The 60,948-nt window shown below is 37.7% G+C and overlaps 7 protein-coding genes across 7 annotated transcripts; 1 reads left to right on the plus strand and 6 right to left on the minus strand.

Moving 5' to 3' along the window:
• Positions 1 to 5,203: 5,203 nt before the first annotated feature.
• LOC135082197 (fatty acid-binding protein 1-like) lies at positions 5,204 to 7,560 on the minus strand. The gene is made up of 4 exons (XM_063976964.1): positions 7,422 to 7,560; positions 6,543 to 6,709; positions 5,908 to 6,015; positions 5,204 to 5,342 (listed from the first exon to the last, which is right to left on the minus strand). The coding sequence occupies exons 1-4, from the start codon at positions 7,489 to 7,491 to the stop codon at positions 5,289 to 5,291; spliced, it is 399 nt and encodes a 132-aa protein (XP_063833034.1). The 5' UTR covers positions 7,492 to 7,560; the 3' UTR covers positions 5,204 to 5,288.
• A 2,394-nt stretch (positions 7,561 to 9,954) lies between these two features.
• LOC135082198 (fatty acid-binding protein 1-like) lies at positions 9,955 to 12,064 on the minus strand. The gene is made up of 4 exons (XM_063976965.1): positions 11,759 to 12,064; positions 11,079 to 11,245; positions 10,370 to 10,477; positions 9,955 to 10,100 (listed from the first exon to the last, which is right to left on the minus strand). Exons 1-4 carry the CDS (start codon positions 11,826 to 11,828, stop codon positions 10,047 to 10,049), a joined length of 399 nt encoding a protein of 132 aa, XP_063833035.1. The 5' UTR covers positions 11,829 to 12,064; the 3' UTR covers positions 9,955 to 10,046.
• Positions 12,065 to 14,131: 2,067 nt separating this feature from the next.
• LOC135082199 (fatty acid-binding protein 1-like) lies at positions 14,132 to 16,208 on the minus strand. The gene is made up of 4 exons (XM_063976967.1): positions 16,100 to 16,208; positions 15,252 to 15,418; positions 14,673 to 14,783; positions 14,132 to 14,373 (listed from the first exon to the last, which is right to left on the minus strand). The coding sequence occupies exons 1-4, from the start codon at positions 16,167 to 16,169 to the stop codon at positions 14,320 to 14,322; spliced, it is 402 nt and encodes a 133-aa protein (XP_063833037.1). The 5' UTR covers positions 16,170 to 16,208; the 3' UTR covers positions 14,132 to 14,319.
• A 3,902-nt stretch (positions 16,209 to 20,110) lies between these two features.
• On the minus strand, positions 20,111 to 24,287 carry LOC135081992 (fatty acid-binding protein 1-like). The gene is made up of 4 exons (XM_063976742.1): positions 24,177 to 24,287; positions 23,769 to 23,935; positions 20,755 to 20,865; positions 20,111 to 20,292 (listed from the first exon to the last, which is right to left on the minus strand). Exons 1-4 carry the CDS (start codon positions 24,241 to 24,243, stop codon positions 20,236 to 20,238), a joined length of 402 nt encoding a protein of 133 aa, XP_063832812.1. The 5' UTR covers positions 24,244 to 24,287; the 3' UTR covers positions 20,111 to 20,235.
• A 1,015-nt stretch (positions 24,288 to 25,302) lies between these two features.
• LOC135082243 (fatty acid-binding protein 1-like) lies at positions 25,303 to 28,722 on the minus strand. The gene is made up of 4 exons (XM_063977013.1): positions 28,529 to 28,722; positions 28,033 to 28,199; positions 27,544 to 27,654; positions 25,303 to 25,597 (listed from the first exon to the last, which is right to left on the minus strand). Exons 1-4 carry the CDS (start codon positions 28,596 to 28,598, stop codon positions 25,541 to 25,543), a joined length of 405 nt encoding a protein of 134 aa, XP_063833083.1. The 5' UTR covers positions 28,599 to 28,722; the 3' UTR covers positions 25,303 to 25,540.
• Positions 28,723 to 32,034: 3,312 nt separating this feature from the next.
• LOC135082231 (luciferin 4-monooxygenase-like) lies at positions 32,035 to 44,911 on the minus strand. The gene is made up of 12 exons (XM_063977000.1): positions 44,840 to 44,911; positions 43,357 to 43,516; positions 42,545 to 42,752; positions 39,287 to 39,485; positions 38,549 to 38,671; positions 37,349 to 37,523; positions 35,633 to 35,773; positions 35,222 to 35,350; positions 34,731 to 34,814; positions 34,496 to 34,642; positions 33,421 to 33,586; positions 32,035 to 32,788 (listed from the first exon to the last, which is right to left on the minus strand). Exons 2-12 carry the CDS (start codon positions 43,513 to 43,515, stop codon positions 32,661 to 32,663), a joined length of 1,659 nt encoding a protein of 552 aa, XP_063833070.1. The 5' UTR covers position 43,516; positions 44,840 to 44,911; the 3' UTR covers positions 32,035 to 32,660.
• A 4,682-nt stretch (positions 44,912 to 49,593) lies between these two features.
• Positions 49,594 to 60,670, plus strand: LOC135082451 (luciferin 4-monooxygenase-like). Its single transcript, XM_063977247.1, has 12 exons — positions 49,594 to 49,678; positions 52,906 to 53,062; positions 53,410 to 53,617; positions 53,835 to 54,024; positions 54,310 to 54,432; positions 54,697 to 54,868; positions 55,307 to 55,444; positions 57,918 to 58,067; positions 58,357 to 58,440; positions 59,167 to 59,313; positions 59,825 to 59,990; positions 60,419 to 60,670. Exons 1-12 carry the CDS (start codon positions 49,665 to 49,667, stop codon positions 60,544 to 60,546), a joined length of 1,677 nt encoding a protein of 558 aa, XP_063833317.1. The 5' UTR covers positions 49,594 to 49,664; the 3' UTR covers positions 60,547 to 60,670.
• Positions 60,671 to 60,948: the final 278 nt, after the last annotated feature.

Genomic DNA, 60,948 nt, shown 5'->3' on the forward strand with positions numbered 1-60,948 from the left:
AATCGTTAAAACTATAGCTATCTCTTTCATTTGCGTGCTATTTCGTATCTTTTGTTTCACTTATCAGTTACATTTGTCAATGTGTGCAATTTGGAATAGCTCGGCACGGATTCAAATCGTAATTTCTATGAACGTAACATATCTATAGTTCTATAATATCATTGAGATACACATTAAAAAGGCAAGACCAGACCGCCTTTTACACAAGAAGACCAAGAAGTCGGGAATAAAGGTGTAAATCAGCGCGCGATGACCCGATTATCGTGCTTGCGATATAAAGAAATCGGGTTCTCACTACGTTTGAGATACGCCAGCGTTTACAAACAGCAAGCCCAGTGAATGTCAGTGTGCACACAATAAGAAGAAGGATGGAGGATTATAACCTGCATACTCGAAGACCAGCTCGAGGACCAGAACTTCTCCGATACCTTCGCGAAGTGCAACTTACGTTTTCTAGAGAACATGCAAATTGGACGTTAGACTAATGGAGTACCTACACTCTTTATGAAAACTATTTGTTTGCGTAGTAACTCTTCTTCGCACCTTCTCTAGACACTTCCACGGCCGTCTGGAGCTCTTAAGGTGACTCTGCAATCATCGGTCCATAGAACTTTACTCCATTAGCCTTGCGTCCAATTTGCATGTTCTCTAGAAAACGTAAGTCGCACTTCGCGAAGGTATCGGAGAAGTTCTGGTCCTCGAGCTGGTCTTCGAGTATGCAGGTTATGATCCTCCATCCTTCTTCTTATTGTGTGCTTGGTCTTCTTGTGTAAAAGGCTGTCTGGTCTTGCCTTTTTAACGTGTATCTTTAGTTTGTACGCCATAAATTGAAAGTTTCAGCCATCTCCCGCTGCATACGCCCTTGACTTCTAAGCAACACTATTTGAGCAACTTGAGCTGGAGTAATGGGCATTATTCTCAAATCATGGAAACGAGAATAACCCTAAGTTTAATTTAAAAACAAAAAACAAAACGCCAAACCCTTATAACATTTAATATCGAATTTAAACATACCCGTACTCTTTACGCTCCAACAACGAAAAGCGTTTCTAGAGTCAAAAAAGTTAAACAGACGCATTTTTTTTAAATCTAGCCTCTTAAATTAACAAAAACAAATGTTCTGTTTTAACATGTCACACGGAACTTAGGTATACAGAGGCGGGGCAAGACCTAAATTTGATGTGGGCAAGACAGATTTCGCGAGGCCTTGTTCTGTGGCGACCTGAAGACGGATTTTATGAAATAATAAAAAAAAGGGTCAAAGGTCTATACATTGACAGTTTCTGATTTCTTGATTCAGTGACTATTTTTAAAGGAATATTGCGCCAAAGAATAATGTTCGTCACTTAAAACCGTGTTGTTGCTTAATTTTGTGTCTGATTATGGCTGAATTTGTTTGGAAAAAAATATATTTTTATTTTTAACTACATTGTTTAGCTATCAAGAATTTATATTTAATAGTCAATGTTCGTATTGTGATATTGTCATCTCCACCTTGTATAAATTTTTTCAAAATTTTTGATGCGCGAGGCCCCTTGTACCGCGAGGCCGTAGGCGGTGGCCCACGTCGCCTACGCCTTACGCCGCCTCTGTAGGTATACATATAACACCAATTTGGCCTCATATCTGGTTGTTAAGGCTTGGGCCAAATTCCGTGCCGCTGAGTGTAAGTATGTAGGTGTTTCTAAAGCCGAATATTTAGGATCTTGCAAGTTTTGTTTTTTTCATATTTTTCGATAGTTCTCCAAGCTTGCGATAGATGGCGTTTAGTCGCGATAAGACTTTTTGGCGGGAAAGTAAAACGTCAAGTAAGTTTATCAGTATTTTATTTTTTGCCAGTTTTTACCCGGTGTAATATTAACTTCATTCAACTACTTAATATTTTAGTGTTTGTAAACGTGCTGTGAACAAATTGAGCAACATCATTGAGGTCTTAGTAAGTCCCAGCCAGATTTTTAGTAAAAAACTCAACTCAATCTTAATATCATTCGTGATGATTCGTGTCATAATGTTTGAATTTAATATAAAACGTTACCAAATTAGGCCAAAAGTAGATTACAATAAGGTATTATGACATTTTGTTGATTGCTGGAATTGCAAAATAATTAATGTTTTTTAGGTTATCGGTTAACTACAATACAGGACAGATAATATCTTATTGTATTGATTTTGTTGTCTAAGTAAGTAATAATAAGTATACTAGGGTCATTCCACAAAAATATGTCAACTCTTAGTCCGCGCCACATTTCACATGAAATATTTGTTAATATTTTATTCCAAAATTGTTAAATAACAGCTCGCAATGTGCTTTATTCATCGCCCATTTATATTTTTTGAAACTGTTTTTAAAACATCTTAAATTCCTTTTGAATGACCCAAAACGTCATTCCCTAGGCATGTCCGTACTCCAAAAGTTTGTGTTTTGGGACCCACATTTATAAAAACATCAACTTTATCCTTTGTTTTAATAAACGAATAATCTATTTAAATGTATATTACACCAAATTCTATTAATATTTTGCGGTTTCAATAAACAATAATTTGATTTTCTTTAGTTGATAAAGAGTCTACAGCTTTTAGCGTCATTCCCTCGCCACGGACTGATTTTATAATTTTGCGCTTTAATATGTATTTAGAGTGAATGACATTTAGTTGAGTTTAAAGTACGATACGAAGTTATCCTTAGACCATACTGGCTTTGCGGTAGCCGTTTTTTGAATTAGTGCAAACGTGCCAGTTGTTGCGGAAAAATGTGTTAATCCAGTCACTTCGTCAGTCCCTAGTTGAGTAGCTTTATTGATTACAATAAGAAATTGTATATAATTTAATTAGTATTTACGTGTGGTTTTTTGGCTATTTACGGCACATCGTATTAAGCATCTTATAATATAAAGTTAATCTGCATTTGTGTTAAGTTTTACTCCAAATCGTCAGTCCCTAGAGCGTCAGGCCCTAGCTTTAAACGGCACTTGGGACTAAATTACTAGTTAGGGAATGATGTTTTTTATACAGGGTGTCCCGTAATGTAACGTCAAGCCGGAACTGGGTGTTGAGGCAAGTTGTGGTGGTTATCAGAAAAATATAAAAAAAAATCTATGTGGCATATTTAAAAAATAATAGGCATTTAAAAAAAATCAAAAAATTCTACTCCAGGTGACGGTCCTTTTACTCGTGTTGCCACAAATCTTCACTTTTTCCAAATTATTTTTTTGTTATGTAACCCTGAATAATGCTTCTCTAAATTGTTATCAAAATTACAAAACCAGCTGCTCCAACTTGGATGAAAAAAATACATTATTCCCAAAAAAAATTTCAAAATAAAAATTTTGCCTAGTTTAAACTGACTGTACTGAAAAAAAAATGTACTACGCGAGTGTGGCAAGTGACGTCATAATTTGGCGCATTTAGTAAGGATTCCAAAATGGTATAACACTTTGTAAAATCTTGCTGTAATTGTCGACAATTTTTGTTTATTGGAAATAATCCCGTTTTTAACTTTATCTACCTTGGTTAAAAATATTATTCTAATGTGCCCAAAATTCAAGTTTCTGGCTTAAGTGAGGTGGAGAAGCCATTTTAAAAGGTATGAGTGGGACGGAGAGGGCCATCTTACCAAGCAGGGATGTCATGGATATCCGTAACCGTAACCGAAACTATCGGATATCCGAAATAAAAAAATGTCCATAACCGTAACCGAAACTGATTCAAAAGTTACGGATAGTTTCGGATAAAGGCCAAACTGCAAAACTCTATGAAATCTGCAGTATACACGCCGCAGCTGCAATGCCGCGCTGCCGATTTCATAGTTTTGCAGTTTGCGGTTGCAGTTTGCGGTCTGCGGCCCGTCTTGGAATTGTACCTTAAATCTTAATATTTGTTACCACCAACTTGTCTGGCATTCGCTGGCACCATCTAATATGCCAGCCTGTTTTACCTTTACATAGGTGTCGTCTTAGTTGGTACATATGTAGCTATGTGGGTCACGCTCACGCAGCATCTTGCTATTTGTATTATACCTACCTACATTTTTGAAAGTCTAATAATTCCGTAACCGAAATTATCCGAGACTTTCGGATAATCTGAAATGATTTCAAATCCGTGACCGTAACCGAAACCGGTATAATATTATTCTAATATCCGTAACCGTATCCATAACCGAAACTTCATATCCTTATTATCCCTGTTACCAAGTACTGTGCAAGCAGAGCAGGTAGTAAAGGCGCGCGCGCACGGGTGACTTTTGTCACAGTATGTTAACTACTAATTACTGTCATGGTGACAAAAGTTTCTGTGACTGACTGTACGGTAGTCAGTCACAGAAACTTGAATTTTGGGCACATTAGAATAATTTTTAACCAAGGTAGATAAAGTTAAAAACGGGACTATTTCCAAAAAACCAAAAATTGTCGACAATTACAGCAAAAATTTACCAAGTGTTTTACTATTTTGGAATCCTTACTAAATGCGCCAAATTATGACGTCACTTGCCACACTCGCGTAGTACATTTTTTTTTCAGTACAGTCAGTTTAAACTAGGCAAAATTTTTATTTTGAAATTTCTTTTGAGAATAATGTATTTTTTTCATCCAAGCTGGAGCAGCTGGTTTTGTAATTTTGATAACAATTTAGAGAAGCATTATTCAGGGTTACATAACAAAAAAAAAATTTGGAAAAAGTGAAGATTTGTGGCAACACGAGCAAAAGGACCGTCACCTGGAGTAGAATTTTTTGTTTTTTTTTAAATGCCTATTATTTTTAAAATATGCCACATAGATTTTTTTTTATATTTTTCTGATAACCAGCACAATTTGCCTCAACACCCAGTTCCGGCTTGACGTTACATTACGGGACACCCTGTATAGTGATAATAACAAAACAACTACATTATGTATATTAACTTATCTATAAATGTTAAGGTTATAAGTTTTATACTTTATTAGAAGTCAAGGAGTAATGTAGTATGAAAAAATTGAAAATTATAATTTCTCCTAAAATAAAGCATAAAGTGACTGGCCCTTTTAGACATAACATAATTAATTAATAAACTATTATTTACACTAATAAAGTATTCAAAAGCATCTTAAAAAAGTTACGGACAAAATGACGTCGAAAATATACAGATTTTTATGGAATGACCCACTAAACGAATAACTACCTACTTACATAAAATGCTTAAACTTTAATAATAAAAAAAAAAAAACAATTTTTGCAACAATAAATATAATTTTAATTTTTTAAATATAATGAAGACTTAATTTAACAAAAACCTACTTAGTAACTAAATAAGTTTAAGCTTTGTAGTGTCTAACTGCTGTACCATCCCAGAAGTTGGCTGTGATTGTCTGTAACAAATAACAAATTCAGTCATCATCATCATCATCATCATCATCTCAGCTATAGGACGTCCACTGCTGAACATAGGCCTCCCACAATGCTTTCCATGTTGCCCGGTTAGTAGCGGTCAAAGAAACATTACTATCTTTTTAAGTAATTGATATTACTTAAGTATTTATTTGATTTGTGTTTAAAATGAGATGTAGATTTACTTACAAGACTTATATTATAAAGTCTTAATACGGGCCCTCTGTTTGCCAATAAAGTTATTAAAAGTCTTTAGCGTTAAAAGTCAAATCTCAAAGGGAATTTTAGAAAACTTAAAAAATCGAATTACGGTGGGAATCGAAAAATTTTGTTGTGGTTTTTTTAATAGATAGAGTGACTCAAGAAGAAGGTTTAGACAAGCGAAAACGCACGCTTTTCGCTTGTCTAAACCTTCTTCTTGAGTCACAACATTAATTTGTTGCGTAGCTACTTAGTTTTAAAGATCTAAGCATGATTAGAGACAGACAACGGAAAGCGACTTTGTTTTATACTAAGTAGTGATAATGATAACCAGAGTCAAATTACCGTGGTGAGTTCATCTGCTGTGTATTCCCTCTTGAATTTAGCGGTTTTGGTGCCTTGTGTGATTTCCTGGATGACAGTGTCACCGTCCACGGTGCATTTGCAGTTGACCTACAAAATAGAGTCATTCAGCTGGTGTCAATAATCTTACGTAACCTAGAACTAGTAGGTAGGTAGGTACTGATGAAATTTTTAGTCAAATCAAAAAAACCTTAAATGAGGTTCAGGTTCCTTGTTCGTTGTTCGATTTAATTTTGTATCTTAGGCTGAGTTGCACCACCTAAGTTTGACCGTAACCTTAACGATAACCGGTGTTTTTTGTATGGAGTTTGCAACCTAGCCTTCATCTCACTTTAACTTTAACAAACGTCAACATTCTGTCAAATTCCATACAAAAAACACCGGATATCATTATACATAGTTTCGGTTAAAGTTAGTTGGTGCAACTCAGCCTTAGAATTATTCTGGTTTTTAACATTGTCAAAATTTACTCAATTACCTAACTAGATGAATAATTAAACATTTTTTTAAAATTTAACTTCCACTCACAATTTCAGAAATTTTGTTTATGATGAGCTGCAATTCTCTTAAGTCACTTAGAAATTCAAATAGTTAATTTGAAAATATATTTCCAGTACCTTAACTCCAGGTCTGACCTCATCTTCGAACTCCACTCCAGACTTGAAGGTAGTCACTTTTGTGCCCTCCGGGGTGGTGTTGGTGAATTTGTAGGAGTCTCCATCCTTTTCAATCTTCGTGGTGGGCTTGTAAGAGGAGAATTTAGCGGTCAGTTCCTCGGGGAGCTCTGTAAATAAGAATTGTAGTCTTCAGCACATTAGTACACTAGGTGGACTGACGATCTAGTGAATGTCGCGGGAAGTGCCTGAATGCGGGCGGCGCAGGACATCTTTGGGGGAGGCCTTTGTCCAGAAGGGGACGTCATTTGGCTGAAACGAACGAACGAAGCTTCTTGCAAAATAAGTAGCACCTAAGTAATATGTAAGTTAGGATAAGATAGAATTAGATGCCACAGTGCTTAAAACTACCGTGAAGCTTCCAATATGACTGTACGTACTATAGTCATACTGGTCTTTTAATCCTCTGAAATACTGACGGAACGTGGCTCACCGCGAACAGTTTAATATTAAGTTCATTTTACTTAACTGATGGCCTTGTATTTTGTTTCCAGAGTAGGACCACTCCCAGTCTTTCGTTGGATATCATAAAAGAAGACAAAGAGAGCCAAACATTATGTGTTTCGGCCTAACTAACCAGTCTAGTTAGTGGGGGAGAAGAGTGTAAGTCAAATCCCTCACTTTCCTATGGTTAACAAGAAAGGATTTTGCTCCTGCAGTGGAGACTAATGTCAAATATGCAGCTCGAAAGATTTGAATATCCAGACATGGTAAGTGTTGACTTTATTACATTTGTCTCTTAAATAATTTCTCACAAATCAAAGTACTTTTATCTAAATTAGGTACCGAAAATAAAAAAATAAAAATCTATCGGTAACTTACCCAAAGCCTTAACAAAGTCAACGAAATTCTCCTCACTCACAACTTTGAATTCCTTTCCAAAGTAAGCCATTTTAATTGGTAATGAGCAGTGGTAATACTTCTTGCAAGTATCGCGGACCTGGATTAACGAATGCCAATTTCCACATGACCCGAATTTATAAGAGAGATGGCGATTTGATAACAAATTACTTTGTCACACTGATAACCGTTTTAAAAACTTATCACGTTCTAATGATCTTTGATTTTCGAGTTTAGATTGTTGAAAGAGCCTATTTACCCTAATCTTACATTAAATAATATTGCATACTATAGTTACTAATAAAATATATTTTGTTAATGTTAGGTCTAGGTAAGTAATAGCACAGAATAATTAATCGTAATAGCTAGTGGTTGGTAATAACATAGCTGGGCACCGTTAATCAAATAGTTAACTTCGTTAATCGTTAAACCGTTACTAAAAAAATTCACTTCGTTAAACGTTAAAACGTTACATTTCGGAAGATTTAACGCAAGTTAACGTTAATCGTTAATCCGTTAACACGTGATAATAAAACGAAAAAAATAATTGTATGCAAGGTTCAAATAATTTTGAAAGCTTGTATCGCGCATGGAATTTATTCCTATTTTATGTTTGCCTTACAAGCTTCCGAAATTATTTGAACGTTGCATAAGTACAATTATTTTTTCGTTATAGGACAACTGCATTTCAGAATAAAAGCTTGTTTTTTTAATTATTTTTTTTTATTATAATTTTATTTTACACTTTTTAGTTGTATCTCAATCTCAGAGCCTTGGTACAATTACAATACAATTTAGCACCAAAGTGCTCGAAAAGACAAATCCAACAAACCCAAAAACCCCTCGATAAGTTTCCACCGTTTCGTTTAGGAATTCCTATAGCCACCTCTTGACTCCATCATCACCAGCTCAATGGTACCATAACATTGCATTGTCATCGTATATACGTATACCAAATATCATAAGTATACCAAATATTAAATAAACAACTTGAAAAAATCGAAGTGCCTAAGGCGGGACTCGAACCGACGATCTACCGCTTGCCGAGCGACTGCTCTTCCAACTGTGCTACTTAGTCACTGGATGAACTTGTCGATATTTTCAAGTGTCGTGGGTTCGAGTCCCGCCTTAGGCGGTTCCGTCTTAAATTCCGTTCCGTTCCGTCTTAAATTCAGATGCAAGATTTGTCCCACACGTACCTACTAACAAGTGAAGTCAATATAAAGCTTGTAAATAAATAAAAAAGGAATCATTTTGTATATTGTTGCGTTAAACTGTTGTTTTGGGTTCTGGAAGTTCTGGAAACCCGAACGTACTTGTCAGAACGCGTTTTTCAGCGTGCCTGCAATGCGTGCCTGCTGTATCTTTTTGGTAAATAAATAATAGTAGGTACTGGATTAACGATTAACGGACTAAGGATAATTTAACGGAAGTTAACGAGTCCGTTAACATTTTTTAAAGTTAACTTAAAAGTTAATCCGGTAATAGAAATGTTAACTTCGTTAATTAACGAGTAACGGATTAACGAGTTAATGCCCAGCTATGGTAATATACACTGGTCATCACAAAAATCGACCCTCCCGCGACAAGCACTTTCAAACGTATGCATCCCCACTTCCCACCAATATTGGCACCATTTAAAATCCTAGTTCTAAACTTCATTTCATTAAAGGAAAGGTTTTTATCCCAAAAATGTGTATGTAGAAGAATCCAGAGTCACTTCTTCAAAAAATAGGTAGTTACCTCAGTAGTTACGCTTGAGCCAACTTTTATGGCTATAAAACTGTTAAGCTGGGATCTCAGATCATAGAAAGGGATTCCCTTCTATGATCTGAGGTTGGGATTAATCGCTATCCATCTGTTAAAGAGGACACGTGAGATCATTATTAATTGGTTTTATAACCATAAAAATTGGTCTAATTGATCCCAGAGAGGTGAGCCCAAAGTGAGGTCTTTTTTCAAGTCACATTTATTGTATATTATTATGTTAATCGTTTATTAAGAAATTAAATGTGTTTTTCTTTAAGGATATTTATTGGGCTTTCAAATAACACCAATATTGTTGGGGCACCATGATTGTGTCAGTAGAAACGAGTTTTCCTGTAAATAGGGTTGCCAGGCTTTTTAGGGACTTGTCCGGCCAAATATTGCCTTGTCCGGCCTGTCCGGCTTTTGTTAGGCTTTTTATTTGGTTGCCGCGCCAGGCGAAAGTCGAGCCACAGAATCATATGAAGCGCACGCATCAGGATGTTGGTTAGCAACCGATGATGATAGTACTCAGTCATGACCTGACACTAATTAACCAACCGTCACATGTCCGGCTTTTAGGGTAAAAATTAAATGTCCGGCCAAATGAAGCACAAAGACCGGCTTTTGTGATTTTGGACCTGGCAACCCTACCTGTAAAACGTAGGTGGGTCGATTTTTGTGTATGTAGTTTAGCCTAGGTAGGCTTACCTACTTACAATTAATATACTACATAAAAGTAACCAGAAATAAAACATTTAGATACCTACAATAAATTATATTATTTAATTTCTTATATCTAATGAAGACTTTTTTTAACAATAATTTAACAACAATACCTATGACTTAGAAACTATAAATTCAAGCTTTGTAGTGTCTGACGGCTGTACCATCCCAGAAGTTGGCTGTGATTGTCTGTAACAAAATAAATAAATAGTTACATCATTTTTTCAGTAGTTTTCTAGGTATTTTTTAGAACATTGAATTTTCGGATAGATCCAGTATATTTTGTAACCGATTATTAATAACCAGTAACCAGTTTTTCGATATCTTGTAATAAGTAGTTTAAAAATAATCGAGAGATAATCACTTATCGTTTCCAACCTGTATACGTACTAAATGATAAAGAAAATGCTGATCAATGCTTAAAATAAAATTATAACATTAACCAAAGTCCAAATTACCGTGGTAAGGTCATTGGCGGAGTATTCCCTCTTGAATGTAACTGTTTTGCCGCCTTGTGAGATTTCCTGGGTAACGGTGTCGCCATCCACGGTGTACTTGCAGTTGACCTAGAAAATAAAGAAGTAGGTACTATAAAGAGTCATTGTTAACAATCTAGGGCTATTTATATTTGAAACTCCTAGAAGTACCTACTGCTGGACAAAGGCCTCGCCCAAGGATTTCCACAAAGACTGAACCTTCGCTAGTAGCGACCCGCGAGCTTTAGTAACTTATGTAGTAGTAGTAGTAGGTGTGGTTTTGTTCCCCAGTCGATGAAGCACCTGATGTCATGCCCTGAGTGTCCAAGCAACTGCACTCAGGAGGATTTGATGAGTGCTACTGACAACGCCACTCTTGTGGCGGAGTTTTGGGCTGACACTGTGTAGGTTTGTAGTCGACACGAAAAGAAGAAGAAGTAGGTAGTAGCACTAGTAGTTAGTAAGTAACCCATTAGAACTATTCTTAAAACTAGTGAGACTCGGGTCCTTTTGATGAGATCAAAAAGATGTAAGTAAGATGAGATCGAAAAGTTCAGGTTCTCTAACGAATTTGTTTATAATCGAAAATTTTCAATCACAAATGTTGGTGTAGACAGGTAGTCGTTTTAAAAGTAACTCGACTGCTGGCCGGTCTTTTTCACAAACTCCAAAAATGTAACTAAGTTGGTACCTTAACGCCAGGTCTGATCTCATCTTCGAACTCGACTCCAGACTTGAAGGTGGTCACCTTCGAGCCCTCCGGGGTGGTGTTGGTGAATTTGTAGGAGTCTCCATCCTTCTCAATCTTCGAGACGGGCTTGTAGGCGGAGAACTTTGCGGTCATTTCCTCGGGGAGCTCTGTAAATAATAATTGTAGTCTTCAGCACATAAGAACACAATTTATTTGTATAATAGCACCTATCTAGGTAAGGTAGCACATCCACATTATACGGGACTATTCCCACCTCTTGTTACCACCGCTGCAACTCCTGTGCAGCCAGGAACTACAGCTTGACCGCCAATTATAACCCAACCAGTGAAGGTCAAGTTTGTCCCAGGGGAAAGTTAAACTGTCATTGGACACCTAACGAAATGAAATATAAGAAGAGTTAAAAGTTAAGGTTCGACTTTCCCCCAGTGAGTCCAGTTTCAGGAGACAAAACAAAGGTAACGCTTTAAAATAGGTAACTATTATCTTCAATATTCATCATGACTGGCTCATAGACTGTCTTCACATCGATATTTCCGCAGCAATAAATCGAATGTAAGTAGTTAGTGTTCAGAATAATGTGACCTGATAGAAGTAAGGTAGAATGAAAATTGGCATGTTGTAGATCTATGTAGAAACAAAATATTCTAAAGATAACTTACCCAAAGCCTTAATAAAATCAGTGTATTTCTCCTCACTCACAACTTTGAACTCTTTTCCGAAGTAGGCCATTTTGAATGGTAATTTGTGGAAATTATTAAAAATTGAAGAGGTAATACTTCTAACAAGTTAACTGGATTAACGAATGACAATTTCCCCACACATGACCCTAATTTATAATAGAGATTAGTTTGTCACACTGATAACGGTCTTAGAAACTTATCACGATGAACTTTGATTTGTGACTCTATCTAATAATATTTTTATCAAAAATAATAGATGAGTTTCGGCTTTGCGTCATCAGAATTTACACTAATTTAACGTAGTTAGTATAAATATCATACACTAATGTAGGTTTTTCTTTACGTCTTACGTTACGTCAGAAAACCCACTGGCCGATTGGGACAGCCAGTGAATTATGGACTTTCCCCTCGCCTATCTACAGGGTGGAAACGATAAGCGATCTCACTCGATTAATTCTAAACTAGTTATACAAGATATCGAAAAACTGGTTACTGATCCTGAAAGTGCTTCACGAGCTCTATCCAACGGTACCAATAATAGGTTACAGAATTAACTGGATCTATCCGAAAATTCAATGTTTCCAGCTTCCATACAATTGGTAAAGTTAGTTAAAAACTACCATGATATCGTAAAACTGATTACTGATTCTAAAAGTGCTTCACAAGCTCTATCCAATGGTATCAATAATTTGTTACAGAATAAACTATCTATCAAAAAATTCAATGTTTCCTTTTTCCATACATTTAGTAGGTACTACCACAGTCATGACACTCATCTCTTGACAATATTATAGCAAGTAAAGCCTAAAACAAATGTTTTCCATGAATATTATTTTAAATAAAAATACAATTAACGAGTTTAAATAAAAAAAATACACCTAATATTGTATGTCCTGGCATACATTTAGTATGGAAGCTGGAAACATTGAATTTTTAGATAGATCCAGTTTATTCTGTAACCTATTATTGGTACCGTTTGAAAGAGCTCATGACGCACTTTCAGGATCAGTAACCAGTTTTTCAATATCTTGTATAGTTTAGAAATAATCGAGTGAGATCACTTAACGTTTCCATCCTATATAGGTACTAAAACACCCGAGCCCAATGAAACGGGAGTTATTATCCTAACTTGGATATTCGTCCGCATCTCCGTTTCAAGCTACTCCGTCTTCGAGGGGACCCCCAACCCCTTCCTTCAGTTGTTTTTAACCAGTTTTCTCCTTGTGGTCCTGGTATAACAGGACCCCCCGCCCACCGTAGCGGGTTACTGTCTACTCTCAGATCATCTATGACCTGAGGACTTACTTACTCTATGCCACTTAACTGAATTCAGAAACTTCTTCGCAAAGTGTGTTGTTGCATTCGTCGTTCAATAGTTCAGCTGAAAAGTTGGTGGGCGAACGAGATGTAGCTCAGGCTGTCTGGAGAACTCTTCAAAGTTACTCACATTTTTTAGGTCAATAGGGCTCAGTCAGCTCTGCTGATCAGAGGAATACTGAGGGTGGTCTTCTAATTAATGGGCCCAGGTAAACGCTCCGCCAGCCCCACCTATGGGGTTTAAAGATGTCCCCTACGTGGCCCGCGCAAATTAATTACGAGAGTCACTTTCTTACGCGAGATTATGAATCGATTACGGTACATTACAGTACAATAATTTATCATTTCTTATCGATCAAGGTCTGACGTGGCTCAATCTGACCAGGCAGGGCGAAATGTGCCCTCATAAGTGTAAATTTAACGTTAACGAACTAAAGTCGCTGACGTAGCCCGACGGATTAGCGAGCTGAAGTGGCAATGGGCAGGGCACATAGTACGCAGAACTGACGGCCGATAGGGCAGCAAGGTTCTGGAGTGGAGGCCGCGTACAACACAGCGTGGGACGTCCACCCACAAGGTGGACCGACGACATCATAAAGGTAGCAGGAAGGCGCTGGACGCAGGCCGCTAACAACCGGGCAACATGGAAAGCATTGGTGGAGGCCTATGTTCAGCAGTGGACGTCCTACGGCTGAGATGATGATGATGAAGTGTAAATTTAATAGAATTTGAAGCTAATACCACAAAATAATAATAAATGCTAATACTTCTCACGTGGCACGTTGAGCCACCAATTTAATCAGATCAAGCCATAATACTATTGTGGCATCAGTGGCTCATAAAGCAAGCCTCATAAATTCAGAATAATTGTGCTGTCACATCACTACCATGATGTCAATTATTAAAAATACTTTTAGGTGCAAACGAAACTGGCGAGTGTTCGTTCTGATAAGTTATCAAAAGTGTACTTACTTAGTCACTGATCGGTTGATTTACTGATATGTACCTAATTATAAATAATACAAATACCTAATATATTCGGTGAAAAAGTATTTTATTACAATAACAGATCAAAACTTGTGAATTGGTGTCTCGTTATTTACAATAGTTAGTTTATAACTGCAATTTTAAAATTATTTCTTCGTTGGCTTACATTTATAGCAAATCAGAGTTATTAAATTAATTTAAAGTCTACCTAAATCTTAAGTAAAACTGTAGGAAGATTACGCCTTGTAGTATCTGTAGGCAACGCCGTCCCATTTACTGCTGGTGACAGTCTGAAATAAATAATAAAACTTTTAATAAAAGCTCTCAAATGTCTAAAAATGATAATAGCATAAATAGTATACCTAATTATGTTGTTATTTAACTTATTATTACTAGATACAATGATAATTTAGCTGTAATTACTACAACCGAGAAGTCGAGAAAAAAGTGTGTTAAAAGTTTGAAAGAATAAAATGCAGTATGTCAAATAATTATCTAACATTATGATTATAAAAAAAGTCTAATGATAAAGTAAAAGTTTTTCTCTTAGGTTGTTTTCTATGTTTTTTTTGCAATACCAGTCACTTACCACTTTAAGTTGGTCGGCGCTGTACTCTCTCTTGAAGGTGATGGAGCCAAGGGGGCCGTAGTCCTGGACCTGAGTGAAGGTGTCTCCATCGACGGTGGTGGTAGACTCGGCCTGAAAAGTGAAAAAACATTTGTAAGTACAAAAACTCTTATTATCAGGTAAGTACTTAGAGTAATTTTTAAACATTATATGTATAAAGAAACAAAATTTTATTTTTATGATCTTAAGACGCGTGATACTAATTAAAATACATTCTATAATAGACAGTCGCAAGCAATACCGCTTGTTCTCAGCCAGTCGCGGTTAGGAATGAAAACTAGTGAGAAAAATTATGAAAATCATGGGGAAAGTTCTCGTGTGGCGACCACGAGCCGGAAGTAAAAACATCTTAGGCCGGAAGACGTAATGTGGGCAGGCCTCCCACTAGGTGGACCGACGATCTGGTGAAGGTCGCGGGAGGTGCCTGGATGCGGGTGGCGCAGGACTGGTCTTTGTGGAAATCTTTGGGGGAGGCCTTTGTCCATCAATGGACGTCATTCGGCTGAAACGAACGAACGAACGAGAAATATGAGTTCTTACCGTCAAACCTTCACGGATGACGTCGCTGTAAGGCACTCCCGACTTGAACACCACCTCGTGGTTCAGGGCGGGGGTCTTGAAGATCAGCTTGTAGGAGTCCCCGTTCTTCTCGAGGATCTGGTTCGGCTTGTACTGCATGAAGCCCTTGGCGTTGGCGTCAAAGGCACCTGGAAACAAGAAAGAAAAATTGTTAATTATGCAGATGCTTTTGCCATCTTAGGTCAATATACCGCACCAATAAACCAATTGTTCTTTTCAAACTTACTGGAGCTTGCGCTAGTACAATAACGTTTTTAAAAGAACTTGTTGTACTAGGTGAAAGTGTACCTACTTTTTGAGCCCGGATATAAAATGATCATGCTTATCATAAATCTATTGTAATTTGCCCTCCCTGAGATTTGAAGTGGCAACCCCAACCGGAGTCGAGTTTCCTAAAGGCAATTGATCAAGCCATCGAATAAAAACTTTAAATTACAGACTACAAACTAGACATCACCGTTGACTTCAACCGTTGACATCAAGTTTAATAACTTTTAAGGAGTATAATATTGCACTTTGCACCTCTCCAAAGCTCTCCAATAGAAAATTAAACTTTACCTACTCCCTTTTGCGCAACGATTCATAAACACTTATCTATAAGTAAATAACAGGTTTTTGAAATGTTTACAGAATGAACTTCATTATCGTATATTTTACAAATGTATTAAAAAGTTGGAAATTACCTTGTTGTCGGTTAAAAGCAAAGTTTAAACGGCTAAAGCTCAAAGTGTACGCAAGTTCAAATCCTTAGGTAGGTAGGTACCTTATGTAGATACTTATATTTTGTACAATAATAAATTATTACTAACCAATAAAATCGGCGAATGCATCGAAATTTTCTTCCCTTTCGAAGGAGAATTCCTTTCCAAAGTAGGCCATTTTGGTTGGAGTCTTTCGCAAACTAAATGTTTCATGCTACAGTTTACTGACTTTTATACTTGCACTTAATCCTGCGATAAAGATAAGTTCCTAAAATACAACCGATGATTTGGCAGACCTAAGTACCTACTCGTACATACCTATTCTTTTAGTTTTTCTTACTTTGAAAGCTTATTGGTAGAGGCACACTCATATTTACTCAGTTAGAATTCTCAGGCCCCGTTTTTTGATTCATAGTTAAAATAACTAATTGTTAAATTTTGTTACTAATGGTTAAATAAATATTAACAAAATGTAAACTAATAGTTAACCCTTCATTCGACGGAATTTTTTTTTAGTTAAATTTATAAAACAGTTACTGATTTCGTTTCTTAGCTTGTCTAGGACCCCAGAAAAAATACCCAAAAAAATCTAACTATTTCAGTTTCCTGAAAATCCTATGTCCAGTATACTGGACGTTGCCAAGTTCATAAGAAAGTGACGCTCTCCAACCATGTCCAGTATACTTCCCGTTGTCGAAGAGACAGAAAAAAGAAACAAGTGGTTCCGTAATAAAATATTAATTATTATCATCATAATTTCAGCTTTATGACGTCCACTAATGAACATTGTCCTCCCCCAATGATTATCAGGTTGGCAAGTGGGCTAACAACCGGCCAATCTGATAGTCACTTTGTATCCTGCGCCTTCCTGCTACCTTTATGGGTTCATCTGTCCACCTTGTGAGTGGACCTCCCACGCAGCGGTTATCGGCACGTTGCCCCCATACTAGAACCTTGCTGTAGCCATCAGTCATCAGTTCTGCGTGATGTGCGCCCTGCCCATTGCCACTTCAGCATGCTAATCCATAAGGCTATATCAATGATTTTAGTTCTTTTACGGATCTTCTCATTAGATGTCGCACAGAAACACCAAGCACAGCCCTCTCCATGTCATGCTGTGATATAGAGAGGGCTTATTGTGAGAAGTAACCTTTCAGTAGGTACCATTATGTGATTACTGGGAACACACTTGGACCTGTTGCTGATTTCTTCTCCTGCACTTGGACCGCCATCAAGGTGGCATTTTGTGCAAGCACTTCAGCACCAAGGGTCAATACGGAAGCTCTCTGGAAAGACTACAGCACTGCTCAAGCTTCAATCAAATCGAAAGCCTCCTCATAGTCCACGTACGCCAAGCGTTATGGCAAGTAATACTCTTTGGTCTTCTGTATAACCCTGCCGCAGTGTATGGATGTGGTTTATGGTTACAAAGACTTCTCGGACACCGGCATGTAATAACCCTCGCATAAAAACTTGTAGATATGGCTCGGAAGCGTGATGGGACTATAATTCTTCAGTAAGGTGTTATCCCCATTTTTGAACAAGGGTACCACAACGCTTCTGGTCCATGCCTCTGGCATTATTCCCTCGAGTAAGACAAAGTTAAAGATTTAGCTGTCTATATTCATGTGCTCTATGCAAGAACTGATGGAAAAGCAGGGTGAGAAGAACAATTTTCTCATAAAAACCAGTATCTATATGAAAAGGAGTAGTGTTAGGTGGCACCAATGCTACTAAGGCTTGTTTTTTAGAGTTGATACACTGAAAAACGGTACATAGTGAGGCAGAAAACATTTTATGTGTGGATCCCTAAAATATTATTATCAAAACCCACAAAAGTTAATTTTCTAACAATTTGGCAACGGGAAGAATACTGGACATAGTATTTAGCAGTTACTTTACTAGTAATTCGACGACGGGAAGTATACTGGACATGCAAGTTATAGGTGTCGTGAAACGAAAACAAAACTCTGTATGACAGTAAATACATTGTAAGTAGCTTCGCAGGTATCCTATCTATAGTTTTTAATAATATTACAAGAGTATTAAGCCGTAAAATAATGAATAAAATGCAATTTACCGAGAGCCCACACAGCGGGCCCTTCCTCCCCGTCATATCATTGGAGATTGCTCGCGTCTCATCGATATTGGTGCCTTGCTGATTTTTGACAGCATAGTTAGATAGTTCAGGGAACAAATAAACACCTTGAGTTCAAGATATACGGTCAATTTTTTTACGGAGATTTATTTTCGTTCAATGGGAAGTATATCGCACGTTGTCGAATTAAGGGTTAAAAAATGTACTAAAAGTCAAGCTAACCATTATTCGAAAAACATTTTTCTCTGATATTTAACCACATGTCATTTGACGTCTGTCAAATTTGACTATCGGTTATTAATTTTAACTACGAATCAAAAAACCGGGCCTTAGTCATTTTTTATGATCAAATAATATTACCTATAATATAGGTCCTATATTGTTTTAAATTTTCATGGTCACTAACATAATAATTGATATAGAATAATTAAATTAATAAACTCAAAATTAAGGTATATGGTAGCAATCCCGTTAATAATAATTATTATGACCATAGAAGGTATCTAGCTTTATCTTCGGCTTTTTAAAATTATTTTTCCTTAACTGTAGAGATCATTAACAACATTTCTTTTCATTAAAACAAAGATTAATTTATATGAGACTGGGTAATAACGTGACCTGTCACCACTCCAGGTAAACATAGTTCATATTTCTGATTCGATCTCGCAAAGAAACACATAGCATAGCCCTCTCCATAGCACGCTGTGCAATTTTGAGCTTATTTATGAGGCCACGTTTCCGAGCCGTACTTAGGTATATCATCACTGCACTGGTAACACACACTGTTTGAAGAATTTCGTCTTTAGGCATTGTTGTCCCAATACCCCATCAAAATTAGTGGTATTTTAAGCACTTAATACTAACTTTTGTAAAGATAATAATATTTGGGCCATGGCCAAACCAGCACTCAAAAGTGCACTTTTCCTGAAACTGAAATCTTATCAGAATAATCTGATAACAATGCATCGTAATGTACGATGGTTTATGTGATAGGCTGATATAGGCAACTTGCTATTGCTCGCGACTTTGCATGCATCCAACCCATAATGATCATAATTTCAGCCACAGGACGTCCACTGCTAAACATAGGCCTCCCCCAATGATTTCCACATCGCACGGTTAGTAGCGGCCTGCATCAAGCGCCTTCCTACCTTTATCAGGTCGTCGGTCCATCTTGTGGGTGGACGTCCCACGCTACGTTTTCCGGTACGTGGCCTCCACTCCAGAACCTTGCTGCCTCATCGGCCGTAAGTTCTGCATACTATATGCTCTGCCTATTTCCACTTCAGCTTCCTAATCCGTTCGGCTATGTCAGCGACTTTAGTTCGTTTACGGATCTCCTCACTTCTGATTCGATCTGGTAAAGAAACACCGAGTATAGCTCTTTCCATAGCACGCTGTACAATTTTGAGCTTCTTGAAATGTATTGTGTAACCACAAAATATAGCTTGGCTGAAAAAACTGGCCAAATGCGAGTCGCGCATGAAGGGTTCTGTACGACGCTTTTTTTGTTGTATGGGATTTTATTTTTCAAGTGATTATAGAAACCGATAAAATCTTTATTCTGTGAATATTTCTACCTGTTGCCGTTATTAATATCGAGCATAAATTTTAATCAGGAATACATTACGCTTGTTGTATAGTTAAAATCTTACCTATTTGTTTTATTTGTCGTTAAGTATAGCGGCAACAGAAATACATTATGTGTGAAAAAAAAATCCACTGTCTATCTATGTCCGTATCTCGCGAACCCTGGTAGCTAGCTGGTAGGTTCGTGAGATACGGCCTGGAGAGTGGAGACAGACAGACAGCAAAGTCTTAGTAATAGGGTATTGTTTTTAGTGTATCATTGGGTACGGAACACTAACAATGTCGAAATGCATTGTTTCGATTACATTACTGTGATAATGAATTATTGTTCTGTGATCTATTCTTTGGCGTGGAAAAGCTACCTACATGGGACCATGGCTTACGGTGTTACGATATAATTATATGACGAAGAAAATAAAACAAAAATATCCTACATCTTTTGTTAAAAAATATTATTGTTTATTTAGGTATAATACAGATCAGACTTTTTATTGGTCAAACATTATTTATTTTCTTTAGATATTAACTTATAAGTACTGATTATTATCAAGGCGACTTAGACAGGTACGTAGTATCTGTAAGCGACTCCATCGTAATTACTGGATTCGAGGGACTGAAAAAGAGAAAAATATATAAAATAACATGTTTCATAACACATTGCATCTCAAATCTCTCAGATTTTTTTCAATTTGTGAATAATAATGTTTAAGGTTGAGTTGCTCCACCTTACTTTAAACGAAACTATAACCATAACCAGTGCTTTTGCATAGAGTTTGTCAGACTTTTGAGTTTGTGTAAAGTAAGATGTTGCAATCCAGCCTAAAGGACGTAGCACACTTAGCAACTCGGAAAGGGATCGTACCCGTATCAACTCAAGGCGGTCAGTATTTTTTGTTTGAAACTCCATACTGCAATGCACTTATCCGCACCGTAACGTAAACGCGTCAACTTGCGGTTGACAGCGCGCGAAGCTGATGACAGCTCGCGAAAGACTACGGTGTTGATCCCTTTCCGAGTTGATAAGTCTGCTATGACCCTAAATGTTCTTCTGTACAACTTGTTTGTATTAACTTACAATTTTAAGTTGGTCAGGTGAGAACTCTCTCTTCATGGTGACCTTTCCTTTGCTGCCGTAGTCCTGGACCTGGGTGAAGGTATCTCCATCGACCGTGAACACTGAGGTGCACTGAAAAATTAAGTGAAATATTATAACTAACTAAACAAGTCTCAAAGAAAGACTGAGCAGTAAAGTTAAAAAAGTTTGAAAACTAATAACTTTCATACGAAAGTGATAAATAAATATGTATTATTGATCATAATTTTACTATTTGGCGAAACTGTCTTCCTCAACCTCCTCGGCCTCGGATCTTGATCGGCAAGATATTTGGGGTGTTTAAGGCCAGGTAGCAGAGAAAATGGCGAAAATGAGGTTTTCATTTTTCATTTTTGAGGTACTAAACAGTAAAATTAAAGGCTAAGATTTTTATTGGGCATAGTTGAGGATATTTTATAGGGCTATTAACGGATGGAAACACGATTTGATGAAGTTGACTCGATAGAATTTATTCCCAAAGTTACCTCTATTCGTTTTCTATTACGGTTTTATTTTTAAAATAAGCGATTTGAGGTTCTAAATCTTTTACTAAACTAAAGTTCAGAAATAACTTGAGGGCTTTTAACGGATGAAATTTTTATATTGCGTCTTATTTAGTTACAATGTTAAAAAATGTGGAAAAAATCGTCCATGACGGCTTGGACAATCTCAATCAGTCGCGCGGTGGCGCTTACGGAGGACGGACGCGTGTCAGTTTTTTGGCCGTGACAGTTCGCGATTTGTCAATATTTTTGACAATAATGACTTTGATGAGTCACAGTATAATAATATCAGTGTTACTGGAGAAAGCTTAAATTTTTGATAATTAAGAATTATCAATTTTGTCTACCTATTGAAATTTAAATCGTTCGCATCCTTTTAAACGAAAAGACTCTACTCATGATACATAGTACATTCCTCAAATATGAGACAAAACCAATGAGTTAAAATTACACTTTAATAGTACCTACATACAATCGTCTTACACTCTTTAGAAGAGCACACTGACACAAATAAATAATAAAAAATACTGTCTAAGGTCTGTAGCTAAAGGTCTAAGCTGTAAGATAGAAGAATCTTCTAGCCAAAAAGATGGCAGATGCAGCAGATGACAACGGATTTAAAACTGGAGTTCATATGACTCCTTGTAGACTTGAGTCTCTAGAGCGTCCCTTCCTCCACCATGCGTAAGAATGTTTCAAAATACTGTCTAAGGTCTGTAGCTAAAGGTCTAAGATGCAAGATAGAAGAATCTTCTAGCTAAAAAGATGGCAGATGCAGCAGATGTCAACGGATTTAAAACTGGAGTTCATGTGACTCCTTGTAGACTTGAGTGTCTAGAGCGTCCCTTCCTCCACCATGCGTAAGAATTTTCAAAAAAATACTGTCTTAAGGTCTGTAGCTAAAGGTCTACGCTGCAAGATGGAAGAATCTTCTACCCAAAAATATGGCAGATGCAGCAGATGTCAACGGATTTAAAACTGGAGTTGATGTGACTCCTTGTAGACTTGAGTGTCTAGAGCGTCCCTTCCTCCACCATGCGTAAGAATTTTCACAAAAATACTGTCTAAGGTCTGTAGCTAAAGGTCTAAGCCGTAAGATAGAAGAATCTTATAGCCAAAAACATGGCAGATGCAGCTGATATCAACGGATTTAAAACTGGAGTTCATGTGTATCCTTGTAGTTTTTAGTCTCTAGAGCAGTGGTTCTTAACCTTTAAGTCATGAGGGACCTTTTTACCAAATTTATGTTTTGTCAGGGACCACCTCATAATCGGTCAAAACCAGTTTGACTGCAAAAATCAGTTAAAAGTGGTTTTGACCAAGGTGTGCAAGTGCACATCGTGGACCACTTGGAATGCCTCCAGGGACCACCAGTGGTCCGCGGACCACCGGTTAAGAACCACTGCTCTAGAGCGTCCCTTCCTCCACCATGCGTAAGAATGTTTCAAAAATACTGTCTAAGGTCTGTACCTAAAGGTCTAAGCTGCAAGAAAAAATAATCTTCTAGCCAATAACTTTAAAACTATAATTTGAACGAATTTTGCTATTAGTGGACAAATATCTGCTCGTTCGTTCGTTCGTTCGTTTAAGCCAAATGACGTCCACTGCTGGACAAAGGCCTCCTCCAAGGTTTTCCACAATGCACGGTCCTGCGCTGCCCGCATCCATACTCTCGACTCTCTAAAGCACAACATTTATAAAAATTTTGCTGCGGTAATGCACTCCAGGTAACAGTGTGTGATGCTCATTGCTCATAGTGATTTTCGATACAGAGCCCCGTACATACGTTATACATAAATTATGGAAAGAAAACACCCAGACCAATACAAACAAATATGTATGCAATTTTAGTGTGATATTTTTATTTATTAATAAACAAAAAGACTGAACAAAAATGATGCGTGTACTGATTAATGTAATTAACCACATACAAAGCTTTGTGAATTGCAACAACTATATTTTATTATCCAAGCTCTAAATAATCGCTACTACGAGTAACTGATCATAAAATGTTTTTCCAATCGCTCAAGCTCCCGAGGATCTACCGATAGGTCGGGTGACGTAATCTTGAAACTCTTTTAGCCGGCGCGGAACTTCCGTAAGGTCGGGTGACGCCACGCCTCTTTGAACCGTGTTTACTTTGGCAGTTATATTCTATATTTATTCGATTCTAAAATATATTCCCAAAAATTTTGAAAGTTGTTTTAATTTGTATCACTTGGATATGATTTGTATTAGAAAGTGCTGTGAGTGTGACGCTTGAACGGAAGGAAGTCAACCTAACCTAACCAACTGCGTATTTCTAAACTGCGTATTTCTATACTGTGTAGCCGCGAGAGCTCTTTGGCGCGCTGTCTTCGGCGAAGTATTGCGTGCGCAGATTTTGACAGCGCGAAATACCTACTTTAGCAGAAATACCAAGCCTTAAGTAAGATTTTTAAATCAAAGTTGTGTTATCCTCCACATACAACCTTATGCTAAGTTTGAAATTACCTTAAGTCCGTTTTTCATCGTCTCGTCAAAAGGTACACCTGGCTTGAAGGGGACCTCCTTCTTGAAGGAACCTTCGGAGAGGGTCATGACGTATTCATCACCCTTCTTCTCCATTTTGTAGTTGGGCTTGAAGTCCAGGAACGCACCCGCGCCATCACCAGAGGCAACTGTAGGGATGTTTTAATATAATTTCAATAGCGATTTTCTCTGATACTTTTTATGATATCTTTATATTGGACTAGAACTTAGTAGTTAGGTAGGATATTATTTTTTTGCTAGAAAATACCTACTGATTTAGGTACGATTACTAAAATCATCATACTGAACTTGAGTTTCATAGTTTATATGGACAGTTTTGTTGGTAGGTATGTTTTATTTAATTTAATTTAAATAATTTTAAATCCATACCAGCTTTGATGAACTCATCAAACTTCTCCTCCTTCTCAAATTTGTATTCCTTGCCAAAGTACGCCATTGTGAGGATGATTGTTGGAACAAACTGTGGAAATGCAATTGGTGTTCTATTTATATTTGCAATCTCCCTATTATCTTTATTGCAAAATCGATAAAAATCTTTATCAATTTATTGTTCGTTTGATCTACCCTAAAATCTATGGGTTTTCTTGTATCGGCTACAATTTTGCTTTGGAGATAAACATCTATCATTTAGTTTGGGGCCGTGATAACGTACATCGTGTTCCTAAGGATCTTGTATTATCTTGACCTTGGCCTATTATCTATTCAGTCCATTTACTTACTTTATAAGTTTGTTAACAAACAAACACATTCATGTTTTTTTTTTTCATGCAAAACTATCTCTGAAATATTTCCTACTATTCTATCTCCTTAGTAACAGTGTCTATAGGTAAAGATACATTTTGCAAAGTTATGCATATCTTCAGAACCTAATAACGCCCCCGGGACTACGGGTGTCTATGGGCGACGGTAATCACTTACTAGGTATACCATCAGGTGCTCGTTCGCCTCCTGTCCCATAAAAAACCTGCTTTTTCTCAGGGTTGGCAGGCTACTACCAAACTTTTTCAGCCCATTTGGGTAAAATTTATTTGTGACGTCTCTAAGTAGGTCGGTACACCTAAGAGATGAAGAATATTTGTGTATATCCGTGATAACTGGCATTTATTAATGTAACTAATAGCAATTTTACTTTGGCAAACTTTCTGAATGTCCCTTAACTTTAAAGATTTACCTTATTTTACACGAATTTTCAAGTCCCTTTCAAGACTAACTCGCTCCAAAAGTAGGACACATACAAAGAATGTAGTCAAGTAGACTTTGCCTAGGATGACCTAATTTGATAGAATGTCTGCACTGGCTACTAATGGCTAGTAATAATTACTTTTCTGATCAATAATAAATATTGATTATCAAAAGCAATATGATAAAATCTATCGATAGCAGAGCAAACCGATAGGACCATCGATTCAGTAGGTACCTACCTTATTTTCGATTTGTGTGCGAATTAGTTCTTATCTAGGATCTTTGTTAAACAGGTAAAAATTAAAAATAAAACGATATTATAGTTTTTATAAATATTCAATAAATTACAACAGATATGAAGTGGAATTGTGTAAAGCAATCGTAATCATTTGACAGTTCATAACGTACGATAAAGTCAGTTAAACAAAGCATTTGACAGAATAATCGTACGTTATGAACTGTCAAATGATAACGATTGCTTTACACAATTCCACCTCAGATATTTTTCACTGGTCAAACATCGATTCTCTTTAGAAATAACTTATTCTAAATTAGGCGGGCACGTAGTATCTGTAGGCGACACCGTCCCATTTACTAGATGTGATGGTCTGTAAAAAAAATTCGTCATCTAGAACCCAACGTTTAATGGGTAGGTAATAAGTAAAAAATTTGAACGCTAAAGCTAAAAATTTTCTAGAAACAGGTGGTAATATTGTTATTGTTAATGAAAGAATTTTCTTAGGTAATGTGTTTCCTCAGAAAAAGAATAACACGCAAGTGGAGACTAATGTAGGTAGGTACACCTACACTTCTGGACACATCTATAGGCCCACCTTAGAGTTTAGGTTTCGATGGCCCCTACCGAAATATGATTGCTAGATTGAACAAAAACTGTTGATGCAGTTTTAAACCTGATACATTTTACCATCTTTTTCGATCGTATTGTTTTAAATTTTAATTCAGAATACCATACGACATGGAGCTACGCCTAACAAGTCGGATATGCGCCTTGTTAAAGGCAATTGATTTTTGAATAAAAAACATGTTTTATCAAATAAAGGTTTAATTTAATAACGCGTGTTGCCTCCATGGGCATCTACCACAGCTCTCATACGATTAGGCATAGAGTTTATCAACCGCTCTACGAAATTTTGAGGGATCATCTCCCATTCCTCTTCTATGGCAGTTTTCAACTCCTGCATCGTCTGGGCAACTGGCTGACGAGCGCTAACACGTCTTTTTAGCTCGTCCCACATGTGCTCAATGGGGTTCATGTCTGGGCTTCTGGCTGGCCAGTCCATAACTGTGATGTTCACATCCCGAAGATATTCCCTGACGATGCCGGCCGCATGGGCTCTTGCATTATCATGCATAAAAAGGAAATTTGGGCCCACATAGTCCGCGTATGGTATCACGTGAGGTTCTAAGCACTCACGAATGTACCTTTCAGCATTTAAAGTTGGCAGCCGTGGTCCTGTAACAACCTCAAGTTGAGTTTTGAGGCTCGCGGATATACCGCCCCAGACAGTCCATGAGCCACCTCCATAAGCAACCCTCTCTAGCCTCAAAGCAGCATTGTGCGAAACGCTCTCCCTTACGTCGGTAGACCTTCTTCCTTCCATCATTGCCATGTAACACAATTTTAGACTCATCAGAAAAGAGTACACGGCTCCAATCTTGCTGTGTCCAATTTAAATGACTGCGTGCGAAATGAAGGCGCGCTGTTCGGTGGGCTCGCGTTAGTTTGGGCCCATTAGCTGGCTTGTGTGGTACCATATCGCGTACTTTTAACCTTCTCCGAACAGTTCGAGCGCTCACAGATACTCCGTGGAAGTCGCGTAGTTGGTTTTGTATCTCAATGGAGGTAAGGTGAAGATTTCTCAAGCTGGTCGTCACGATGAATCGATCCTGCCTTTCAGTTGTGACCCGAGATCGTGGCCTTCCTTGGCGACGAACAAAGCCGCCAGTCTCTAGGTACCTCCGATAAACATTTCGGACCGCAGATCGACTTAAATTAAGTTGAGCACTTACGTTTCTTTGGCTGTGTCCGGCCTGAATAAGTGCCACAGCTTGGGCGGCGACTTCAGGTGAAGTATCCATAGTATCCTCACCTTAATGTTAAGAATCAGTAATGTTTGTTGCAAAACCAAAATATCAATCACTTTTCAACCGACTTCAAAAAAGGAGGAGGTTCTCAATTCGACCCGTATGTTTTTCAAGAATTAAATCCAAGTAAACCAATAAAACCAAGTTTTTTTAGTGTTCGATTGTTTGATATCAACAAACAGGCTCCAAATTGTCTTTTGTTTCTTTAAACTCTGTGTTCGAAATTAAAAAAAAAGACTATTGAATGAAATTGTGAATGCGCCAGGTTCAAAACTGCATCAAAACTTTTTGCTCGACCTAATATAAAATTTTAGCTAGGACCAAATGAAACTGAAAATACAAGGTGGGCCAGTAGATGTGTCCAGAAGTGTATAAACAATATTCAAATTCGAAGAAAGCAGATTTCATTACCAAAAAATGCAATTCTAAAAGTATGCATGTAACTTACCAATTTAAATTGGTTAGCGGAGAACTCCCTCTTCAGGGTGATTTTTCCTTTGCTGCCGTAGTCTTGGACCTGGGTGAAGGTGTCTCCATCAACGGTGAACACCGTTGTGGGCTGCAATAACAAATGAAAACAATTAATGACAAACATCAAGTCCAAATTATTTCTACTTACTAAAGTAGGTAGGTCATAAATACTAGATTTCAGTATCTCGAAATACATAAAATTAAAAGAAAATAGTAAGATAGCCGCGATAATAGACTACTCATCGACCGCTACTATTGTGGTAAAGTAAATTATAAGCATAATATTGCTGCTTTTTGGTCTGGAGCCTGAAGCGTATTATACCTAGACCTACTGACCAAAAGGTGGATCAGAAATTAAAAATCTTTAAAGCGGTTTGCCACAAAGTTCTTTAATATACTGTACGTCGATCAAATCAATAGAAATTATTATATTTTCTGCATAAATTAAAGTTAAGTATAATCTTACCTTAAGTCCAGTGCTCATGTCCTCCTCGAAGGCCACACCAGGCTTGAAGCTGATCTCCTTTTTGAAGTCTCCGTTGGTGAGGGTCATGACGTACTCGTCGCCTTTCTTGTCTATCTTGTAGTTGGGCTTGAAGGTCAAAAACACTGCGGCGGTCTCGTCAGCGGCAGCTGTGATGAAAGAAATAAACTGAATTGTAATCTATCATTCCGTAGTGAGCAGTTCATTCAATAACTTAATTACTCGAATTTATTTTATTTACAGGATAAGAATACTCGGTACACTCGTTTCAGCCAAATGACATAGGTACACTGCTGCTCAAATGCCTCCCTAAAGGATTTCTACAACGATAGGTCTGTCCGCTTCCAGTCCACTGTTACGTGTTAACCCTTCTAGCCTTGGGAATCGAGACACAGATAGTTATCATTATTGTTACGCGGTCATATTATGCAACCGCTTCAGGATTGATGGGCTAAATAAAATTTAAAGTCATACTTACAAATTGACTTGATGAACTCTTCATAGTTCTCTTCCTTCTCGAATTTGAATTCCTTGCCGAAGTACGCCATCTTGAGGATCACTGGTGAAACAATTCCAAGTAAACTGAAAATACGCAACTCTTGACCTATTTATATTATTTTTGTATTTATTGCAAAGTCGATAATATTTTTTATCAATTTATGATTTGCTTGTTCGACCCTCTAAATCTACACCTTTGGTGTTTCGGCTTTGCGGTTTGTCATAACTAATCGCCTATATTTTATGGTCTAGATTGAAATCACAATTTCTGATGAATCAGTGGGCTCAATGCCTCAATTGCCACCAAAAGCTGACAAAAAAACTTTGAAGGAACTTAACGAAGAGATGGCGAAAAATGCTTAGCACTTCTGTACGGAATCAATAGTCGATTAAAGTCAACAGGCGCTTTCAATATACTTATTAATATGGCAAATTACGCGCTTGGGCACAAAAATGTTCCATTTTTTTTTTCATTTGGCAAAAAGCGCTGCGTGTATCAAAAGCCTGAGAGAGAATGGATGGCTGAAGCCATAGATCTGTGGCTGAAGCTATCAGGATTACTTTTATTGGTCTTTAGCGAATAAATTTTATTCTTGTTCTTGCTTATATGCAGTTATGAGTGAGATCCTTCTGCATTCTTCTTCCATTGTGATTGACTTCTACCTATCAGAGATCCACACAACGGTGGCTTTAGATTAATATTTATTACCTGCTCTAAAATCATGTAACAAAATGATGACACGTCAATAATATGGCTCCAGTATTAGCTCTAGGAACTTGTAGGTACACTTACGCCCGTATTCACAAACGATGCTTGCTTAAGTGAAGCAGTAAATCGAACGCACAGCGTTGAATAGAGCTCTGTGATTGGTCCGTGTGCGAGCACGCGCACTGTGAGACCTCATAGTAATGTTTGTGAATACGGGCGTTATCCCCTTGATGACTGAGAGTAATCACAAGCATAGAGTGATTTTATTATTATTTTTAAAGGAATATTAGTGGTAATTTGTATTGCACAAATTACTAATACTAATAATAGTCCCGTTAGCCCCTCGTACTAAACTAAATATTCTTGTGTTACGAGTGGGCATCACCAAAATAGTCGAGCGGCGGGATTCGAACCCGCGTTCCTCGGATCACGAGTCAGCCAGTCCGACCCCTTCACCGTTTAGCTATCGCGTATCGTGGCTTCATTAATAGTTATAAACATAAATTATTAAAAATTAAAACAGTATTAGGTTTGCTAGGTTATTATATCCAAATGTTTGTTATAAAGGGCTACAAGTAACATAATAATATTCTAGTTTCTTTTGGTCACATTGCAATATACAAAGTTACTTATAAGTACCTACTTAAGTATTTAACTTAAAAACAGCCTAAGTAAGGCAATCGAACTTAACATTGACATTGAAATATTAAAATCGGTCGTTGGACTTTTGACACTTATCATAATATCCTTACTTACCTTCTTATCACTACCTATTATGTGTAAGTAGACTCTACCTGAGTACAGTAAAGCAGGTGCATATGATTAGTTTCAAGGTGACTTTGGTGAGTAATAAAAAAAGATATTATATCGAAAATAATAATTTATTGGACACAAGATCCTGTCTGATTAGGACTGTTACATAACCGTTTTAAAAAATAATTGAAAACGTTTTACATTAAAATGTTAGGGAATTTCAGATGATCAACTGACGAAGTCTCTATGACCGATGTATGTACTAATAATAATCCTACCTACTTTATCTTTTCAGCAAAGCAGTGGACTTGCAAGAACATCCGAGGATCAAGGAAGATCACTGGCAGAACGGGACTATTCCCACCTCTCGTTCCCACCGCTGCAACTCCTGTGTAGCCAGGATCTACAGCTTGACCGCCAATAAAAACCCAACCAGTGAAGGTCAAGTTTGTCCCGGGGAAAGTTAACTGTCATTGGACCAGCATGCAAGTTAACAAGCTTTTAGTTAGACTCTACATAATCATATCCCTCACTAGTAGGGTAAAGAAACCAGCAATTAATGGTGGAAAACCTAACTGACTGAGTTACTTTTTATGCTTGAGAAATCATTTCCCATTTTTAACGGACTTTGTAAAAGGGGATGTTCGACTATATTGTTTTTCCACTCATACCTATTAAGTTTTATAAAATAACTATCTTAAAATTCGGTAATCTAACTTTGAAGGATTCGTGACTGTATTAATCATTGCTGGATATAGTTATCGGCCTGATAACTTTGAAATATCTAGTACAAATGGAACAGTGGTCGTATGAGGCAAAGGCGTGGCTACGTTATCAGACACCATGTTACTAACTGCTGCAAGTATACCGGGTGTACATATTTTTTTCCGCCGGGAAATTCTTTAAGCTTCCATTGGCCTATGGGAACGACCAGTGAATTATGTGGGGCTCTATATCTCGTCCTCGTCCACTAAAAGCATTGTGGTCAAATACCTGCCTTGTTATGCATAAAAAATACACCGTCAGTTTTTAGTGGGTTTCTTTCTGGAGCCTAATGAAACCGAGTTGCGAATTATTGTCGTAACTTGGACATTCGTCAGTGGCTATCAGGTGTACAATGTACATCTAGACACGATAGTACCTTATTTAACACAGGTTACGTTAATAGATCTTACCAAAGGCTGCTGTAATACTAAGTACATGGTTCTAACAATAATTATTATACTGTAGACACGAAAAATACTATTTTGCATACTACTGCGATCATTCACGAGGTTAATTCGCCGCGCTGTTTTTTATATGCTGCATAGGTAAATGTACACCCTGTATCTACATAGAGCGTAAATGATTCACGGCTAGTTAGTAGAATATTAGTTGAATATTAGTTAATTAGGTACGAAAGTTTTAATTACTAGGTACTTTACAAACGAACACTGGAACTGAGTTAATTATGCATTCGATAATTAGAGACTTTAGTCGTAGTTAATGTTTGAAGGCTGAATTTGAATAGGGAATACTAAGGTAGGTATTATAACTGTAAATACTAGGTATTTCTTTACCTTGTAATTACTAACTTTGTCATTAACGAAGACAGATTAAAGATTAAACGGCCTTATGGTATTTACTTCTGCAAACAAAATTATACTATTCACTTTTCAATCTTTAAAAACTCGACGATTTGTAAAGCATTTAGGTACTAATTTATTTAACACATAGTCATACTTTTTTTACTTAGATAGAATCACTTTTGCCTTGTATTATTGGTCAAATCAATTGAAAGTTAGCTCGCCACTTTGCAAACAGATAAACGTATCACAAAATGACTAATTTGGATATTGACTATACCCTTTAAAGATCAATCTCTTTGAAGATAAAGTTAAAGATTTTTATAACCAGAAATCGTGTCATAACTACTTACTTAATAAAATTAAATAAGCTATACTAAACATTTGATGTTTTTTTTAGTCCTGTCAAAAGAACGTTGGGATTAGCTGGATAAAATAACAAAATAGTTGAAAGCCGTGTGTACCATGTGTACTAGTTTATTTTTATAATACATAGTAAATATTTAAGAAAGTTATAAATATTCTATTCAACAATAAATACAATAAATTATATCGTGTAAAAGAGTATGTTACTATCATAACAACTTCTAAAAGCATTTATTAATTAGTATCACAGTAATATTAAAGCAGAAGAGATTTCATTGGGTAGTTGACACGTTTTAATAATTCCAAGACACAAAAACACTTAGGCCCAGTTAAATCACTTAGTTAAAATAACCAAACCAACTGTCTAATAAACATCAACGTTTGCTCCAATTAAAGTAAGGTGGTGCAACCCAGGGTTAATTCTAACCCTTGATGCAAGTTGGTTTTTATAAGATTTTAAATATTTTTATAACATTTTTTAATTTATTTGAGTTGGTTTTTAGTTCAAATAAATAAATTGTTAGTTAATCGAGTTCACGAACTAATGTGAGGTTTTTTTAACGGTGTCAACTACCCTGTTGTAGTTGCTCTAATTCTAGAACTAAAAGCATCTACAGCAATCGGCAATTTGGAGAATGTGCGAGATCTTTATACTATATCCTAATACTATTATTTTGTGCTTATTTTCCTATTATTTCAGATCTATTTCTACCAATGCTTTATTCTTTGTCCATAACCAGAGCTAGTTCTTTGAGCTTCCGTCGATGTACTTTGGTAGAAGCCGTCATCGGAATGGCGTCCATGAATATGACTCCGCCACGAAGTTGTTTGGAATCCGAAAGAGTACCTGAAATTATAATTAAACAAATAAACAATGTACATACTTACTTCCTTTGTGATCACAAGGTTCTCACTGAAGGTTGCCAGGAAGGTGCCACTTTGAAGGTTGCTCTATCCTACATGGTTCTAAAGCCTAAAGTCAGAGGCCTTAAGGCATATATATAATTCGCTCGTTTTTTTCAGCCCAATGACGTCACCTGCTGGAAAAAGGCTTCTCCTGCCTCGTGCCTGTTCTATTCTGTACAGCAACATCAAAGTCACCCTCACCGTACCACATTAGCAAATGGTTGAAAGAACCCCACAATCCTGCTTCTGTGATTTTGTCACTACTATCTCTAACAAACTAGATTAGAATCTACATCTTGACTTTCATGGTTATCATTTCAGCCACAGCACGTCCACAGCTGAACATAGGCCTCCCCCAATGACTTCCACATCGCCCGGTTGGTAGCGGCCTGCATCCAGCGACTTTCTGCTACCATTATGAGGTCGTCGATCCACCTTATGGGTGGATAGGACATCCCACGCTGCGTTTTCCGGTACGTGGCCTCCACTCCAGCACCATGCTGCCCGATCGGCATTATGCGTTCTATGTGCCCTGCCCTTAGACCTTATCAAACTGTGATTCTTGAAGGTTACCTTTAACCAGGTCCTTGATATCCTGCGCAGTGACGTCGGATTCGGGTCGCCGCACCACGCAAGCGACCGGCAGATCCCCACTCTCTGGGTCAGGTATACCTGTTACTGCCACGTCTAGCACACCAGGGTGATGACGGATGACGTTCTCTACTTCTACTGGTGATATCTAAAACAATAAATTATCATTTTAGTAAGTATTTTAACAGACTTTTGTTGCATAATTCCATCTATTGCTACTACCTAAGATGCTGCTGTTCATCTTAACGTTGAAAAGTTCTTTTCATAACACAATTTCTAGGCCGCTGTTCGTTCATTCGTTCGTTTCAGCCAAATGACGTCCACAGCTGGACAAAGGCCTCCCCTAAGGATTTCTACAACGACAGGTAGTGCAACTTCGCTGCCCGCATCCAGGTACTTCCGTTGACTTTCACCAGATCGTCGGTTCACCTAGTGGGAGGCCTTCCCAGTGCCGACACTGCTGATAGCTGCTGATTTAATACAAAAAATAACAATACCTGCACAATTTTTCCTTTATTAGATAAAACTCTATAAAGTCCTAAGTAAAAACTAGTCATATCGCCTTTCAACTTAATTTTATCAATCACCATGATAATTATCTGGTGCATGTGTCACACAAATAATAGGTGGCACTGTATCATGATGATTCGCAGAATGATTTTTTCTGTTTACCGTACAATTGAAGTCATTAATGATAAACAAACAGAATATTCCAGAAAACAGAATTTTAATTCCATCGCATTTTCACGGCCCAGTTTTATACAGTCTAGTTCTCATAAGAGCGAGTTTTCAATAAAAATGTATGGTCTTATGTGCTTGTCGATTGCTTAAAACATAATATTTCTACCGTAATAAAAATTGTGCCAATAGGACGACACACACTCTTTCCGTGGATGTCACAAAAGGTCAATGAGGCACAAATATTCGAGAATATCAGACCTCTCCTTTTAACCAGTGTGATAAGTAAAGGCCAAATCCTCCAATTGCCTCTGGTAAATTAAACTGATGGGGACTAAATGACAGGGTCAGGTCATACATAATTAATTGTGTTTCTTACTTGATAGCTTTTATACTTTAGAAGCAGCTTGATGCGTTCCACAAAATAGTAGTTCCAACTGGCATCTCTGTAGAAAGTGTCGCCAGTTTTGAACCAGCGATCTTCGGCGAAGGTCTCCTCGGTAGCTTTAGGGTTATTATAATATCCCTGAAATAAGAAAGGTTGTCATTAAGCTTTTTTTAACTTTATCTGTATGACTTCATGTGTAAGTAATAGAGATCAAATTTGCACAAACCTTGAAAATTCCTGGCCCTTTGATTAACAGCTCTCCTGGCACGTTTGGCTCGACGATATCTTCCAGAGTCTCCGTATCGATCAGCTAAATACAAATTAAAGCGTTAATTTATAAATCACTAGCTAAAGTTTAGTCTCTCTTATCAGTATGATAATACGAGTACATTAACAACTGCTAAAGATTTTTGTACAAGGGGTAGGGTTAATTGAACCCTGGGCTACACAACCGGACCTGGAACTGGACCACATTCTAGAGTATGTTGCGTATGCTTTTGTGTGCTTGGTTGGTCGGTTCTTTTGTTGCCCAGTCGCAAGACTTCGCTCCGCTGTCAAATCAATGTCGCCTGCCTGAATTAGGTATATCGCAATGTGTGTAGCATAGGGGTCAGAGTGAAAAAAGAATCTGCAAATTCTTATGACACATTATTATGTCTTTGCTAGATCTGGTAGCTGTAACGAAAAAAAAAAACAATACTAGTAGCAATAACTTACTCTATATTGAAAGCATCCCATAGGAGAGCCGCATGACCCAGGCGGTGCGGACCCGGCCCCATGGAAACCGATGGTGCACAGCTCGCTCATGCCATAACAATTCACTACCTCCGTGTCGGGTGACATTTCCTGCAAATTATAATTTATTAAATCAAAGTCCTACCTAGGTAGGTACTTTTTATCAAAGTCAATTAAAATGCCTAACGATTAAAAAATAACCAATAAGTATGCGCTCATTGTTAAAAACTACAAGAAAAGAAAGAAAATTGACATTTCCTTATGGAATGGGACAATAATAAAAAGTACAGCAGCTGCAATAAAACTTTATGTTCAAACTAAATCCTTGAAGTTTTTACTGTAGTTTTTTTAAGTTCCAGGCGTAAGTATTAGAGTGTTATACTGTGGTTATACCTTAACTTCATTAATCAATTCCTGGGGCACAGCGCTGCCCCCCAACATGAGCAGCTCTAAACAGGTGAAGTCACACGCATCGCGGTCACCCGGCTTGATGAGAGTCGTCATGAGCGTTGGACTGAAGATGGCAAATGTTGGCTGGAACAAGCCAATATCCCAACTAATATTATAAATGCGAAAGTAACTCTGTCTGTCTGTCTGTCTGTCTGTCTGTCTGTTACGCTTTCCCGCTTAAACCTCGCAACCGATTTTGATGAAATTTGGCATAGAGATAGTTTGAGTCCCGGGAAAGAACATAGGATAGTTTTTATCCCGGTTTTTGAAACAGGGACGCGCGCGATAAAGTTTTTCTGTAACAGACAAAATTCCACGCGGGCGAAGCCGCGGGCGGAAAGCTAGTTAGTTAATAAAAAACAAAAGAACTAGAGTGTTTTGTTTTTGCTTGAGGACTTTTTGGCGGGAAAGTGAAATGTCAAGTTCAGCAGTTTTTTTTTATTTTCCAAATGTCGACTTGACTGTATGGCCTTTACCTTTTTCTGATAAGAAAGAATCTACTAAAAAATTGTTTAAAAAAATCATAATTGATTTTATTTATCCTATGTACCTAATATTAATTTAAGATGCTAATAGGTTACGTATTCTTGAGTTTCTGACTATAATAGAACCGTGCCAGATCCATTTAATAAAAGTTTGTAAAAAAACATCAGTAGGTAAGTTTTTTAATTTATAAAGCTGAAGAGTTTGTTTCTTTGTTTACTTGAATGCGCTAATCTTAGGAACTACTGGTCCGATTTGAAAAATTATTTCAGTGTTAGATAGCTCATTTATCGAGGAAGGCTACGAGTAATAGGAGCAGAGCAACAATGAGAAATGTTGTAAAAACGGGTTTTCACGCGTACGAAGTCGCGGGCACAGCTAGTTTTAGAGTAAATGTGTTTAGCATTTAACTAAAATTGACTACGGAAGTTCATTACAAATATTACAATCCAGAGACTGAAGAAACAGCAAGTCATGCTACTGCAGTTAAGAACACTATGTAATATGGATGACAAACGACAATGCATCATTATTTATCAATCCCAGTACACACTTATTATAAGTGAGTACCTTACTTGACTTGATAAACCATAATGGCTCTAGTCATTATTTTTTTCGGACTGTTTTCCTAAAGAACTTTTCGTAATTACAATAAAGTATTTTTGCACTGGGAAAATTATCAATTTAGTACTGATTCTAATGTCAAAACAATAAAACAATGTCAATAACAACATAATAATTATGTAATCAGAGCTCGACCCTGCCTCATTTAGGCTAATTGATGAATTTGGCCCACTTGACTTTCCCCTACCCAGCACGGGCCAGACGAGCCCTAAGAACTTATTCTTTTCGGAACTCTGATACTCTTAGAAAAAGTTATCAATTTGTCTTTAAAGGCATAGAAAAAACAATTAACCGAGTCAGTGCCTGAGGTATTGAGCAATACGGGAGGGGTGACATTAACATATTACAGACAGCGTGACAGAGAAATCTAAAAGAAATATAAGGTCTCGATGTTTAGGACAGTCCATCCCAAAAAAAAGTCTCGCTGACGTTTGACGGTTCAAAAACACACTCCCGTTCCACTCCCATACCCTCACTCAGTTATGCGCTATTTTTTTTTTGTTTCACCAACTTATACTATCTTTATTTAAGTAGACATATTCCATTACTAACCTTGTAAGTATTGATCAGGTCGTACGTATGTTCTTGAGTTGATGCAGCAGAAGTCTGCAACCTGGTGTACCTCATGATAGGAGACAGGATGAAGTTCATCAATGCCGTCAACCATTGCAGCGGCGCCCCCACTAAGGCCATGCGAGTTGGCGAAGGGAAATTGGTGCACCGGGACCTGAACAATAACCCCCTTATTAATAAAAAGTTACCCCTAGGAAGAACCTTGGATTAAAATGACATTTCCATAAGAAATGACAACTTAATTACCCAGAGTTCAACTAGGGTGTAACTTTTATTAATAAGGCCGCAAAGGTTTAAAGGTGATCATGAGTGAGAAGGCAATATCTGACACAGAACCTATAACCGCTGGAGTAAATGAGTTCTTGAATGAAGACCACGAATCAGAAAAAGTAATGTAGTACTACCTTCAGCTATTAGACTAGCGCTTAACTCAGCCAGGCATGGGAGCAGCATTGGAGTATATTATGATGTGACAGAGCCTATAAATCTGAAGGAGATCTGAAGTTTCGCTGACGTTTGAAGTTACAAAAACACCCTCCCGTGCCGCTTCCATACCTCAGGCACTGACTGAGTTAAGCGATTAGGTGGAATGATGACTTGTGAAAGGTCTGCAAAAGCTAGAAACGACGACAAGCTGAAGACAGATAAAAAGATTTTTATGTAGGTGATCAAAGGACACTAAAATAATAATTTAATTGGAGTCCACTTTGATCACCCAGGGCATCATATCCGTGGGTGATCAAAGGACACTAAATTGTCGCTGGAAGTGGACTTTGATCACCTGGGTCATCAAAGCCAGGTGATCAAAGTGGAATAGACCAATTCAATTTAGAAGATAAAAACACAGACAAACAGTGTAATGGTGCGTCCAGACTGGGCGAATATGCTCGCGCGGCACGCTGGTCATCCTGCTCACTCTGCTTTTGAGTGAGCAGGATGTTGAGTTTACCGCGCGAGCATATTCGCCCAGTCTGGACGCACCATAAGAATTTATTAGCAAACCACAAAATAACTATCATGGTTTCTGTAATATTTCACTTCACGCCAATCAAAAAAATGGATTCAGTCATTTCCATTTGTCTGATGTGCTGATACAGGTGATACTCATTATAGGTTCGACCAAGCATGCGCCTACTACTAGCCTACTGCACGCGTTGGTTTGGCCGAACCTTAACTTACCACAAGTAGGGTCCATTTATAGCAAAGTTCTTGTGAGTGATCGCAGCAGCCTTAGGCAGGCCTGTTGTACCGCTGGTCGCTATCAACAGCGCTATAGCTTCTTCTGGATCGAAATCATTGTGTCTGCCGGGAAAAATATTAAGAAAGTTTAAAAACTTAGTCTACAATGTGTTAATGAAAAAGCGCAAAACCTGAAATTAGTTTGTACGGAATCGAGAGTAGAATCAATTCCACTAATAAAAAAAATAGGGTCAAATTTTAACCAAAAAAAATATTTTAATTACGCCGTTTTTAATCGTTACTTAACTCTATTATAAGAGGTGAATGAACTATCTACGTTAAATACTAACCTACTCATAGGCGTGCATGCCTTGCAATCAGCGTGTGAAAGGTCAATACGTTTCCAGAAATGCGTAAAAAGTGATAACAAGTGCGCGGGGCGAAATCAAAAAGAGTGAATATCTTCGTAAATAATCCGCGAAAATTAATTTTAATAATTTACATAATTCTTTTATAATAAAAATAAGTTGGGGTGTCTGAGGTTTTGCGTTATTAAAAAAACAACATGATGATATGATAAAAATATCAATCGAGCACCTGCGGTATCTTACGTCAGCTGTACTGGTAATAGTTGCGGTTTTGCAACAAAAAATAAATTCTGACATATACGAGCTAATACATACTTAGCCGACTTACGATGTAATTGAAATTCTAATCTCAATAAATACTTGGACTAACTTGAAATCTTCCACCGACGTGCCATCATCGAACTCGTCCAAAAACTCTGAGAAGCTGCACAGAAACTCCCCCTTGTCGAAGGTGACTATTCTGGTGTCCAGCTCCAGTTCATTGAGAGCCAGTTGTATATCTGGTGCCTTCTCGCTCTGACAGAAAACGATTTTAGGCCGGTTCACGACGAAAGTGTCGCGGAGCTCCTCTGAAAGAATTTTTAGGCGTAAACTATGTAAATAAACAAATAGGTATTATTGTTTATTTTATCAGACACTCATTTTGGTAGATTATAGTAATAAAAATAACAATTGTTACTCCGAGTGTGCGATCTGGAGCCTAAACAAGGGCCACCCTGTATTTCAGGCCTCATCAGTGCTGTCGTCATCTAGAGCGGACATTATATTTTTTAAAATTTATTTTTTACATTTATTTTTATAACTGTTACATCTTTGATTAGTGCTGTCTTAAATCCTATTGACTATCGATTTTACAAAGTAGTTTCGTAAAATGCGGCAAATGTTTCGGATAAATGAATCCAAAAGAGAGAAGTGCGACTTGTGTGAACGCCTGAGGATATAATATGCCTTTGGTTCTAACCGTGGATTTGTCGTTTAGCTTCTCGTAAGCTGAGATTAGCAATTATACAGTGTGTTTGGGCATGTAGTGATCAAACTTAAGGCCTCAGCCTCGAGTTTAGCGGGCAGCGGGGCGGGAGCGGCGGCGGCGCGGGAGCGGGGCGGGCAACGCAGACCCGTTCTCGAAACAAGCGGGCAGCTCGCGCGGCACTTTAGCGGCGAAGTGTTGTGTTCGGGGTTGTGTTGTCGAGATATTTGTTTTTATTCGCAAACGAAATGTCTGAACAACGGCGACAATTTTATTTCGATTCAAATTTATTCCTAACGCTCGATTTATTGTGGGCAAAAGAAGGAGTGCGCTGCCCGCTCGTTACCCGCTCCCTCGCCGCTGCCCGCTCGTTGCCCGCTCCGGCGCCGCTGCCGCGCCGCTGTTTTCGAGAACCGGTCTATTTGATTTTACGCATAAGATCCTGCCGCTCCCGCGTAAAATCAAATAGACCGGTTCTCGAAAACAGCGGCGCGGCAGCGGGGCGGCAGCGGGCAACGAGCGGGCAGCGGCGAGGGAGCGGGCAACGAGCGGGCAGAGCGCACTCCTTCTTTTGCCCACAATAAATCGAGCGTTAGGAATAAATTTGAATCGAAATAAAATTGTCGCCGTTGTTCAGACATTTCGTTTGCGAATAAAAACAAATATCTCGACAACACAACCCCGAACACAACACTTCGCCGCTAAAGCGCCGCGCGAGCTGCCCGCTTGTTTCGAGAACGGGTCTGCGTTGCCCGCCCCGCTCCAGCGCCGCCGCCGCTCCCGCCCCGCTGCCCGCCAGGGTTGCCAGATATCAGCTAACTCAATTCGCCTAATTTTTCCGACCGAGTAGCCTAAATCGCCTAATATTTTTTTTCCTGAAGTAGCCTAATTCGCCTAACATTTTGAGGTAAGTAGGTATACAAAAATACATATCAAATCGACACATTAATGACAAACACTGTTTATCTCTTTCTAACTTACTCATGGTGACGTATGAAAAAAGAGATAGATAATGTTTGGTCAGCTTACTCATTCTGGCAACATTTTTATGTGACGTCACTAACTACCTGACTAGTGCCGAGTACATACAAGATTTAAGAAATCAACATGGCTGCAATATAGGCAATCAGCTGACGACAACTACACACTCACGCACGCACGCACACACACACACACACACACACGCACACGCACACGCACACACACACACACACACACACACACACACACTCACACACACACACACACAAAAAACCTGTCATTTCCTATATTGCGGCCATGTTGTTTTCTTAAATCGTGTATTTATATTGCGTGTAAGTGTGTGCGTAATGTATGTGTTTGCGGCAATTTGTATAATTTAGGAATTCTATACAATCCCTAGTCAATGTGTAAAATCAATGCCTGGGGCGCGAAGGCAATGTATAAAATCTTATTGTTCAATAAATACTTTACCTAGGCGGTGTATGTAATTCCTTCCTAGACATTGTATAGAATACCAGCTGGCCCACCGGTAATGTGTAAAGTAAACAGATTTTGATCATTATTATTTATGTACGGTTAGGGTGTAGCAAAGGGGGTGCAGGACTTAGCCGAATAACCGAATTTTCGAACGTTTGTATGGAGCTGACACTTAGAAAAAAATTGACGAATTTAGTATGGAGTTTGAACTTTTTAGAGTATTATAGGGGGTAGGGGTCATTTTAAAAAACTAACTGAATTACAGAATACTAGGTTAGGATTTATTTTTCCAAGGTAATCCTGAAGTAGCCTAAATAGCCCGATCTTATTTTCTAGGTAGCCTAAATGGCTACCGGTAGCCGTTTGCATTTTTTGGTCGCCATTTGACCCCCAGAGGTAGCCTAAATGGCGATAATTCGCCTAATCTGGCACCACTGCTGCCCGCTAAGTTCGAGGCTGAGGCCTAAGGGCGTGATCTATGGACAATTCTATCGGTGAAAATACTTCAAATCTGGGGCTTGAACCATTTCTCGCAAAATTATCTAAGATCCTGAATGTATAATCAATGCCAATAAATTATTCTTGATCTTGAAGGATAGCAACGGATGAGCAAATGCTAAGTTACTTGTATTGTGCTTCATTAATAGAGTTACCTAACAATGAATTTCCTTGACTGAACAATAATGACACAGTTATCTATTATTCTGTAGGTATGCCTGATACAAAGGCAATCATAATAACAAATTGAACATTGATGTAACGATGTCGCAGCACGATATTGAATTGTTCATCTTTTATGTCACGTTAATTTGAGTTTGCTTTCTAACTACTTTCAGGAGTCAATCAATTATGTTTCCGTAATATTTAACTATTACTAACATGAAAATTCAAGTGTTCAAATCTGTGATTTGAACTCTTTTTTTAAGTTTTTACAATGTAGAGTAAATGTTTAATACCTACCTACTTGAATTCCTAAAAATCTATAAAAGCCTGTCTAGTTTCGGATGGTAGGTAAAGTTAAAATCCCTGTGTAAACATTGAAACGCGCCTTTTGTAAATTCCTGCAATTTTCCAAAAACGATAGCATAAGTGTGCACGGCTCGCGAGCCAAGCTTGACATCCTGCTCACCCTGCTTTTGAGTGAGCAGGATATCAAGCGTGGCTCGCGAGCCATGTTCGGTAGGTCTGGATCCGGCTACTTACCAACACCCAAAGTCCTGTCCACGGCTGCAGCAATGACGCCCAAGTAAAGAGCGGCATAAAAAGGAATCGCCAGGTCTATGTGGCTGGGTGCCATGAGGACTATGACGTCACCGCACTCCAAGCCGATATTGCGCAGTGCGTTTGCGCATCGCACCGTCCTCTCAAGGGCTGATCCACTAGTCTCCGATTCTCCGGTAGCTCCATCGATCTAAAAGACATTATTTTTTGCAATTAGGCTTTTAAACATTTTTTTTAGTACTACCGCTACCTACTTCAGGACACCATGTGGGCCAATGCTGAGAAGAAGCAGCGCAAGAAAAGTCACTAGCTGTTGGAAACCTTTTTATTGAATATTAATGGGTTTCTATGTAAAAAGCCTTCTTTTAATTTAAACAATTTCATTGTACTCTCCCGGGCTATTTGGAAGACTTCGGTTCTTCTTTAGGCATAAGACTAATTACAGTATTTTTAATATACACTTTTACATGATTACCAGTCACATCAAAATCTTGGTAGGTATCTATTATTATGAGAATTGATAAAAATTCCACTTAAAACCTACCCAATAGTTGTCTATACTCTCGTGTCTGAATTGTATTGTCCATTTCTTGGCGCAATAGATAGTGTGGCACAAAAAAACTAAAAAAACTGCACTCTAGCTCTTAGGTCCATGTCTCTACTTTTACACAACTCCAAATTCACAGTCACACAAACACTCACGATTTTATAGGTAAATCACACCATCTCAAACCACGATAAACTCTCACTGACGCTCTCACGCTGACGTTTGGAAGAAAGCATGAAACTCTTGCCTGCATAAGAAAGTCTGGGACGTCCTTGAAGCTCTGAAAGATAATCTTGCCCAGGTGGAACCTGTCATCAGGACGACCAGATTCTGCCACAATCCTCGAGGTGATGCCACTCATGTACCAGTGGACTGCATCGTTGGGTCGTTTGGGAAGTTTCATCATGCTATGAACAAATCATATTTTTACTGACGGTCAAGCTAGATCCTGGCTACACAGGAGTTGCAGCGATGGGAACGAGAATTTTATTGCGAATAGTCCTGTTTATAGAAATCAATTTTAGAGTTACCTAGTTATTTTATAATCTTTGACTTGATTGACTTTTCTTAAGGGACCAATATCTAATTCTCAAAAAAAAATGTATGACGACGTCTAAGTGTTGTATGAAAAGACTTTTTAAATACTCGTATTTGAATTTCCCTTAGAGAAAGTTGTTGCATTTGATCAGTACGATTAAGTATTAAAACAACACTATCGTGGGAATGTTCACAGAAAACCAACAGTAAGAACTTTGTTAATGCGAACTTAATTAGGTATGGGTGACAAGACAGGTGCATATAAAGTCACAGACTAAGGGTAGTTAAGTAAAATATAAAGTCTTTTAGCCTGCGTGCGGTAATGACAAAACGCAGACCTATTCTATAAAATAGCAATGAACTAGGTATACAATGAACTCTAAAAAGGTTCTAGCAAAGATTTTTTTCTTACTTTATTAGCATGCTTTAATAATGCTTGGGACGCCCTCTGCCCCATCTAGGGGACATAGAACCTTAAGTCAAAGTCCTTTTGTACCCTTTGCACCACCGGCCTGCACCACTGGTGGTGCAAAGGGTATTTTTAAATCCCTCTTGCACCAACAACAAATAGTGCTGTGCTACCATCGACTGTAAAACTAGTCTACTACTAGTTTTACTGTAAAATACTTAATAATTTAATTGTTATAAATAAATCAAAACCTACCTAAAAGTTTTAATTTGTGTGTGTGTAAGTGCCTATAAACATTTCACTTCAGACCCACGATACCCCGGGCCTACATCCTACATACAACGAATAAAGTACCAGGGCAACATAACCATAAAGGAGCTATTTTATGATACATGTTTATTTCTCGGATCAACCAAGAAGAATTTGATGTAGCTCCTTTATGATTATGTTGCCCTGGTACTTTAGGAATTATTCGTTGTATGTAGGTATGAATGGTTGTTATTATATTAATTTTTATGTTATGTTGTCAAATCTGTCCAGTAGTTTCGGAGCCTATTCAGTACAAACAAACAATCAAATCTTTCCTCTTTATAATATTAATATTATATGATTATAGATAATCGTTTTACAGTTAATGGTAGGGCGGCACTATTGGTGGTGCAAAAGGGATTAAAAAATACCCTTTGCACCACCAGTGGTGCAGGCCGGTGGTGCAAAGGGTACAAAAGGAGTCAAAGTAAGTCATTAGCATGCTCAACCTTTGGTGACACAATTAATCACCTACCTTTAAAAAATAGGTATCTGCTTGATAATAAAGATTCCAGATGCAAAATGCAAGCGAACTGCGCGACCACTCTATATCAAGTGACACGAGGGCCACTTATATTGAGTGACGGCCGCTGCGTAAGAGGTCTTCTACATGTACCGAGATCCGAGATATTTTTGTTTATCTTGACACAGTATTGTCTAGAAAGGGTGTAAAAGTACTACCAGTATTCTGTGCCACTACTTTGTTTTGTTTCTTTCATTGTCTAACTCCTTCGTGCGATTAGCGATCTTCAGTCGTATCACTGACTAGCTGCCCCGAGGAAGTTCGTACCTATCTATGTTCCTAAGAAGTAATGTAGGATTTTAATGGTGAAAGAATTTTTCACCTGCTATAATTACCTCTGCTCTGGTAGTCGGAGGTTTACAGTCCCTCTGCTGCAAAACATATCTTCTACATGAAAAATTATTGATATCCTGATAATATTTAATAGACCATACATTGAGCAGCAGAAGTAAATTAAGAGAACAGCTGGTAAGCACTGAATGAATGAGGTTTTTTGATAAAGTGGTCATCTCTAATCCTTAGAATTCCTGAGACGATGACTGAAAAAAGAAAACAAAGAAAACATCTTTTCTTTGTTTTTTGTTTCTTTCTTCTTTGTTTTCTTTCTATAACTTAATATGCTATATGACAAGTTAACAAGTGTGAAAGATTTGCGTGAACTTTGTTAATAGAGCGACAATGTCAATTAATGCCATTGATGGTGGTACGAGCATAACTGGTTGTCGCAGTCATATGCATTAAAAGGGAAAACGATACCGTGTGATTAAGGTCTGTGCGTAAATTGGACGTAATAGCAGTATTGAATGAAATCGTGTACCTATGTTACTACTTTGAAATTAATGCAGTTATAGAGCAGACAACAATGGGCATGGAGATCATTAGCGGAAGCCTATGTTCAGCAGTGGACGTTCTATGGCTGAAAATATGATGATCATGAACAATCCGCAATATTGATGTGTAATCTTTAAGGATCAAATTTTATTTTAAAAGACAAATAAGTAGATGGCTTTCAACGTTTTTCCTTGGGTCTTAAACTATCTCTAGGTAGGTACCTACCTTAACTTTAGTGATTTAAGCGCGAAAATGAAGATTTCCAAATTGACTTGCATCCAGCGCCTTCTTGCTACCTTTATAAGGTCGTCTGTCCTTGTGGATGGACGCTTGCCGGTATGTGGCACTCCGGAAACTTACTGCTCCATCGGCCGTCAGTTCTGCGTCGGTCGGGTTATGTCTTTAGTTAGTTTTTAGATCTTATAAAGACCAATAAAGATAGTCTAGGCCTAATGTAGTAATAGCCTAGTGTAAACCTCCCCTAAAGCAGCCGGTTACCGTGCCTGATATTTTATTCAGACAATAATGAGAGAGTGCTTGTTCGCCGTGGAATTACTGTTCCGAAGGGCGTGCACAAAGGCCTTAATCATACATTAGGCAGGAGAACTGTGATTGTGACGTAAGATGGACAGCTTGTGTAAGATATTTTCAGTAATATGTTATTTAAATGCCGTTTATTATAGGTATATTTGATTAATCATACAGTAGTAACAGTAGAGATTATTAGGTGTGCAGTGTTTATACAGTACCTACCTAATCTGATGATCTGATTCGATTTTTTGAGTTGAAATCGGTTAGATTTGAGTGCACACTCAGATATTGTAATCTGATGGGCTTATTCAAAAGCTATCAGATTAAATTATGTATCTGAGAGTGCCTTATGTAACATAATACCTAATACCTAATGGTCATTGACACAACCTCCTATGCAAAGTGTTAGATCTATGAAATATTGCTGTCTAAATAAGAACAGACACTTATAATGAGTTAGTGCTAAGACCACCAATTTGTGCAATACCTTTGCAATCTTTTTTAGGCGTGTGAAGTGTGTCTTTAACTTTCCATAAGGTAGACAGTCTACCCAGCCATTTGTATCACTAGCTTGGTCTAGTTTGTCTGAACTATTTCTGCATTTAACCCCTGATTGGGTCATTATGCGTGATTTGTGTTTTTAGGCCGGCAGGTTTATGGAGATCGAGGAATTTTAGCCCGTTGAACAGCTGTGCTCCTGCAATCCTTGAGCTATATTGTGGCATTTTTTCTGACTCTACAACCTCTGCACCGTGGGACAGTACACGTGTCACATAGTAAATAGGCGTTTATTTAGGTTATACAGTGTCCAGTTATCGTTCTAGTCATTCCTATGACTAGTATAGGTTGTAGAATTCAAAATAAGAGTGACTTAAGCGTTAAAAGGTAAAAAAATGCCTTAAAAATTAACTCTTGTCTTTTCTGACACTTCTTTCTTACCCTTATCAAATTTGCTTGTTGAACCTTCGAGCTAAGTAGGTACGTCTTAGCTAGGTCGCGTCTTTCCGTTCTATACATGGCCAGAACGCACCTATAGGAAATCTGCTCGTGTATATTTTGTAATGTCTCTTTGCAAATCTGTGACTACAAACTATACACGAATTTTGCGTACTGATCGTGTATAGTTTGTATCGTGGATACTTCCGTCTTCGTTCCAAACTATACTACACCACTTACACTTGACTAGAGTGTGTTCAGTTGATATTGATTTAGTAAAATTCAATAAAATATTTGACATTATTACATAAAATATTATTATTTTACTGAATCTATAATAAATCTAGATTTTTAACGCTATTGTAAGTGGTTTTTGAAATTAAATTGATTAGGTAGATTTCAAATTAAATAACAATTATTAGTGTAATCATAAATTCATTTAAAATGAGAGAAGAAAGTTCAACGTGCATTATTATGCTTACTATGCGAGACTTTAAATGCTAGGTTTGTATTGTGGGCCGTTTGGTGTAGTGGTTCGAAACGGACTACTATTCCGGAGGTAGAGGGTTCGATTCCCGTACAGTACAATCATTTGTGTGCATAAACATATTTGTTTGTATTGGACTGGGTGTTTTCTATGTATAATAAGTATGTATTTACAAAAAAAAGTAGGTATTTAAGTATGTTTATATCCGTTGTCTAGTACCCATAGTACAAGCTTTGCTTAGTCTGGGACTAGAAGCGCAGTGTAAAATGTCCAAAGATATTTATTTTATTCATTAACTTTTATCTCAAGAACAAAATCATTTTGACATATTTCCATACATAATTCTTAATTTAAGAGTTATTCGAGAATTGAGGAAATATCAGCCCCAAAACAAATATCTTTTCTATCGCCCGATTTCCATATTCGATCTTCAATCCAAAGATTTTAGCAATCTTCAAATCTTAATCTAAGAAACCAATCTGTAAATTCCTACCTGCTTTCCAATAATGTATGTATATCAGGAGCCGCAATCGTTTGATCTGATCGTATGGCAGAATAAGAAACACCAAAAAACCCTTTATCAAAACAATGGCACGTGTCGAAAGATGATTCAATGTTTAAAGTAGACACGCAGATATGAATAATATGTAATAGAAAGAGAGGGCAATAAGTCAAAATGACTAGCATGCAACTACTCGCGTATAAATTGTAATCGCGCACTTATTACAATACATACATTGTCATGATTAGTCCGTATGCGTACTGGCGATGTATATTTTGGAACAAGATAATTGACCTAAGTCACTACAAAGTATACGCGAGCAGTACGCAGCATATGCGTACTGGTCGTGTATAGTTTGGAAGAGCTTAGTAAAAAAAGTCATTTCCAAACTATACTCGATTAGTTTCACACCCTTGCGTTCTGGCTATGTATAGAATGGAAAGACGCAGCTAGATCTGTCTGTCGGGTAGACTCAACATCCCTTCTCACCTTCTAAGTAATTCCGAGAAATCCTAAATTAATTAACATCATAAATTATTGTGGGTTGGTTTTAATATAATAATTGCAGATGAATATTTACTGGTAGGTACTCATGTTTGTATCGTGGGCATTCGTGGGTGGCAAAAATAATGTTTAATTACCTATCTGGAACTATTCCTTGAAGATTTTGTAGCATTTCAAGAAAAACAAAAAGTTATTTCAAGTGAACCTTTATACCTTTTTAAGGTTCCGTAGTCGTTGATTTGTTAGATGCATTTTCCGATATTTTTATTTTCTTTTATAAAAAAATCCGATCTACTTTTTTCCACTGTAGAAAAATTATCCTGGTATGTGTATTTTCTTATAGAAAATGAAGTAGGTACCTTCTTATTCTAAATGTTATTTTCTAACAAGCTGCAAGCTCCGGCAAGAAGCCCCTTTGAAATGTGAACAAAATATTTTAATTGTTTTTCGTTGTTGTTGTAATTAGGCACTCAATAAAACCAGTTTAGTTAATAATAATGTTATACTAAATTAGAAATGCAGTCAAGCCCTATATAGGGTGTTTTATTTATAGAGATATTCGATTTCAGGTATTTTTCTGCATTGTATAGATCGTTTCATCCACGAAGACGCGCCCCACCATTCTTCCGCTAATGTTTGAGTGATATCGGTACACGCTAAATTATTCATGAGTCAAAAATATTGCAACAACGGGAAATAGTATTCAAAACTATTTTCACGCGTACGAAGTCGCGGGCACAGGCTAGTCTTTTATTAAATAATGAAGATCTGGGGTTCACGGACTTCTGCTCTATAATGGAACGCGAAAGTTAAAATTTTAAAACTGTAAATAAAAGACATACTGTATAGAAACTGACTCTATAAAAGACGCGTCAATAAATTGGGTAGATAGTTTAAGAAAATTTCTTCACAAAAGTGCAGTGTTTTAGAAAATTTACCTTAATTGCAACATATTTTTTATTATTGTGAAATTCTGAAACCACAAAATGTCTGGAAAGAGGTCGGTATACATATAAAAGTCTACGGAACCCTAAAACGAATTGAGACCAAAAATCTCATGAGATTTATTTTTATCATAATCTACTTAGTTTTTTTTTATTGCTAACTTTATGTAAGGGAGAGTCCGGTAATTTGGACCAGTTTTTTCAATCCCATTTTACACATAGTTTTCTTTTGTTTTTGCTAATGTTCATGGTACATAATTAAAGAGAAATTATTCAACTTGCTATTTCATAGGTATTAATCAACATAATTGTTGTATATTTAGCACAAATCAACAAAATACGAGTTCAGAGCTTCGGTCCAATTTAGCCAACCGGTTCGATAATTTGTACCACAGGGTTACTAAATTGGATTTCAATAAATTTCAAGCCTATAAAAAAACTATGGCAAAATATTATACGATACATTCTTAGCGAATTAGGTAACGAAAAGGAACAGTAGTTAATAACATAGACAATCGATATTGTTTTACACGTTATCACGATTTTGAGTAAAAGTTTTGTAATTCCAATTATCGTAACGCTCACTTGTACCTGGGCCATTCTTATTCTTACGCATTTTTGTGTGAGATGTAAGAATAGCATATGTTTTTAAAGAAAATCAGTGCACTATATATTAATTTACTTAGTAAAATACCTCTATTAACTAGGCCCAATATCATTTTTATCATAAAACTATTAGAAGAATATTTAAAAAAAGTTACAAGTCCAAAATGTCACGGACCGTGTAGTGTGAGATTCCCGGATTTGGACATACAATATTTTTTTCTGAAGAGATGTTATGTTATTTTGATAAATATTACAGTAATTATGCAAGATTAATACATGTTATATAAGACTGTTAAAAATTTATATCAATAATAATTACCATTTTTTATTTTGAACACCAAACGTTGTGTGAGCAGTTTTTGTGTCACAACCACGTGCGCCACTTTAAATATGCGTAACTCGGTAAAAAACTATCTTTGATATTGACATCCCTTGCTAAGTTTTTTTAGAACAGTAACATTGTCATCTTATTAGATTTGCAAATGGCTGAACTTTATTTGAAAAAATTTATTTGAAAAAAGGGACAACCATAACACGTCCATCCCGTGTACGGTTTTTAAAGGTAGGTATCAATGTCACGCTATTGTATAAAACATAATTATGTACCTCATGCAGTATAGTTTCAGATAATTGCACAAGATCTGCTAATTCACATATAGTTTTTTGGATATATCGGACACGTTCCAAATTGTCACGGCCATGGTATTAAAAATGTGTCACTACCGCAAACTATTTAAGTACATGGTCGTGACATTACAACGCGTGGTTGTGACATTCTATTTTTATTATTTTGATAGTTTTTGTTGTTCTGCTAAATTATTTTGTGTATTGTGCAATTTTTAGGAGTAGCCTTTCAGTAAGTGTACTTATTTTTCGCTAGTATGATTTTCTAGATGCCACGAAGGAAAAATTATTGCACTTTCTCATTTCTGCAGTAGGTAATATCAAATTTTACTGAGACAGCTCCCGGTAAAGGCCCTGCAGAGGTGGTCGGAGTTGTTTTAAAAGGAATTGCTATTAACCATATTTTTAGTGGTACGGTGACTATGAAACATGTTTAAGTTGTCAAAACCAACTGTTATGTGAATCCTACAGAAATCTCCTTTAATACCTACTGTGTTTAAGATTTACTAATTTGTTAAGCATATTATCATATCGAAACCATGTAGGTAGCATATCGGTAGCATGATCAGGTAGTGCCAATAATAAAAAGTCTATTTTTTTATTATCTAGTAGATATATTAACTACCTGACGGTATTTTTGATCTCAACTTTAATTACATTTTTGGATGTTCAAAAAAAAGTACATATTACCAAATAACACCTTTGTTGATGAAACGAATTTAGTGTATTTTATTGTTAATCAATTTAAACTATTATGATATAAATTTAACAACATAAATATTATTATTTACAGTAAAAATGTAAAACTGTCACATCCGTGTCATGCAGTGTCACAGCCGTGTTTACGTAGGCTATTTTGTTTTCTTTCCGAGGGCTTTAAGGTTGTCCATATACATCAAAAGTATGCTTTTGGTTTATACTTTCGATACACATCGCAAAAAGTTTAAAAAAAAATCTTTAATTTTTTAAAAAAATTTGGCACAAATTTAAGAATGGCCCACCTAATCTTCTTTGCCAGTCTTTTGCTTTCATTTATTGTTAGTCAAACATAACTACGCTATTATAACTTCAAAATATGATTTGTAAAGTTCCATACAACTTGATGTGGTACAATTTAGACGACTAGGTGATAGTGCTTTTAAAAAATCGGTAAAAAAAATACCGAAACATGTTTCAAATAATTGTAATCCACACAAATTTACGCTTCTAAATAATATATTAGAAACATGCATTGTCAAAAGTTACTTGAAAACAATGAAAAAATACTTTTCAAAATAAAACACACGTGTTCGTTGTCACATATTAATTGCATTTAGTTGTGTATCGCTGAGTGTTGCAATTACAGACATTCAATAAATACTTTACGAAATATGAGGGTGGTACAATTTACCTGGCGGTACAATATACCGAACTCTCCCCTATAAATAAATTTCAACGAAACCATATATTAATCAACTCAATGTTTCCTTTAATAAAATGTTGCTGGGTATCAATTATTTATCGATAGCTTTCCGCCCGCGGCTTCGCCCGCGTGGAATTTTGTCTGTCACAGAAAAACTTTATCGCGCGCGTCCCTGTTTCAAAAACCGGGATAAAAACTATCCTATGTTCTTTCCCGGGACTCAAACTATCTCTATGCCAAATTTCATCAAAATCGATTGCGAGGTTTAAGCGGGAAAGCGTAACAGACAGACAGACAGACAGAGTTACTTTCGCATTTATAATATTAGTTGGGATTTATTAACCAGTAAATATTTTATTCCATTTGCAAAACCAGTTCCGTTATTGTTAGTGCGGTCTGTGCGTGGAAGTGAATCCAACAATACCTATACGACGACATTTTCATTTTGAATTTTATTAACTATTTGTTTTTACATACTTCAATATGTTACAATCAAAACTTATTTTGACTTAGGGCATCGTTCAAAACCATTCGCAAAAATTGGGTGATAGTATTTGTGTGACCAAATCTATACTGTATAGTTTCATCAAAATCAGTTCAGTAGTTTTTGCGTGAAAGAGTAACAAACATGTTATTATCATTTTGTTTTAGTTTAAAATTAATACAGAGAAATGTGTTTCCAACGTGGTATCACGTAGAAGAGCTGGCTTCACGAGTGGTAGCGCAAACGGGAATTCCCAGCGACAGGTTCCATCTTGGGAAACTCATTCTACAGAGCTTGAAAGATGATCCTGATATTGTTGCGCAGGTATTCCATTTATTTTCGTTCGTTTCAGGATTGCCTCAGGATTTCAATAACGACTAGCCCTACACTGACCGCATCCAGGTACTTCGCGACCTTTGCCAGATCGTCGGTCCACATAGTGGAGGGCCTGCCCACACCAGGTCTTCCGGTCCGTGATCGCCACTTGAGAATTTTTCTGTTTCATTCTTATTTCTTATCCTTATCTTCGAACTCTTCCTAAATGCTCTTCTGATTAATTTCATTGCAGGTCCAATGACAGTTAAACTTTCTTCAACAAACTTGACCTTCACTGGGTGGGTTTCATTGGCGGTCACGTAGTTACAAATAAACTGTTTCTATTGTTTACACAGATCGACGGAGCACTGGACGTTTCAGAGACCAACGGATCAGTTCTGGAACGTTCCATCCGCTGCGCCATCGCCCTCAAGAGGCTTGGAGTTCAGAAAGGAGACGTCATGGTTCTGATGGCTCCCAACCATCTGGACCTGGTCATAGCACTCTACGCTGCTCTGTATCTTGGCATACTCGTAACCGCCATCGATATTACTTTGGGCATTCGTGCGTACAATACATTGTTTTTTACAAATTACTAATAGTTCCATTAGCCCTTCGTACTAAGCTGAACATGCTTGTGTCACGAGTGAGTTCACCACAATAGTCAAGCGACGGCGGGGATCGAACCCGCGTTCACTGGATCAAGTCGGCCAGTTCGACCCCTTCACTCGCATCAAGACTCTTAAGAATTGGATAAAAGACATCCTTATTCCTGTTTCAGGCGAACTCGAAGGAAGAATGGAAATTCTTAAGCCAAAAATAATTTTCTGCCAAACTGACCGCACGTCAGATATAGAGATAGCTCTGAATAAACTAAATACAAAACCGCTTATTATAACATTTGATAGAGGAAACAAATGTTGTTTCACTGATTTTCTTCATTCTGACGACATAAAGGTTGAAGACTTTAAGTAAGTTCCTGAAGCTAATTAAAAATCACTTGGAAATATTTTTATTTATGGTATAGTTCTTGCAACTCACGAAGGCGAGTGAGCTTTACTTGTGTGTGTAGGTGTACTCGTGTACATGCATATAACGGTAGTGTAAGGTCTATCAAAACTTTTGAAAAACGAACAGTAGCGAGCCACCACACACATGTAAAGCTCACTCGCCTTCGTGAATTGCAACAACTACATTCGTTCACGACATCCACAAAAAAAGTGAGACGATAGTGTTTTTTTATCTTTCACTTACAGACCTACTGACTTCGATCCAGAAGAAACCGTGGCTGCAATGATGTCAACAAGCGGCACAACTGGCCAACCCAAGTTGGCGCCGCTCACACACAAAAACTTGGCATTATCTGTACGGCAACGATTGTGAGTGTCGTATTTTTTTCCAAAGATGTTTTATGGTTTAAAATCTAGCCTACTTGGAAGCGGGCAGCGCAGGACCGGTCTTTGTGGACTTCCTTGGGGGAGAGGCCTTTGTCCAGCACGCAGCTTGGACGTCAGTTGACTGAAACGAACGAATAACTTACCTATATGGGTGTGCATCATTTATGTAATAGTTGTGTCTATAACTTTGATACCATTTTACCTACTTAGCGATTTGTTCTAACGAACCGTAAATTTTTAATCCAGGTCCCCTTATAACTCTCCTCCACCGAAACTGCTGCTTTTGTTCATTTCTCCCATTTGGTGGGTGACAGCCGTCAATAGCTACGTCCTGTCGACCATATTCCGGGTCACTCGGCTGCAGTCGTCCGCGCCTCGTACGATGGAACATATTCGTGAGCTCATTAACAAATACAAGGTAATACACAGAGGGATGTTTCCTGGGTAAAAAGCAAGAGTTTAGTCCTTCAGTTAACAAAAAATACTCGACAGTCGACACGGATCTTTCAATTTTTCAAAATAATGAAAATTTAAAGATATAAACCGGGCCAATGTTCAAAACAAGAAGCCCGTGACGTCAAGAAGTGCTTAAAAGTGTAGCACTTTGTGACGTCACACGCAACTTGTCACGCCTCTTCTTTATATCTTTGGCGCGCTTTACCTCTATCAATTTTCATTAGTGAGAAAAAGTGAAAAATACAAATGTCGAGTATTTTTTAATTTAAGGTAAGACGGACTAATTCAAACTTACTTTTTTACACAGGAAACATCCCTATTATTATCAAATATAACGAACAATTTATGTGACATAATAATAAACAATAAATTATTGTTAAAACTTTTAATATCATTTCAGCCCCACAGTGCCACATTAAATCCAAACGTGCTGACGTCGCTTTTAACCAGCGAAGGCACAAAGTGTGATTTTAGCTGCTTCAGTACCATTGTTATATGTGGATGTTATTTGCCGAAGTCTCTGTCCGACGCCATAAAGGTAATAATTGCATGATTTAACCGACTGGTAGAGTCCGGTTGCCGAGCAGATAGAATTTCGTCCAATGACCCCAAACTACATATTGCTGTCGCGCTCGCACACTCACTGCGGCCGCCCGTCGCACAGTCGAGACGAAATTCTATCTGCTCGGCGACAATCTCGGCGACTGGACTTTAGTCACGGTTACTGGATCTTGCGCTATAAGGGTCATTCCACCGGCCAAGAAAATCACGTGTCCGGGGCCAAAAAGTACCCGAATATCATAATATTTTATTAACAAATATTTTTATCTAATAGTATAACATTGGTTCTTGTTGTTAAACCACAGAGATAGTTAATAATAGTTAATTAAGTAATTAAAAAAAAATCGTAAGTCGTCAAAAATTGATTACCACGACGTGTCCGCGCTCCCGATTTCAGAACAAATTTGCTCGTATAAATTAATCCGTTATTATTACCGCTTTCAATGCTTATGTAATCGATTACTGATTAAATAGATATTGATAAATTAAATACGATATAACTATATCACTAAAAGGTTTTGTAAAATAACTATTTGAAGTTGTGTCCGGGCGTTAACCGTGATTACCCCGACACGTCGCTAATGTGCGCCTACTTCCCTAGCTACGCAATTTAGAAACGAGCTCTATCCTCCCCCGTGAACCTTTAGTGGTGGCCTGCGTGCCGAGGTGATCGGTAATGCAACTCGTCGCAGGATTTCGGAGTTATCGAGATAAGAATATGATTACCCCGACCTTGGTTCAGTGCACGATTGATTTACTCTATCCTGTTTTTTTAGGTTTCTTTACATGGAAAGTTCTTGAGAATGTACAGGAATAATGGTCCATGTAACCGCATTTTTGTGTATTAAAACATATGGGATTCAACTTACAGATTGGGCAGGGCTCAGGATAAACCTTAATTTTTTGACTACCCCGACCTTGATTACCCCGACTTTTGTCACCGAGTAATCAATAATACTGTAATTTTACTAATGAATGATTAACTAAATAACGTTTAATAAGCAAAATTACCCTTTACTAAAATGAAATCCTATCTCCTATTAATACATAATATTATCCCTCAAAATTGGCAAGACCCCTGGACTCGACCTTATCACCGCTGAAATGCTGTAAGCCGATGTAAACTCCGCCGTTAACGTCCTGATACCTGTCTTCTAAAACATCTGGATGGAAGAGGAAGTCCCAGACGACTGGCATAAGGGGCTTCTAATTATTGTGCCGAAAAAAGGGTAAAGCAAGGGTATCAGTACCGGAAGACCCAAGAGATGCGATCTGGAGTGAGGAATTGCACACCGTTGGTGCAGAGGATGTCCAACGAGTCCACAATTTCACTTACCTCGGGAGCATCGTTTCAGAGCCTGGAGGTACTGAAGAGGACATCACTTCACGCATTGCCAAGGCCAGAGCTACCTTCGCACAACTTCGAGCCGTATGGCAGTCACGGAAATTGACCCAAGCAAGATCAAAATATTCGGGTCCAACGTCAAACCAGTTCTGCTCTATGGGCGTGAAACGTGGAAGGTCACTAAGGTTATCTTGCACCAGCTGCAGATCTTCTTCAGCCGCTGTCTTCGCCGAATTCTCCAAAATCTTCAAACGACGAACTTTTGGAACGCTGCCACGAAATACCGATCGTTCAGCAGAATAAACGCTGCAAGTGGAACTGGATCGGCCACACTCTCCGAAGGGACCCCGATCACATCCCCAAGCAGGCTCTAGATTGGAACCCCCAGGGAAAATGCAAACGTGGTCGCGCCAAAAAAACATAGCGGCGCACTGTTAAGACTTGGACCGAGATCAAACGCGAAGCTCAAGACCGGATGCGATGGAGGACTATTGTGGACGCCTTCTGTCCCATATAGGAGACATAGGACATTGAGTCACTAATATTATATGTATAATAAAATGTATATTGTATGTTTTTTACTCTTTTACGCAACAACTACTTAACAGATTTTGTTGAAACTTTACAATATTGTCGTTTATACATCAAAATAACAAATGGCTAGTTATAATAACATTTATTGTACCATAACTTAAAAAAAACCTTGGAAAATAAAATATTTTGTTTTATTTTTGATTACTCTGACTCCCAACTTTGATTACCCCGACCATGAAAATTTTGATGTCGCATAACTTTTCATTCCTGCTTGCTACAGATGGGCCAATATAAAAAATATGCTCGTAATAATGTCTATTTTGAAATGTTTTACCTAAACTTACTCTAAATTCAAAAATAAAAAAGGTCGGGGTAATCAACAAAATAATCCAGATCCGGAGAATGACCGATAAATAAATAGAGAATTATAAACTGACAGAGTTCACAAATATTTTAATTCTAATATCGTCAAAATCGTCAAATCAAAGTGCATGAGTCCAAAAGAAAGATATCTTCTTTTTAAAGTTTACTTTTTAATCACACTTTTTTTGTAAAAAAAAACAATTCACAGGTTTTAGCACCAAATGCTGTAATCGTGAACATTTACGGCATGAGTGAGTGTGGCGGCGTGTGTATGACATGGGACGTCAGAGACCCCATAACTTCCATATGCACTCCAAATGCAATCCGGTGCACGACCTACGGCCATCTACAGTACCGGGTAAATAGTTTCACTTAATTTAATAAAGGCCTAATAATATTATTAAATAAATAAAATTAGCCTGGGTTGCACTATCTTACTTTAACTTTAACAAACGTGAAAAATCTGTCAAACTCCATACAAAAAACACCGGTTATTGTCAAAGTTAGGTGGTGCAAGTACATTTTAATTTAACACTGTGCCATCTAGTTCCAAAGCTTAAAGATTATCTGTGATATTGATGATGAATCAAAATCATCAACAGCAGGTCATAATATCCACTACAGGAACACAATTTTGTTATTTTCAGTTAGTAGACATATCAACGTTGGAGGACATCGAGGAACCAAACGTTATAGGAGAACTATGGCTAAAAGGGCCCAGTGTTATTAAGGTATCTCTTAGTTATGTCCTTTACAATCGGTTCTTTAAATCCCTGACTACCGTACCGTGATACCTTTCTAGAGTTTGAGTCAGTGACGGAGGTATGGGAGTGGCACCACCTCTAGCATGAACAACTTTCGTCTTCGAATCGTTTGCGTATTCGACAAAATTGATACTCAACCTTCGAATTAAACGATAACGTGACAATTTTGATTCTCAAAATAAGTTTCGTGCAACCATTTCTCATACTAAGTTCACTTTACGACACGTTCACAAGGGCGCTGTTGTAGTTTTGGTACTAAATCTTTTGATGGCGATTCGAAGACGCAAACGATTTGAACTCGAAAGATTTTCGTGCTAGCTATACAGAGGGGTGACATTATGACGTGACAGAGCATTCAAATCTGAAGTCTCGGTGACGTTTGACGTCACAATAACACCCTCACGTGCCGCCCCCAAGTGTTGGCGCCGCTCACATCTAACACCCGTTTTCACACACGATACTTGCTTAAGTGAAGCAGCAAATCAAATGCACAGCGTTGAATAGAGCTCTGTGATTGGCTCATATGTCACCCTGTGCGTTCATGCGCACTGTGAGTCCTCATAGTAGGTAATGTTTGTGAATACGGGCGTAAAACTTGCCATTATCTATAACACCTTCCCCTTGCCGCTCCCATACCTCTGGCACTGACACAGCTATGCACAAGACCAGTAGCTATGAAATATATTGTTTCAGGGGTATTACAATAACCCGGAAAGCAGGAAAGATACGTTTTCAGAAGATGGCTGGTTCAGAACAGGAGATATCATGAAGAGGGACAGCAATTACAATTACTTTTTCGTAGATCGCGTGAAGACGCTGATCAATTACAGGCATAAACTGGTAAGAGACATTTAAAATATTACAGTTGATTGAAAATCTGAGATGCCTTATAAGTTTCAAGAGAAATTCCCAATATCACGAATTTGAAATCAAGAGGCAGAGAATAAGAGAATGGAGTTTAATATTTCTTAGATTTAATAAAGCCTTAGATGGATAGTGAGCGCAAGAACAGTGAAGCACTCAAACTAGACCACTGGCTTAGTTTTTCCCACACAGTTGACAATATCAAACTAGTCAGTGCCTGAGCAATGGGAGCGGCACGGGAGGGTGTTTTTAGATGCCAATAACGTCAGACTTTAAAATATGTGCTTCAGATTTGTATGCTGTCACGTCATAACATGTCAGTGTCACTCTCGTTCCGCTCCCATGCAATGCATCTAGGAGTTATTAAACTAAGATTGGCATAACGGGACTATTTCCACCTCTCGTTTCCACCGCTGCAACTCCTGTGTAGCCAGGATCTACAGCTTGACCGCCAATAAAAAATATAAACATTAGATTCCTTTTACAGGTGTCGCCTACAGAAGTGGAAGAGGTGATTCGCAGCCACCCAGGAGTATACGATGTGGTGGTCATTGGGGTGCCGGACGAAGGGTATTGTGACTTGCCCGCCGCGTGTGTGGTGCCACGAACTGGGTATACCTTGACAGAAGAGGAGATTAAAGATTTGGTGAAAGGTAATGATCAAAATAATGGGCAGGCCTCCCACTAGGTGGACCGATGAATCTAGTGGAGATCGCAGGAAGCACTGGATGCGAGCAGTAGAAATGCAGGACCGTTCGTTGTGTAAATCCTCGAGGGAGGCCTTTGTCCAGCAGTGGACGTCATATCATTTGGCTGAATCGAACAATGATGAAAATTTGCAATATGTTGTTTTGACAAATGAAAATTTGCGTAAAATATATTGCAATATATTTTGAAAAAGGTTTTTTGGCCAAACATTATTTTGTGATTTCCCTACATTTTGGCTAATTCTGAGTAAAAAGGCTAAAATGTAACTTGGTTGCTGTTGGCATTCGATACAAAAAGGGAATCGTATTTTGCCAGCTGAAATGAATAAGAACGCAGGTTAAAGGTTTCCATTTATCTTTTTTTTTTTTTTCAGAAAATCTTGAAGACCATAAACAACTTAGAGGAGGTGTTGTGTTTATGGCCGAACTACCCACAACCGCCACTAGCAAAACTGACAGAAGAAAACTGAAGGAGATGTTGGCCGAAATGAAACTCGAATGATTTTTATCATCATAGCTATAAAGTCCGGTCGCCGAGCAGATAGAATTTCGTCGAATGACCCCAGGCTACATTATCGCTCGCGCGTAATTATTATTGCTGATAAGTGTGGGTAGCTTGGGGTCATTAGACGAAATTCTATCTGCTCGGCGACCAGACTTTACTTAACTAAAGTTCGCAAGGCCTAATCTGCCTAAGCTGAGCTTTGCATTTTTGTAACTACAGTAGAATCTCGATTATCCGGACTTCGATTATCCGGATATCCGATTATCCGGACTCATTCTTCACAGTTTCTGATTACCGATTTAGGGTCTGGACCCATAAAAACGGAAGGCGCCGCCACCGTAACACGGTATGGAGTTCGTCTTAGTTCATTGTTAAAAGAAATGTATTCACCCAATGGTC

This window comes from Ostrinia nubilalis, chromosome 21 (genome assembly GCF_963855985.1).
Source record: "Ostrinia nubilalis chromosome 21, ilOstNubi1.1, whole genome shotgun sequence".
Taxonomy (NCBI): domain Eukaryota; kingdom Metazoa; phylum Arthropoda; class Insecta; order Lepidoptera; family Crambidae; genus Ostrinia; species Ostrinia nubilalis.

What these genes read in the sequence shown, in the direction of transcription:
- LOC135082197 (XM_063976964.1), bottom strand. Translation starts at nt 7,491, where the DNA reads ATGGCTTACTTTGGAAAGGAATTCAAAGTTGTGAGTGAGGAGAATTTC. An exon ending in TGACTTTGTTAAGGCTTTGG is followed by an intron (nt 6,710 to 7,421) that starts GTAAGTTACCGA and finishes TCTTATTTACAG; the next exon opens with AGCTCCCCGAGGAACTGACC. An exon ending in CAGCAGATGAACTCACCACG is followed by an intron (nt 5,343 to 5,907) that starts GTAATTTGACTC and finishes TATTTGTTACAG; the next exon opens with ACAATCACAGCCAACTTCTG.
- LOC135082198 (XM_063976965.1), bottom strand. Translation starts at nt 11,828, where the DNA reads ATGGCCTACTTCGGAAAAGAGTTCAAAGTTGTGAGTGAGGAGAAATAC. An exon ending in TGATTTTATTAAGGCTTTGG is followed by an intron (nt 11,246 to 11,758) that starts GTAAGTTATCTT and finishes TATTATTTACAG; the next exon opens with AGCTCCCCGAGGAAATGACC. An exon ending in AGATCAGACCTGGCGTTAAG is followed by an intron (nt 10,478 to 11,078) that starts GTACCAACTTAG and finishes TTTATTTTCTAG; the next exon opens with GTCAACTGCAAGTACACCGT.
- LOC135082199 (XM_063976967.1), bottom strand. Translation starts at nt 16,169, where the DNA reads ATGGCCTACTTTGGAAAGGAATTCTCCTTCGAAAGGGAAGAAAATTTC. An exon ending in TGCATTCGCCGATTTTATTG is followed by an intron (nt 15,419 to 16,099) that starts GTTAGTAATAAT and finishes TCTTGTTTCCAG; the next exon opens with GTGCCTTTGACGCCAACGCC. An exon ending in GCGCCGACCAACTTAAAGTG is followed by an intron (nt 14,374 to 14,672) that starts GTAAGTGACTGG and finishes TATTTATTTCAG; the next exon opens with ACTGTCACCAGCAGTAAATG.
- LOC135081992 (XM_063976742.1), bottom strand. Translation starts at nt 24,243, where the DNA reads ATGGCGTACTTTGGCAAGGAATACAAATTTGAGAAGGAGGAGAAGTTT. An exon ending in CGATGAAAAACGGACTTAAG is followed by an intron (nt 20,866 to 23,768) that starts GTAATTTCAAAC and finishes TTAATTTTTCAG; the next exon opens with TGCACCTCAGTGTTCACGGT. An exon ending in CACCTGACCAACTTAAAATT is followed by an intron (nt 20,293 to 20,754) that starts GTAAGTTAATAC and finishes TCTCTTTTTCAG; the next exon opens with TCCCTCGAATCCAGTAATTA.
- LOC135082243 (XM_063977013.1), bottom strand. Translation starts at nt 28,598, where the DNA reads ATGGCGTACTTCGGCAAGGAATTCAAATTCGAGAAGGAAGAGAACTAT. An exon ending in AGAGTTCATCAAGTCAATTT is followed by an intron (nt 28,200 to 28,528) that starts GTAAGTATGACT and finishes CTTTCATCACAG; the next exon opens with CTGCCGCTGACGAGACCGCC. An exon ending in ACATGAGCACTGGACTTAAG is followed by an intron (nt 27,655 to 28,032) that starts GTAAGATTATAC and finishes TTGTTATTGCAG; the next exon opens with CCCACAACGGTGTTCACCGT.
- LOC135082231 (XM_063977000.1), bottom strand. Translation starts at nt 43,515, where the DNA reads ATGATGAAACTTCCCAAACGACCCAACGATGCAGTCCACTGGTACATG. An exon ending in TCCCAGACTTTCTTATGCAG is followed by an intron (nt 42,753 to 43,356) that starts GCAAGAGTTTCA and finishes AATGTCTTTTAG; the next exon opens with ATCGATGGAGCTACCGGAGA. An exon ending in ACCTGATCAATACTTACAAG is followed by an intron (nt 35,774 to 37,348) that starts GTTAGTAATGGA and finishes GGCTTGTTCCAG; the next exon opens with CCAACATTTGCCATCTTCAG.
- LOC135082451 (XM_063977247.1), top strand. An exon ending in ATAAAGGTTGAAGACTTTAA is followed by an intron (nt 54,025 to 54,309) that starts GTAAGTTCCTGA and finishes TTTCACTTACAG; the next exon opens with ACCTACTGACTTCGATCCAG. An exon ending in CTCTGTCCGACGCCATAAAG is followed by an intron (nt 55,445 to 57,917) that starts GTAATAATTGCA and finishes AACAATTCACAG; the next exon opens with GTTTTAGCACCAAATGCTGT.